General features: G+C 37.8%; 5 protein-coding genes across 7 annotated transcripts in view; 4 read left to right on the forward strand and 1 right to left on the reverse strand.

Annotated features, from left to right (window-relative positions):
* The window catches only part of LOC125245823 (gastrula zinc finger protein XlCGF26.1-like), a 6,251-nt gene extending 1,176 nt beyond the window's left edge, over positions 1 to 5,075 (forward strand). The window contains exons 1-3 of one of the 2 annotated variants that reach the window (XM_048156605.1): positions 1 to 1,033; positions 1,352 to 1,497; positions 3,123 to 5,075. The exon at positions 1 to 1,033 is cut by the window's left edge and continues 1,112 nt beyond it. In XM_048156605.1, coding sequence (XP_048012562.1) covers positions 1,413 to 1,497; positions 3,123 to 4,393 — 1,356 coding nt within the window. In that variant the 5' untranslated portion in view covers positions 1 to 1,033; positions 1,352 to 1,412 and the 3' untranslated portion in view covers positions 4,394 to 5,075. The remainder of the gene's footprint in view (positions 1,034 to 1,351; positions 1,498 to 3,122) is intronic. The other variant, XM_048156604.1, reaches the window with a different exon arrangement.
* Positions 1 to 6,732, reverse strand: part of LOC125245852 (gastrula zinc finger protein XlCGF8.2DB-like) — a 13,854-nt gene extending 7,122 nt beyond the window's left edge. The window contains exon 1 of the mRNA XM_048156651.1: positions 6,538 to 6,732. Coding sequence (XP_048012608.1) covers positions 6,538 to 6,643 — 106 coding nt within the window. The 5' untranslated portion in view covers positions 6,644 to 6,732. The remainder of the gene's footprint in view (positions 1 to 6,537) is intronic.
* Positions 6,733 to 16,754: 10,022 nt separating this feature from the next.
* Positions 16,755 to 51,339, forward strand: LOC125244526 (zinc finger protein 271-like). The gene is made up of 8 exons (XM_048154595.1): positions 16,755 to 16,835; positions 19,890 to 20,058; positions 22,432 to 24,030; positions 42,926 to 43,024; positions 44,524 to 45,543; positions 49,318 to 49,559; positions 49,694 to 49,787; positions 50,013 to 51,339. The coding sequence occupies exons 2-5, from the start codon at positions 19,938 to 19,940 to the stop codon at positions 45,420 to 45,422; spliced, it is 2,718 nt and encodes a 905-aa protein (XP_048010552.1). The 5' UTR covers positions 16,755 to 16,835; positions 19,890 to 19,937; the 3' UTR covers positions 45,423 to 45,543; positions 49,318 to 49,559; positions 49,694 to 49,787; positions 50,013 to 51,339.
* Positions 51,340 to 57,554: 6,215 nt separating this feature from the next.
* LOC125245923 (gastrula zinc finger protein XlCGF49.1-like) lies at positions 57,555 to 58,756 on the forward strand. Its single transcript, XM_048156753.1, has one exon. The coding sequence runs from the start codon at positions 57,683 to 57,685 to the stop codon at positions 58,298 to 58,300; it is 618 nt and encodes a 205-aa protein (XP_048012710.1). The 5' UTR covers positions 57,555 to 57,682; the 3' UTR covers positions 58,301 to 58,756.
* A 2,891-nt stretch (positions 58,757 to 61,647) lies between these two features.
* LOC125245845 (gastrula zinc finger protein XlCGF7.1-like) overlaps positions 61,648 to 72,089 on the forward strand; it is a 10,527-nt gene continuing 85 nt past the window's right edge. The window contains exons 1-3 of one of the 2 annotated variants that reach the window (XM_048156637.1): positions 61,648 to 61,730; positions 62,714 to 62,864; positions 70,777 to 72,089. The exon at positions 70,777 to 72,089 is cut by the window's right edge and continues 85 nt beyond it. In XM_048156637.1, coding sequence (XP_048012594.1) covers positions 62,780 to 62,864; positions 70,777 to 71,750 — 1,059 coding nt within the window. In that variant the 5' untranslated portion in view covers positions 61,648 to 61,730; positions 62,714 to 62,779 and the 3' untranslated portion in view covers positions 71,751 to 72,089. Of the gene's footprint in view, positions 61,731 to 62,713; positions 62,865 to 66,796; positions 66,977 to 70,776 lie in introns of those variants that run through there. The other variant, XM_048156638.1, reaches the window with a different exon arrangement.

Below are 72,089 nucleotides of genomic sequence, written 5' to 3' on the forward strand. Positions count from 1 at the left end.
ACCAATGAAATCTAACAACATCCGGCTCATAAATTTAGTTTCTAAACGCTCGAAACATGACAAAAAAAAAAACAATTTTTCAGGCTGGATCAAGCTAATGCGCATGCGCAGACCTAAAATGTATGTCTCTTTGGATACGTGTGTCTGACTGTTTCTATAGAAACCGGTGATTCTAACGGCCACTGAAGTGACGCGATGACTTTACCAGTTGGCGATTGGCTCTTATTTAGAAGGCGGGACTTATTCCGCCATATTGCGCATTACACTTTCTCCCATTCAAAACAATACGAGTGACACGTCTTGTGTTATTCTATAGTCTTTGACCATATTCAGGACATGTAGGTGTGATTGATGCCAGCAAATGCCCGTCACGTCATTCACTTCAACTTTGAAAAAAAAAAAAAAAAAATCCCATTTACGAGACTACAGCAACAGACATGTTCCCATGGCATTCTAAAAGTGGTAACGCAAGGCAAGCGTACTGCATATATGACCTGTTTTAAGGGTCATTAATTATGAGATCTGATTGTTTGATTCATTGTTTCAAATGGATCATATATACGTACAAGTCTTTAGGGATTTTCTTACTTTAGACTAGTCAATTAGTTACAAAACATCAACGTAAACGACTGTCAAATTAGTCGAAGCGCACATCTCTAATAAAAAGGTAATTTTACAAGAGAAGGCAGAAAAAGGATTTGTCGTGACAAGTAGGACTCATTCACGGCATTAACATAGTATTTTAATATTAATTTTGAGTGATATTGTAGATTGCCTAATAAAGTGTAATATACCAGTGTACCGACACGAAAGCACATTTCACAAACAATGCAGTCCTACTGTATGTTTACTGGTGATACAGCGCCAAATATGGAGCATTTATTCACAAGGCCAACCAACACACTGATACACAAACTGATTTAACGTAAACTGTAATCGACTGTCATAAAACTTTGAACGGCGCGCACTGACGTCACTGCCACATGATTGAAGTGCTTTACGTGATCCTAAAGCTGCTATGCTTTCTCCAATGGTAAGAGAGACAGACCTTCTCATCTCCCCAATAATAAGACAATCTTTGAAGACGTGCTGGTCATTGTAAATGCAACGAGAACACAAACTCGTGTAATTAATTAAAACTTTTACAAACTGACTGCAAAAGTTTCTTAAATTGAATCTATTAAATGTAATATACAAATCATTAAATATGAACTTTAAATTTATAAAATATGAAGAGGATGTATAATTTGCTTTCTTTTGTTAATTTGTACTGCTTGGGGTGGTAATCACTCTGATTGAGATGCAGATTTAGTTTGGTTTTATTTTTCTTTCTGTTAAATATTCTCATCAGAAACATGACACAGAAAAACTCCTGGTGAAGCGATTGAGATCCACGCGACACTATTATAAAGATGGCGTTTATTAAAGAGGAGAATGAAGAAATGAAGATTGAAGAAACATTCACTGTGAAACAAGAAGATATTGAGGACCAAACAGGTTGGTTTCATTCTCAAAGCTGAACTGAGTCATTTGATCCTTATTAAAATGTCCACCTCTACAGAAGTGAATATTTTTGAAGTGTGCTAATTAAAGTGGATTTATTTGACATTGAGTGGTTCGTCTTATGTGGACAGACAAGTTGAGATCACATGACCAGACAAATACTAATGCTGCCTTCAAGCGAAAATGAGAAGATCCCACTTCCACATTGAATGTTTGTATAAACATACAAAAGAAGCATAAACAAAACAAATATTTTGAGTAACATTAAATCCTAAATCAACCAATCATTTACATTAATTAATTATGCAACCGTATCTATCAAAAATCATGTATTTTGCATGAAGAAAATTGATCTGTCAACATAAACAGAAGCACAACCGAACCTGCTTGAAGCACCAGAACAAACCTAGTTATTTTTTGTATAAACTCAAATGTGCTGCAAATGTGCAAATCCGATGGCTCAGTAAGGCCTCTATAGACAGCAATGCCACTGAACTTCTATTCTATTTTTTTTTTTTGGCTTTCTGGATCTTGAAGTTCAGTGGCATTGCTGTCTATAGAGGCCTTACTGAGCCATCGAATTTCATCACAAATAATTTAATTTGTTCTGAAGATGAACAAAGGTCTTACAGGTGTGGAACAACATGAGGGTGAGTAATTAATGACATTATTTTAATTTTAGGGTGCACTAACCCTTTAACATGCTAATTAAGGCCTGAAGAGTCTGAAGTCTGAAGTGTTACTCTTAGGTGTTGCTCTCACGTCTGTCCTTGGGGTGATTTTGCTAGGACGGGCACTAATTATCTGAATATGCTCCTCCCAAACTTTGTGAATAAAACATCATTATGTGAGACACTATTTGTCTGTTTTCTTTGTAAATACTTTTAAATGGTTCTTTTAAATGGTACACTGACAATACCGGACACACAACTAAGGAAACAGAGAGCTTTAATACATGGAGAGGGTAATCAACTGAAACAGGTTTGGGGGACTAAGTAGCCCATGTGACACAACAGAGTGGAGTTGAAGAAGATATCAAGGGGCTGAAGGGAATCAGCAGAGGCGGGCTGACGGACTTGCTCTGGAGACACAAAAGACTTTGAGCTGGGCAGAACCACTGGGGGCACTGGTGACTTTGAGCTGGGTGGAACCAGCAGGGATGGGAGAATCGGGGAAATATCCTCTTCCAAATCTTCATAAATATTTATAGAGGCCAGTTGCAGCTCATTATTAGTGATTGGAGTGTGGACGGGGCTTTCCTCCATGCCCTTGTACCGGGGAGGCACCGGCCAACAATGAAATATGGTTGGCCACCCCATGTGCCCCCCTACCAGATGTCTTGTGATTAGCTTGTTTTTATGCTAGTCAGTTTCTAACCATTTCTGCTGAAATTCTTGATTCAAAGAAGTGGTTCTCAACCTTTTTTAGGGATGTGTCCTAAAGAAAGTTCAGAGTTAACAATACTGAGAAGAGATTCAGGAATTACAGAAAACACCTCTTCCAGCAGCTTAGAGGGTATAGGATCTAGCATATGTTGTTGCTTTAAATGTCTAAATGTTTTGATGTTGCGTTGTGCCATTAAACTGGTGTTAACTTGTTTGTGTATCGGTTCACTTTAGATCTGATAACGCTGAAAGAGGAGAGTCAAGAACTGAATGATGTAAAGGAAGAGAAACATCATGGTTTCATAACTGGAGAAAAATATTTTAGTTGTTCACAGACTGAAAAAACGTCAACACCAAAAAGAGCTCAAAAGACGACAACTCACTCAGAAGAGGATTGTTTATGTGATCATTGTGGAATGAGTTTTCCAGACTCAAAGGACCTTAAAAGACATGTAATAATTCATTCTGGAGAGAAACCTTTCAAATGCCAGCAGTGTGAAAAGAGTTTCCGATTCAATAAATACCTTAAGACTCACATGAATATTCACACTGGAGAGAAGCCTTTCACGTGCCATCAATGTGGAAAGACTTTCTATCATGAAGTAAGTCTCAAGAATCACATGAGAATTCACACCGGAGAGAAGCTATTCACCTGCAAACTGTGTGGGAAGAGCTTCACACAACAAGGAAATCTTAGACATCATATGAGAATTCACACTGGAGAGAAGCCTTTCACATGCTCTCAATGTGAAAAGAGTTTCTGTAATAAATCAAGTCTCAAGACTCACATGAGAGTTCACACTGGAGAGAAGCCTTTCACGTGCTCTCAATGTGGAAAGTGTTTCAATCATAAAGTAAGTCTCAAGAATCACATGAGAATTCACACCGGAGAGAAGCCTTTCATCTGCAAACTGTGTGGGAAGAGCTTTTCAGAACAAGGAAATCTTAGACATCATATGAGAATTCACACTGGAGACAAGCCTTTCACATGCTCTCAATGTGGAAAGAGTTTCAATCATAAAGTAAGTCTCAAGAATCACATTAGAATTCACACCGGAGAGAAACCATTCACCTGCAAACTGTGTGGGAAGAGCTTCTCAGAACAAGGAAATCTTAGACATCATATGAGAATTCACACTGGAGACAAGCCTTTCACATGCTCTCAATGTGGAAAGAGTTTCTGTAATAAACCAAGTCTCAAGACTCACATGAGAATTCACACTGGAGAGAAGCCTTTCACATGCTCTCAGTGTGGAATGAATTTTACATATAAGGAATCTCTTGAAATCCACATGAGAATTCACACTGGAGGGAAGCTGTTCACCTGCAAACTGTGTGGGAAGAGCTTCTCGCGAAAAAGAAATCTTATGACTCATGTGAAACTTCACAATGGAGAGAAGCCTTACAAGTGTCCTCAGTGTGAAGAGAGTTTCACATATCATAGAGACCTGAAACATCACTTGCAAACTCATTCTGGAAAGACATTGCAGTGTTCCTCAGTGTAACGAGATTTAGAAAAATTAGCAATTTCAGAAATCACTTGACCATTTACGCTGATTAAAGGCAATTTAGTTATGATCAGTGTAATTAAAAAATTACATCACGTGTACAAATAACCCTGAAAAGTGCTTATGCGAGACCCTATTCGTTTTTCTGTAAATACATATAAAATGGTTCTGCAATTTTAAACAGCACCAGAAAATCTTTCTCTCTGTAAAATTAAGGCTACACACTATGGCTGAATGTAGACAAAATCTGTTTTTCTGCTCAAATTTATACTATAACTGCCATATGTTTTATTTGCATCTTTTATTTATATTTTAACATTTTCTTTTCTTTTGTGATTTACTAGGCATTCCACAATTCTCAATATAATATTGAAACATACGGTCCAACATCCACAGTTTAATACATTCTTGTGGATTGAGTTTTTTTCGCACTCTCAGAATTGGCTCTGCTTGTATGTAGGGTGGCCAACTTCAGAAAAATTTGAAGAATTTATCTTCCAGAATCTTGCAGTAAGTTTTGGGAGTTTATTTTTAGTCCATCTCCTACCCTGAAGACCGTATGAACTCCCAAAACTTACTGCCAGATTTTCATAAATTCTTCAAACAATGGTGCTGGTCCTTCAAGAGTCACTCTCAATCTGTCTGTCTATAAAGACTATAAAAACAAAACAAAAAAAAAACAGACTTCATGTATTTCACAACACTTCAGCTTGTGATTCTTAGTGGGGGTAATTTTTTAGGATTCTTTACCTAACCTAAGTCTCTGAGATCCTGACACCTTGCACTTCTGGAGACTCCAGGTAGGTTGCAGTTCTGGAAAATGTTGGCACTGGAGACTAAAAGGTTTCACATTTAATTCTTCACCATAATTCTTTTGCAGTTAAGGTCTTTGAACACTAAGTCCAAAATTTGCATCTGAAATTTTCGCACGCTAAAAAATAAATTAGCAAGTTAAAAAATAAATAAGTTGTGTCAATCACGTTTACACACTGCCTCTGAAACTTTCATCCGTCATAAAAAAAATTTTGGACCAGGTTAGATTTTCTGCATTTTTCGCATCCGTGGCACGCATTTTGAGAGACGTTTTGACAATTCAGAGCCACCGTACAAGCAAACAGCAAAATTCCGAATGCTATCTGACAAGTTGATTCACGTCGTCTACAGCACAAAGCAGTTGTACTGTATGACAAACAAAGTGCAGAAAGAGACTATACAGACAGATTGTGCCAGTATCACTAGCAAAGAATCAAACTGAACCACTGACATCCTGAAGTAAACTTTAAAACCCTCAGGATAATCACGCAGTTCCTTAATAAGGTGGAACTCTCCTTTCTCTCTACACAATCTCGGGATTGGATGGACCCAATATTTCCTCTTTCCTTTTCTCTTCTTAAGAAGAGAGAGGACAACTAAATCATCCTCACTGCTTGAAGAACCCATTTTGTATTGTTTTGCAAATATTTTTTTGCAAAAAACCTTAATACGTAATACGAGTTTTTGTCTGACCCTGCTGAACCAATGAGCATTAATTATGCACACCTGAATATAAGGCGTTTTTCATTTCCAGCCTTTATGAACAGTTATATATCACTTATAAATGATTAAATACAAAATTAAAAGTAGTTATTAAGATTAATGTGGTTTGGAATTGGTAAGATGTGCCTGAAAAAAAAAAAAAAGATCATCAGAAAATCAACATGCCTAATAATTCTTTACGCACTGTAAAGTTAGGGGGTGTTTAGCCATTCTTGCAATGCTGGTGTCAGATTTCACACTTTAACAGTTAAAGTCCCTGTAAAGTCATTTTAAAGTATGTGTTCTGAGTTTGTCACACCGCAGAAAAATGTGTTATTAACCACCCAGCCAAATTTAAATGATTAAAAAAATCTGCAAGTAAATGAAATAAGTTATCAAAATCTCGAAAAAATAGGCAGCGCTCTCTGCTCTCAAACGCTGGGGGCGTGTCCGCTGTCGGCGCTGAAACCACACCCACTCGCGAGAGCTGCCGTCTCAACTTACTTGTCTAATGAGTCAAACATACTGATGCATATAAAAAGAATCATTTTTAGAGGGTTGCAAATTTTAGTAGAGTTACTGTGGACTACCTACTAATTATAACATAAGCAAACTCAGCAACTTACACTCATTGGTGGGCACGAACTGCCGACTGTTGTCGAGTCGACAAATGACGGCGCCGCGAGACGGGAGGCTGAAGGCCGGGGCGGGAGAGACTCTGTCCGGCCCCATATATCATCGGTTATCGGTGGGACGGTAGGAAGGCCGAGGCGGGGTCTGTTCAGTCACATTCACCAAAAACAGCGGATTATCTGTGAATCCCAGCTGTCTGATGAAAGTTTGTAAAATTATCCGGTGTAGAACGATCACTTTAGAATCCTTCATATCATCGTTTTAGGAAATTTAAATAAGGAGACCGAGCATATTGTATATTAAAACAACCATGTAATATGCATTTGCGTGACGAAGGCATTACTAGCTAAATGTGCAAAGGGCTGTATAACTGTAATGACACTCGAGATTGAGCGAGTGAACCGCTGTAGAGTTAGAGGAGGTGCCAGGCTCGGTGCGTCATCGACAGTTATATAGTGTTAGGGGAGGGGCTATGCTCGGGGGTCCAAGTGCGTCATCAGACCCCCGTTTTAGCTCCGCCCAAAAAATCCTGAGCAGAGACTTGGTGAAAAACTGTTTAACTCTCTAACTTCACAATTAAGCATTACACAATTCACAGACTTTGTAATGTGTTTCAGCAATACATTTGTAACATTTATAAAGTGTTTAGAAAGAATTCTCACAATTGACTTAACAGGGACTTTAAGTGAGGCTGCAGGACGAGGAAGCACCACTGTCTTTCAAATCTGTGGTGTTGGTAGGGGTGTGCGATTTTACAATTTTTGATCATGGGTGATTATGTGATAACATGATTTTTGCCTTTTTCCAATTCTTATTCAGCCCACATTTGGAGGTGGTTTAAAATGTGATTCCAATCACATTTACACGACACAACAGTAACATCAATACCAGTGATGGAAACACCCCACCCCTTGCCACACAGGGGTGATTTTATTGAGAGAAAGCACAGGTAAACACAAGTTAATCTAGACTTTTAGTCAACTTTTATCATCATGTTTTGCTAAAGTTACATTTAGTTAATAATAAAGTTAAAAATATAATGTAGTTGTATTGTTTTTTTAACGGTATGTTAAAAAAGAGAAGTCTGTTTTTCACCCAAATGCTGTCTTCTTGAATGTTTTGAGGCACTTATTACATCCTACAAAAAAAAACAAAAAAAAAAAACAATGAATGAATCGTATATGTTTTGTGCTTGATATTGCATCACGTTGACATAGTCTCTCAAGCCACGCCCATACCGGATAAAGGTCGTAGGGCACGCTTCCGCCACAGCTCTCATACTCCCGCCAGAACGTTTTGCGACGTCAATCGCCTTCATAAGATCACTTCTTTGACGCTCACGCACCGGCTCACCAATGCGAAGGTAAATATCACCTCCTTTAGTGCAATACTCGTCGTTTTGTTGATCACTTCCTCTGGCCACCTCGAAATGTGCACGTCGTGACAACCAGTTTTTCATTGTGTTCAATCGACGCTTGGTTTTCATGTTGACAAATCCTTGTAGATGAGGCGTCCCGGAGTCACCTACTTCGTTACCGATGACAGCAAAATCCACGGTGTCAGCCGTAGGGTTGTTCAAGGTGAAACACCAGCGTTTTACAGGCTGTTTGGCAAGGGAAGCTTGCTCCCTTGGTGCATCCAGATGTCGCGTCTTAGATTTGGACATAGGCATGACTACGGTACTGTATTATCACTGTTTTTTGACAAAATTCGTGTTGTGTGCTCTGTGCCACACACAACACGAATTGTGTCAAAAAACAGTGATAACACGGAAGCGTGCCCTACGACCTTTATCCGGTATGGGCGTGGCTTGAGAGACTATGTCAACGTGATGCAGTTCCGGTCCCCGCGTGATTTCAAGACAAAAGTCTTGGTTTTCGTCGGAAGACCCGGATGTGGCAAATCTAAAATGGCGGCTGAACTTTGCACCGGAAGTACAACATACTATAAGCCTCGTGGTCCCTGGTGGGACGGATACGACGGCCATGACTGTGTTGTTATCGACGACTTTTATGGATGGCTTCCATGTGATGAACTTTTGCGTGTATGTGATCGTTACCCATGCAAAGTTCCTGTAAAAGGTGCACATGTTGAGTTTGTTGCCAAAAACATCTATGTGACATCTAACCGCCATGTTTGGGAATGGTATCGTTTTGACGGGTTTGACCCGTCCGCCATTTTAAGGCGTGTGAATGTATATTTTGTGTTTGATGAAGGCTTAGGCCGTTTCACTGATTTGTGTGCTCTACCAATGTATGATCCATTGACTATGAGATACAATTATTGATGTGATACAAGAAATACATGATGTTTGCAGTACAAATGGCTCTTTATTTTTGTTTTTAACAGCTTAAAATAATAAAAAGGACAGATCTTTTACATTTTGAATTTTTTTTTTTGTCTTTACAATGCTTGACATACACACATATACACAGGCCCCACTATCGGTTAGGTTTAGGGTTAGGGTGAGGGTAGGGCCATATAACAGTGATTGCATCAGGCCCCACTATCGGTTAGGTTTAGGTATGACAACAGTGATTGCGTCAGGCCCCACTATCGGTTAGGTTTAGGGTGAGGGTAGGGCTATATAACAGTGATTATATACGGTTTCTGAATAACACATAGTACTTGATTATCAGTTTGTATGAGATTGTACCAGAGATGTTAGTAGATGCAGGCAGCCATATTTTCAGACCGTAGTGTGGTACACCTTCATGAATGGTATTGATCCATGCACCAGATGATATGTTAAGGAACCCATAGTTGGTTGCAGATGCAGATTTATAAACTTCTATGCTAGGTCTTGGTGTGAAAATTCTGATATGAGGTCTGTTGCTTATGAACATTTTTCTCTTTGAATGGATCGGTTGTAGATGTAGTAATGGAGGCGTCATCGTAGTCAATGGCGGTGCTTCCGTAGAGGACTTTGTTGTATTCTCTGTTCATTGGTACGTTGTTGAATTCAGGCCATAGTTGAACAACGACTTTTCTGATTTTGTAGTAGTCCCAGTATCCTTTGGGGTATGCAATTTCGCTTAGCACGAATGCTATTCCGGTGGATAAACCGGTTGAAGTGTTCCAGGTCAGGTGATCATGCTTTATTCCTCGGTGTCGCCGGTTTCGCCTCCTTCTGACGTATCGTCGACGCTTCTACCCACGTGACCTCTGACATCGTCTTCGTCGAGCTCTGGCACGCCTTCTGTGGGTGGAGTATCAATTAGTGAGGTGTATAAAATCCAAGCGTGCTGCAGTGACTGCCCTAGATTTATGTGCCTTGGTCCCTGCAGACGTCAGCGACGTAACGGGACTTTCCACATCCGGGGTCACCGACGAGCACCATCACTGACGTTTTAAAGTCACATGGTTTCACGAACTGCATCACGTTGATGTAATCACACAGGCCACGCCCATAGTGTACAAAGGTTAAAGGGCATGCTTCCGCCACAGCCCGCAGACTTCCGGAAGAAGACTTTGCCACGTCAATTGCCTTGGACAGATCGCTCCTTGATCTTTTACGACCAGGTTCTCCGATGCGCAGGTAAATATCACTTTGTTTGCTGCAATATTCATAATTTTGTGGACCACTGCCCTTGTTCGAATCTGTACCATTCCCACACATGCTTGTTGGAGGTGAAAAACACCCATTTACTCACAAATTCAACAAAAGCAACCTTAATAGGGACTTTACACGGGTAACAATCACACACTCGAAGCAGTTCATCATAGGAAATCCATCCATAAAAGTCCTCAATGACCACATTTGGGTGTGAATCATATCCGTCCCATTAGGGACCACGTGGTTTATAATACATGCGATCGTCACGGCATACGTCAGCGACGTAGCGTGACTTGCCACACCCAGGTGGACCGACCAATAGCATCACAGAAGTCTTAAAGTCACGTGGCTTGAGATATTGCATCATGTTGATGTAATCACGTAGTCCCCGCCCATACCTTATAAAGGTCAAAGGGCATGCTTCCGCTACAGCCCTCAGACTTCCGTAAGAAGACCTCGTGACCTCCACAGCCTTTTGAAAATCATTCCTTGCTCTTTCATGTGACGGTTGTCCTATGCGCAGGTAAATATCGCCTCCTTTTGAGCAATATTTGTCGTTTTGCAAGTCACTTCCTCTCGCTTGTTCAAAGTGCGCACATGGTGTCAGCCATTTTTTCATTGTTGACAAATGCCTCTTTGTGTTCATGTTCACGAAGCCTTGAAGATACGGTTTCCCGTTAGCCCCTACTTCACGACCTATCATGCAAAAGGAGATGGATTCCTCCATTATTACTTTCTTAATGTGACGAAGCTCCTCAGCCGTAGGGTTATTTACGGTGAAACACCATCTCTTCAATGGGTATTCAAGTCTGGAAGTCCCCTCAGCTGGACGATTCAGATGGCGCATCTTAGATTTGGCCTTAGGCATCCTTATTACTGTAAATATCACTTTCTTTGACAAAATTTGTGGTGTGCTATGTGCCGCAGTGTTCTCCAGATGTCTCGTCTTAGTGATGGCCTTGGGCATTATTTTTTGCGTAAATATCAATAGAGATTGACAAAATTTTAGATGTGTGCCGTGTGCCGCAGTGGCTGGTAATACTAGTCAAGTTGTCAAATGCGGTTTCTGAAGGTGATGTAGTATTTAAGTACTTATTTGACCTGGGGTGTGCATGTTAGATGGTAACCATAGTTTTAAACCATAGTGGGTTATTCTTCAATAATTATAACACATCAAACATTGGTGATTCATCAAAATTAACAAACTTGTTATCAGCATCATCCCACACATAATAAAGAAACACTCTTCTCAAAATGGCGCCGGGGTCAAGGGTCTCAAAGCGATACCACTCCCACACATGATTGTTAGGATAACGATCGCAGACATGTAGCAGTTCATCATATGAAATCCAGCCATAAAAGTCATCAATAACCACATTAGGATGTGAGTCATATCCGTCCCACCAAGGACCACGTGGTTTATAGTACGTACGATCGTCACGACATACGTCAGCGACGTAACGTGATTTTCCACGTCCAGGCGGGCCAACCAGGACCATCACATCAGGACCATCAGGTTTTGAAGTCATGTGGTGTGACATACTGCATGGCGTTGATGAAGTCACATAAGCCCCACCCATAACGTATAAAGGTCAAAGGGCACGCTTCCACTACAGCTTTCAAACTTCCGGCGGAAGTTTTTGCAACATCGACAGCTTTCTGCAAGTCACTCCGTGACCTTTCACGCAGCGGTTCGCCAATGCGCAGGTAAATAGCTCCTTCTTTTGAACAATATTCATCGTTCTGTAATCCGTACCTTTCGCTGGTTCAAAGTGAGTATGTGGCGTCAGCCATTTTTTTCATCGTCGACAGCGTCAACAGCGTGCTGTGTGCCACAGTGGCTGTCAGTCACTGGCGGCATGCTTGGATTTATATGCATGCGCTATTTTTTGACTCCTCCCACGACAACGTTTTCGTGGATGGATACGCCGGAAGTACATCAGATGCAGACTCTACCGGAACCGGTACTCCTACTTCCGTTTACGATCTATCAAACACGATCATCTAACCTGGAATTCATCGACTGGATTGACCACAGGAATCACTTTTATTTTAAGCGATATCCCCTATCCAAAAGGTTATTGGGACTATTACAAAATATCTAAGGTAGATATTTGATAGTAGAGAGTTGTAGCCCGAATTTAGCAACGTAGCTATGAACACTGACAAAAATATAATTTTATACGGAAGTACCGTCATAGACTACGACAACGCCACCTTAACAACTGCATCCACCGACCCCTTCAAGGACTATAATTCAAGAAAAATGTGGAAAATTATCAAGCCTCACATAAGAGTGTTCACACCCAGACCTAACATTGGAGTTTACAAGTCAGCAACCACCACCAACTACGGGTTTATGAACGTCAACAACGGTCCCTGGCTCAACGTCATTCACTACGCCATCCCACACTACGGTATGAAACTATGGCTACCCTCCAATCAGACAATGACAGATGGTGTGAGTTTCAAAATAATAATCAAGTACTATGTCACCTTCAGAAACCACATTTGAGTTGTAAGAGCTATGGCTGAAAGCAGCCTTCTGTAAGTGAGTTTCATATTTTAAATATAAATAAGTCCATTGCATTCCAAACAACATAAATGATGCCTTCGTAGAGCATTTGTAAACACACACTTACCCATGTTGCTAACAGAATCAATATAGTTTGTTCATGTGCAATAATTGTTGTAACATTTCAAATTTCACAATTATTCGTTGAATTTACTCATTTTTTTTTAAAGGTAAGTGGTTGCAATCCATTTATTGTTGCTACATTTAAATAAACAAATTTAGTTGGCTAACTTTCAACAATTTTTTTTTATTATTTGAATGTAGCTAAAATAGTTTGCAACTACTTACCTTAAAAAATGGAGAATCATTTTTTTCAGTGTTTGATTTAAAAAAAAATAGCATTAATAAATGGAAAAAAGAAGGCATAAAAGCTTAATCAAAAGGGCTGTGTATATTGTCCTTAGAGTATGAATCTTTGTCAGATGTTTCTAAATGTACATCAGGCATGCATGAACACACACACACAATCAAATATAAAGCATGCACTTTGATACCACCAACAAAGAAAATCCCACTAGGTGAAATTATATGGATTGTTTACATGTTTTAACATGCAGGACACAACTGTCAAGGTAATCTCATACCTACATTACGGACTAAAGAAATATACAAGTTAAAAGGAAGTACATTTGCATATCTCCACAAAATTGCATTTCTGTTACTTAACACAAAGAAGTGTTTGCTTGATCACCTGAGTAAACAAGTTACATATAAAAAGCAGGGTTAGTTAGTCTACCTTACCTGGGGTGCGTTTCCAAAAGTGAACTATGGTCGCAAGTTCCATCATTACCAATAGAGTTCAATGGGACTTACGACCATAGTTGGCTAACAATGTTTTTGGGAAATGCACCCCTGGATTGTTGGTCATGTCTTCCGAGGGCAAGCCCTCGGGGAAGCCAACAACCATGCTGTTATCCTCAGAGTTGGCAATAGGACGCTCTCCCATAAATGAATCAATGAAGTCATAAAACGGAAAACTGGACAGGTTGCTACCACTTTTACCATTCTGTGATTTAGCCTTGAAGAACACCGTTTTCAGTAACTTCCATCTGTTTTTGATTTGCTTGATTGTTTCGACTGAAACCTCCTATTTGCATTTCTTCAAACGCCTCAAACAGCTAGTTATTGTGGACCTTTCTTCCATCCAGTCTCTCCACAATTTTTTTCTTTTTTAGTATGTTCAGTAAGTAGTTTGTTTCCTCCGCCAACCAGTTCTTTCCACCCGGTGCCATCTTTACAACTAAAAAAGTGAACTTGTGCACTGCATAATGCGTGTCAACATTGCCCTGCGCATGTGCCCCAGAGACTTCTGAATATGATTGAGAAAGTAGTCAGATTCAAGTGTTTACATGGTCATTTTTTACATGGTTTTCGGATTAAAAAAGGAATAAACCACCTCTTCCAATCTGGTCGAAATTTCATTCAGATCAAGCTCAATCTGATTAAGCCGTCAATCTGATTACAAATGGATTATTTGGGTTCATGTAAATGTAGCCAATGTGGTGGAGTGAACAGTGAGCTAAAGTAGGGAGTGCTGATGAGTGATAACGGGTGAAGGTGATTGAGGATTATGTGCAGGTGTGGAACAGGAGGGATGGTGGGAATTGGAGTGCAGTGCTGACTGTGACAGTGTAGAGCAGGGGTGCCAAACCCTGTTCTTGGAGATCTACCTTCCTGCAGAGTTCAGCTCCAGTCCTGCTCATCACACCTGTCTGTAATTATCAAGTGCTCCTGAAGATCTTTATTATCTGATTCAGGTGTGTTTTATCAAGGTTGGAGCTAAACTTTGCAGGTAGGTAGATCTCTAGGAACAGAGTTGGGTAGCCCTGGTGTAGAGCAACAACAGAGGGTGTAAGGTGAAAGTTGAATATTGTAGAAAAACTCTATTGAATTGAAATCAATAGGAGAATGTTCACACAAGGGTCCTCCATTATGAACGTATATGCAATGCATCATGTGCAACATATTGTGGATAGAAATGACAGGGAAAATTCCCCTGGTTGACTCTGCCCTTGGCAAGGTTCAAGCCTGTAGTCCCTTGTCCTACCAACAACCTGCAACAGCAAAGAGAAACCTTTCCTTCCATGCTGCCCTACCACAATCATCTGTGCCTCTTCAGAATTACTACCTACAGCCATCTAGTTGCATGTTTGTCTGTACTGAACCCAACAGCTACACCTTAGGAGTCTGGAGGTCACCTGGGGCACAAATCTGAATGGTCTACACAGACCAAAGTTAATGTACTGAATGGCATCAGCTAAGGAGGCATAGATGACTGCCTCACATTTCAGGGAGATCTGCCTGGTTTGAGAGAAACCGGATACTACAAGGAACCCATCAGATGGTGGCTATGAAGAGGGGGGTCGAATTAGAGGCAGATGCTATCTGGGATTATTGCCAAATGAAAAGAGTCAACCACTACCCCGTGGAATCACCCTGACGCTCCTTGGCTGTATTATTAGTAGTTTGGTCCATAGACTGACGGAAAATGGTGAACGTTTTCAGTCAGTGTTTCCCAAAGCCAAAGATGATGTCATTTAAATGACTAGTTTTGTCCATAACCCAAAGAGATTCAGTTTACTGTCATAGGAGGGAATAAACCAGAAAACATTCACATTTGAGAAGCTGGAATCAGGCAATTTTTACTTAATTTTCTTGAAAAATGGCTCAAAACAATTAATCAGTTATGGAAATAGTTGCAGATTAATTTAATAGACAGTAACATGCAACTTATCGATCAGTTGACTAATTGTTGCAGCTCTATTCAGGATTGAAATGAAAAACAATTAAAGGGGTGGTTCATTGCGATTTCACTTTTTTTAACTTTAGTTAGTGTGTAATGTTGCTGCTTGAGCATAAACATCATCTGCAAAGTTACAGCACTGAAAGTTCAATTCAAATGGAGATATTGTCTTTTAAATAACTCTCTGTTTAAGGACTACAACAAATGGCTGGTAGGAACTACAACAAGCCTCTTCCTGGGTTGGCGACATCACTTACCCTAAAATTTACATAAACCCTGCCCCCGAGAACTTGCAGCAAAGGGGGTGAGGCATGTGCTGCAGTGTTTAAATGTGACAAAGGAGGAATTGATCATCTTCTAAAGAAGTATGCTGAACCACTGTGCATTCATCCACATCTGGTGAGAGAGGAGATGGATCTTGTTACGGCATCTACCGCTGTAACTCCTTTTCGATTGACACATTTCCTAAATATTGTGAAAAAAATGTGTACAAGCTTCTTCAGCTGGCACTGACCCTTCCAATTAGGTCAGCAACATCAGAGCGAAGTTTTTTGGCAATATGAAGAACTCGTAACTGGCTATGAGTGAACCAAAGGTTTTCTGTTCTTGAAATTCTTCACATTGAAGCAATGTCACATGCCATGACCACATTACTAATGAAACACTAAGGTGACTTTATTTAGTTTCCTTTAATATATTCAAAAAAATCTTTGTTTTATTTTTTTAATTAATCACTCATATAGAGAGAAGAGTCTGTCCATCCTCTCCCTGTTCTCCTCTTTGTCTGTTTCTGAAACTTCATGTCATCTTCTCTGATTAACTCCATCAGTTCTCTCTGTCTCTCTTTCTCTCTGCTGCTCCTCATCCTGGTCATCAATATGACTAATTTACAAAGCCAAGAAAATTAATCAAACATTTAATTTTATACAACTGACCAAACATTTTGCAACATGTTACCTATTTATTATTTCATATTTGTCTGTGGCCCTAAAAAAGGTTTGATTTTATTTAACAAATCTTGTTTATTGTAAAATAATTAGTTATTGCTGTTGCACTTTATAAAAATTCATCCAAACATAAATTTTAAAATGTCTTCTTACTAAATTTTGTTACCAACCCCTGGTATAAATGTACCCAAACATAACTGTTTTGCGTCTTACACAAAATCTCACATATTTTAGAGCATCATTAGAGCAACATTTAAATATGCATTTACCAAGGATTCAAATATGAATACATTATTTTCTTTTTTACTATGTGTGTGTTTTTGCATGTAATTTTCTATGCACTTTGTGATTTTAGACAGCAGCTTGTGAATGGGACTTATATTTTGCTTTCGTCTGATGCTGTGACATCATAAGTCTGCGCCGCGACCTCTCGTCTGTTGTCATTCGGCTTATAGATCGCCTGAAGAAAGGTTAGAGTTTTAAGCATTTAACACGTTCAGTCGATTTATATAATTGTTAGAGTCGATCTAACATGAACAGTAGTATTTTTTAATACTGTATTATCTAACATTAACGAACGTTATTTCTGTGAGTAAAGCGCATCCACACATAAGTAATACAAAAAGTGATTTATTAGTCAATTAGAAGTCAATTTATTATAATCAACACAACTTTAACAGCCAATGACATTTACAGCTAGAGAGACTTGATGATTTTCTACTGTTTAGTATCAATCACCATCTAACTCCACTAGTTATGATAGCCTTAGATGTTATATGAATATAGTCCCTGGAGCACAGGTTTTATCAGCTGGCAAGTTTCAATGCACATTTAATTTGCACATTTTTCTCTAAAAAATGTTTGGATAAAAACACCCCAAGTTGGGTTGAAAATGGACAAACCCAGCAATTGGGTTGTTTTAACCCAACTATTGTGTAAAAAATACATTAAATATTAAATATTAAAGCTGTATTGCTTTAAAATGAACCCAAAATATGTTGGAAATTAAAATTTATTTATATTAAATATAATAATTAAACATTTATTAAATTGTTTATGTTCACCTTTGATTAATATTGTTGCCTCTAGTAATTATGTGTCTGATTTTTAATTTTTTAATTTTTATTTTGGGTTCATTTTAAGCCAGACATATAGTCATTTTTAAACATTAATAAAAATACCCAGCAGGCTGGACAGTTTAACCCAACTGCTGCATTAAAACAACCCAATCGCTGGGTTTGTCCATTTTCAACCCAACTTGGGTTGTTTTTAACCCAGGATTGTTTAGAGTGTAACAATAATGGAAAGATGGAAAGTTTCTGTTTTGCACCATTTCCTGCCATCATAGATATGCTAATTCACTAACTTTCAATTTGCAATTCGATGCAATATTAGTCATTTTGATGTATATCAGGTACAGTACATGGCAAATTTTCTTAAGAAAAAAAAAATCTCTCAACTAATGTCAAATAGGACTATATTACATACATGGCAATCAGTTGGTAGACCTACTACATTAATATTGAAGGTTAAAATAAACTGACTGTACAAACATAAATTACACTTAAGGAAATTTGTATAATTATATAGTTATTAAAATTATTTCTACTCCAATTCGTTTTTTGAAATATAAACATTTAAATTGTGGCTGTCAACTTCACGGATCTATTCAAACATGCATAATATAGGCTATTGAAGAACATTAAAAATTAATTAATAGGTAATATGGTGTATATATTTAGCTAAATGCTCCTCTCAAGAGTTAATTTTTCTAGCTGAGCAAGTTTATGGTCACTGAATGTTTATTCTGAGGTAAATGTGATGTTACGTGACATTGTTTACAAGCTATTAACGTCTTTCCGCGGTTGAAACACTGTTTAAGTGATTATACAAGACATGATATCATACCTTGAGAAGTTTATTCATGTTTATTTCGTGTTGTAACTGGTATTAAAGCGGAGGAGAGGATCAGTTAACGCGCGCGTCAGGCTGCCACTTCTTTTGACCTGAGGCTACAGCGATCTGTCACTACACATTAAAGAGCACCAAAACGGTATTTGTTTTTTTATTCTGATGTAAAATGGGCAAAATATGAAACTTGAGACTTTGTTTCATGTCAAAAGCAACAAACCACAAATCATATTATGATTTATTGGATGGTTATGTATCATCGCGCTTTTTAAAGTGGGTGGAATCCTTGACATTTCCTAGTGGGTATACGGCGTATTATTATAATAACAATAATAATAATAATAAACTTTATTTTCTATAGCGCCTTTAAAAGTAGCATCTCAAACTCAAAGCGCTTCACAGAAGAAAAAAAAGGAAACATACAATTATACAAACAATACTTTAATATAAGTGAGATATATAAAAAAAACACACCAAATAAGAACATACTATCAAAACAAGTAAATTTAAAAATTCAGTTTTAATGAATTGATTGCCCGCCAATCTTCAACTTGTTTTATGCTAAACAATATTTTTGTTGGGAACGATATGTAGGTTTTACTATGATAAATAAGTAGGGACTAAGGCCTTTGCACACTTGAGTCCGAAATTTTTGTATGCGTTTTTTCGTATTTGTGATCCTAAAAATCGCGTCATGCGTAACCATAACTCCGAGACTACAGCAACAGACATGTTTCCATGGCTTCCAAAAAGTAGTAACGCAAGGCAAGCGTACTGCATGAGATTGAGATTTGACTGTTTGATTCATTGTTTCAAATGGATCATATATACGTACAAGTCTTTAGGGATTTTCTTACTTTAGACTAATCGATTAGTCAGTTACAAAACTTCAGTTTAAACAACTGTCAAATTAGTCGAAGCGCACATCCCTAATAAAAAGGTTATTTTACAAGAGAAGGCAGAAAAAGGATATGTTGTGACAAGCAGGACTCATTTATGACATTAGTATTTTAATATTCATTTTGAGTGATATTGTATAAATAAAGTAAAATATACTGATGTACCGATACGAAAGCACATTTCACAAACAATGCAGTCCTACTGTATGTTTACTGGTGATACAACACCAAATATAGAGCATTTATTCACAAGGCCAACACACTGATACACAAAAAACTGATTTAACGTAAACTGTAATCGACTGTCATAAAACTGACGCCACTGCCACATGATTAAAGTGCTTTACGTGATCCTAAAGCTGCTATGCTTTCTCCAATGGTAAGAGAGACAGACCCTCTCATCTCCCCAATAATAAGACAATCTTTGGAGATGTGCTGGTCAAAACAGTGTAAATGCAACGAGAACACAAACACGTGTAATTAATTAAAACATTTACAAACTGACTGCAAAAGTTTCTTAAATTGAATCTATAAATATAATATACAAATCATTAAATACCAACTTTAAACTCATAAAATAAGAAGAATATGTATAATTTGTGCTCTTCTGTTAATTTGTACTGCTGAGGGTGGTAATCACTCTGATTGAGACGCAGATTTAATTTGGTTTTATTTTTTTGTCTGTTAATTATTCTCATTTGAAATATGGCACAGAAAAACTCCTGGTGAAGCGACTGAGTTCCACGTGACACTATTATAAAGATGGAGTTTATTAAAGAGGAGAGTGAAGACATAAAGGTGGTGATTATTAAAGAGGAGAGTGAAGACATGAAGATTGAAGAAACATTCAGTGTGAAACAAGAAGATACTGAGACACAAACAGGTTAGTTTCATTCTCAAAACTGATCATTTGATCATTATTAAAAATGTCCATCTTTACAGAACTGAATATTTTTGAAAAATGTCGCTTGAGTGTCCTAATTAAAATGGTTTTATTTGACATGGAGCGGGTCGCCTCATGACAGACATGAACAAACCTCGTTGTTTTTTGCATAAACTCAAATGTGCTGCGTAACACACGAGGATGAACCCTCTTTGTTTCTCACCCCCATGCCATCCAAGATGTTCATGTCTTTCTTTAGTCGAAAAGAAATTAAGGTTCCATTTTTTTTTTTCCCGTAAGCTGAATAGGGAAGGCGTAGGAAATACAGCTTTTTGAATAATACGAAAGTGTGGTTTTGGAGGAAGCACTTGGAAGGCGATTTGTTTATATAAAGCATATACATTAACATTTTGTATTGTTGTATGGTGTATAGCGATTAGACCCAGCATACAAATACTATCAAAACACTCCAACGCCCACTTAGTTCTTTGCGAAAGATGAATAAAAAGATGCACAGGAAACAAAAACCTTAAAAAATGTATATACGACCCGCCAAATCACAGAGATGGCGATTCGCACAGGACTAATATCACATATTAACACCTAGGTCCCCTGCGAAATATGGTAGGTCATTTGCGCGGGAATTTTTACTTTACAAATTACAGACATGACTGAGTAATATCACAGACAACCTCCACAATTATTACAAATGACTACAGGTCCCCAGATAATACTAATCCCGTTCGAATAGTGCTATATTCGTGTGTTTATTTGTTATGTTTAATCAATAAAAGCCTTTCAATCTTCTGTTTATTAAGCTACAGTGATTTTCTGCAACAACGTGAGTTATCTTTCGTCTGTGGGTCATATTTGGAGTTTCTGCGCAAGAGCGCCATCTGGCTTTCACATGGAGCAGCATTTAGCTGTGACAAGCTGCGCGCACACACACACACAAAAATGCAGCCAATTGTTAAATCGTGTGCAGTTTAATTTTGATTAATCGTGCATAGGATAACACAGTGATACAAATAACGATGCAGTGGGTGTAGGATCTAGCATTTATGTTGTTTGTTGCTTTAAATATCTTAAGGCCACATTTACACTGCATGGCTCAAGCGACCCAATTCTGATATTTTCCTCCCATGTAGCACAGTTCTGATATAATCCATGAATGTCTAAGCAGGAAAAAAGCACATGGATTTTCGGTTTTGGGCCTCAATCATGTGTGGAAATATTTTCAAATATGCCTTCTGTGTAAGTGGACAGATGGGATATTCCATTTAATGTGAGTTAAATGTAATGTTTTTGAAACATCTCTTGATACAGATATATCTATTACAAATGAAACATCTGTAGTTGACTAGCTGAGTATTAATTAAATAAAGGCAGGAACACACCAAGACGAGGGTTGGCTGTCGGGCAGTTTTTGTTCATCGGCTGACTAAGTGCGTTCCATCAGCTGAAGTTGGTCCTCGTCGGCTTTTTTTGGCCTATTTGACATGTTGAATCGGCGTTGGAGCTCATCGGGCCATCTGATCATTCTGATTGGCTGTTCAGCTACTGCCACCTGCTGGTATGGAAAGGTATCTCATCTTATGCAGGTGCAGAACGGATGTGCTACTTGGCCTTCGGCTGGCGAGCGTTGATTTGGTGTGTCAGGCGAACTATGTCTTTGGACACAGACACTGCCGACGTGAGCCAGCCCCAGTCTGCTTTCATCGCCACTAGTTTGTTGACATAGGTTTGGTGTATCGTCTTAAGAGGCACTGAAATTTGTTGCTTTGGAAATCATGCCGAGAGCTCCTTGCCACTGTTATCAGTGACGGCGGCTCATGCAAAGACAAGCGTTTCAATCTTTTGCTAACTGTTGTTGAGACTCTATTTATTTCAGTGAATTCACAAAATAAACTGCACACTAACATGTCTCTGCTCTTGATACACAATCACGGATGAACACATTTGGTTTTAATGAGGAAAAAAATATACATGAGCAGATTAGAAACCAGAACCTCTGACATGCTTGGCAAAAGTTTTACCACCAGACCTTTAGAAAACACATTTACCACGAATCTGTGGTGAAGAGTCAGTGCAAATGAATGATTCTGATGTCAGGATGAAACTGAGTTCTGTCAATAAATTTAAATTATTGCGTTCTTATTCTGGACTGCAGCTTTTCTATACATAGTATGCTTTATTAATGAATTTTGTGCAGAGTTTGGTCTTTTAATATCACTTTCTTGCATTAAGCAACGTTAAGCCTGTGTAGTGTAAATGTAGATATCAGATATGGGTCACTTAAGAGGGTTGTCAGTTTTTTAATTGCTTTGTTCCATAAAACTGATGTTAACTTGTATTTGTCTTTGTTCACCTTAGACCTGATGCTGCTGAAAGAAGAGAGTCAAGATCTGAATGAAATGGAAGAGGAAAATCACAATATCACAACTGGAGAAAAATCTTTTAGTTGTTTATGGACTAAAAACACTTCCACTCAAACAGGAACTAGAAAACCTAAATTACACAGGAGAAATAACAAAGGAGAAAAGAGTTTCATGTGTTCTCACTGTAGTGAGAGTTTCAGTACTAAAGTATGCCTCAAGACTCACATGAGAATTCATACCGGAGACAAGCCTTACACCTGCAATGTATGTGGGAAGAGCTTCACACGAAAAGCAACTGTTAATGTTCACATGAGAGTTCACACTGGAGAGAAGCTGTTAGCCTGTCCTCACTGTGCAAAGAGTTTCACACATAATGGAAGCCTTGAGGTTCACATGAGAGTTCACACTGGAGAGAAGCCTTTTACGTGCACTCAGTGTGGAAAGAGTTTCACAACAAAAGGAAACCTTGTGGTTCACATGAAAATTCACACTGGAGAGAAGCCTTTCTCCTGCCAACTATGTGGGAAGAGCTTCTCAGAACAAGGAAATCTTACACGACATATGAGAATTCACACCGGAGAGAAGCCTTACACCTGCACCCAGTGCGGAATGAGTTTTACACATAAGGTGTCCCTTGATATCCACTTGATAAGTCATACTGGAGAGAAACCTTACTCCTGCAAACTGTGTGGTAAGAGCTGCTCACTAAAAAGTAGTCTTAAGATTCACATGAGAACTCACACAGGAGAGAAGCCTTTCGCCTGCAAACTGTGTGGGAAGTGCTTCTCAGAACAAACAAATCTTACACATCATATGAGAGTTCACAGTGGAGAGAAGGGTTTCATGTGCTCTCAGTGTAGTAAGAGATTCAGTACTAAAGTGTGCCTCAAGACTCACATGAGAATTCACACTGGAGAGAAGCCTTATTCCTGCACCCAGTGCGGAATGAGTTTTATGTATAAGGTGTCCCTTGATGGCCACTTGAGAAGTCACACTGGAGAAAACCCTTACACCTGCAAAGTGTGTGGAAAGAGCTTCACACAAAAAGCAAATCTTAAGACTCACATGAGACTTCACGCTGGAGAGAAGCCGTTCACCTGTCCTCACTGTGGAAAGAGTTTCACATTTAAAGGAACCCTTGAGGTTCACATGAGATTTCACACTGGAGAAAGGCCTTTCACGTGTACTCAGTGTGAAAAGAGTTTCACAAATAAAGGAAGCCTTCAGACTCACCTGAGAGTTCACACTGGAGAGAAGCCTTTCACATGCTTTCACTGTGGAAAGAGTTTTGGGCAGAAAGGAGCCCTTGAGGTTCACCAGAGACTTCACACTGGAGAAAAGCCTTTTACTTGCTCTCACTGTGGAAAGGGTTTCAGGCAGAAAGGAGCCCTTGAGGTTCACCAGAGACTTCACACTGGAGAAAAGCCTTTTACTTGCTCTCATTGTGGAAAGAGTTTCAGTCAGAAAATAACCCTTGAGGTTCATATGAGACTTCACACTGGAGAGAGGCCTTTCACTTGTCTTCAGTGTGAAGAGAGTTTCACATATCACGCAGACCTGAAACAACATTTGCAAACTCATTCTGGAATGACATAGGTTGTTTGCACATGATGCCATTATTGTGGTGCGAAATGCAGCTAGATGGCAGGAAGTGATTTTTTTTTTTATATGAAGGATTCCTTTCACAAAGTCAAAATTTCTATGTTTTGCGTTGTTTGTGGTCAAAATCTATTTTTTTCTGCTTAAATATAATGCAAGTTCTGGTAGGCAAGTAGATCCACAATGTGGACTTCACGTTCCAGCCAAGAAACAAACTTCTGCTTCCTGGTTTAGGTTTCAGGCCACACTACTCCTTATAAAACTTTTCAGAACAGAAGACAAACAATAACAAACAGTGAACAAAGCTTCATGGGTATTTACATGGAAGTTCTTTCAAAATGTATTTTTTTTAAAAATGTTTCCTTAATCAATTAGTACAAAGATCATTGAGTAAAAAAAAAAAAGGTCAACAGGTTATCATGTAGACTTTTATTTATATATGTGCTTATAGACAAACATACCTAGACATTCATACACACTCAAATACCTCATGTCCATAGCCATACTTTCAAGCAGCTTGATTATTCTCTTATGGTGGTTACATGTATGCATATAAGTATTCCTATTACACATTTATCTCACTTCTCTCTGTTTTGATATATGTGTAGTGCATTTTCCCCAGTGTTTTTCTAAAGTCTCTTGTAATCTCAATTTAAATGTCAGTCTTTCCATTTTATACATTTTTGTGAAAATTTGTTCCCACTGAGTTCTCGTTGGGGGAAGATGTTGGAGCCATAAACGAGTAATCGCTTTTTTTGCTGGTGCTACTAGTATCCTCGGTAAATATTTATTCCTATTATTACCTGAATTTGGTATATTACCAAGAAATTGAGGAAAACAGGTTGTAGTCTATCTCTAAGATTTCCTCTATACTTGAGTGTATTTCTGACCAACACGGTTTCAAAACTGGGCAATCCCAGAAAATATGTACATGATCAGCCACTTGTGTACCACACTGCCTCCAGCAGGAGCCTAGATTTGCTTCTCCTTTTTGTTTGGCTTTTACTTTGGGCTTGATAAAGAAATGTATAGTGTTTTTCCAACAAAATTCTCTTAAAGCCCTGGAAAGTTACACACTCTGAATGCCTAAAATTTAGCCATTCTTCTTCTGGGATAGAAGTCTGCAATTCCTTTCCCCACTTTTCTTTAATATAATTAGTTGAGTAACCTTTAATAACTTGGATACAAGTATATATACCAGATATTAATAGTTTTTTACTGTCATTTGTATTATTAGCGTTAATAATATATTTATCAAAGGGGAGCAATCATTTATTGCTCTTCTAATTGTTGCATCGTAATAGTGTCTAACTTGTAAAAATCTGAAAAAGTCCTTTTTCTCCAGACTGAATCTGGTCATTAAATTTTGAAAATCTTGAATTTCCCCCTTTGATATAATAGATCAGTATGCAGTTATTCCCTTGTGAGCCCAGCTTTGAAACCTTTTATCTACTCGAGTAGGAAAGAATTGGGAATCATAACCAATCCAACTCAATATTCTCGTTGGTTTTCTAGTTTAGTTTAAACCACATTTTGTCCACAGAGTTATATTTCCACATATCTCTTTAAATTTTTTATCTCATAGAAGTGATTGATTGGGTATTGGAGTTTGCAAGATATCCAATTGTTTCGATTTAGCAGTATAGCTCGTATCACACCAACAAAATACTTTTCTTAATTGGGCAGCAATATAGTAATCTTGCAGGCATGGTAGGGACTTTCCCCCTTTTTACTTTTGCTAATTGTAAAGTTTTAAATTTAATACGTGTTTTTTTATTATTCCAGATAAATCTAGAAATTACTCTGTCCCAGTCATTGAATCATTTCTAGGGGATTTCAACCGGTAAAGTTAAAGCTAACGTTAAAATGAGACACATTAACCACAGCCTCATGAGTTGGCATGAGCTTTCTAAAATAGAAAGTAACATTATGTTAATGTCTTGACTTACCTCAATTTCATTATGGAATGCCTTGAGATGTCTCTTAAGGTTTGTGGTGTTTTTTCCTGTGATTTTGTGGCCGCATTTCTACCTATCTTTTTTCACAACACATTCCGTTTTCTTTTCCACTTAATGAAAGTAATTAAAGTTTTTCCAAATGTTGTTTCTTCTTTTTCTACCAAAGATGAACTATATGAACCACATTCTTTTCCTTGTTTATGTATCACAGATATAATAGCCTCTCTCCATTATTAAAAGATCTAAGAAGGGGGTTAATTGAGTGCGGAAAATTTTATACCATTCAGATGGGAATCCGTCTGTTCCAGGAGATTTGTTTGTCTTTAACCTATTTATTACCTTGTCTAATTCTTCTGGTGTTATTTCAGCCATTAATATTTTGTTTTGTTCTGTGCCAATTGATGTCTAGTGAATTTAGAAAATGCGAAATTGATTGTGTGTTTATTTGAGGTGGTTGAGAATAAAGGGTTCTGTAAAAATGTTCAAAGGAATTTTGGATATCTTTTATATAATTACTTATTTTTCCTGCAATTGGATGTTTTATATTTTTCACTATATTTTTTGTTTTTTGTTTGCAAAGGCGCCAAGCTAAAACTTTCATGGCTCTGGGACCAGTTTCATAGAATCTCTGTTTAGTGAATTTGACCTGTTTTTCTACATCGTCTTCATATATTTTGTTGATTTCTTCTCTCACTGTGTTTATTTGGCTCAACATATGCGAGTTACCTTCCTGTCTTTGCTGTTCTTCTAAGTCTTTAATTGTTTCTTGTAATTCCCGCAACTTCTTCTGTTTCTCTTTTTTCCGCAAGGAAATCAGGAGAATAAGTTTCCACCATATAACAGCCTTAAAGGCATTCCATAACACATGAGGTGAAACCTCTCCATTTTGCTCAGCTGAATCGAGTGCAATTCCTTCTTTTCTCAGGTCTCTGGACACCTCTGTCGCGCTGTTATAGACTTTGGTTCTGCTGTCTAGGAATACCTTTAGCTTCGCCAGGTATGGTGTCTGGAATCGTATTTGCTTGTTCTTGAGGGCTCTCTTTATTTTTGTGTATTCCTTTCTGCGCTGGAGAATTTCAGTCACATGGTCATGTTGAGTGGCTCTTAAAAGAGCATTTTTTGATGCAATTGGTGGTGGCACTTATGTTACTGATGGCAGTAGCCCTGATGGTGGTGGGAGTCATTATAAGGCATTAGGCGACAGAATTCTGTCATGCAACTTCACCTGCTGGAGAGGAGAAGTAGGTGGTGTACCTTTGCCTAATTTCCAGTGCTTCTCTAGAGGCATTGTTGCTGCCTAATCGCTGGATAAGCTGCATGTCATACTGTGGCACCAATGGCAGGGGGCACACTTCCTTCTTCTACATCAGCATTTGCAAAGCATATGAAATTGTGAAGAATGTAAGTGGCCTTCACCCCTGCAACTGCCACTTTTGATGAGACACCAAGTACTCTGTGGTAGAGTTTCCATTGGGAAGCAAGGATTCCAAATGTGCACTCCACCATCCTCCATGTAAGGGAAAGACAGTAATTGAACACACACTTCTGTCTGTTGAGGTGTTTTCCTGGGTAGAGTCAGAGAAGGTGCCTCTTTAGAAGAAAAGCCTTGTCACCCACAAGCACATGTGGCACAGGCTGGAGGTCTTCTGCTCCTGGTAAAGGTGCATCATCTGGCAGGTCAAGGCTCCCCTGGTGGTCAGAGAGTCAGACACAGATGTTCTATCAGTACTGCTTTTTCTATATTTCCACCATCAGGAAAAGGTATCGGTATCAACTACAGCTAGGAGTATGATGGAAAAACCCCCTTTGTAATTAAAATACATAGACCCTGTTGATAATGGGGCCTCTTTTGCAACATGCTTACCAACGATTGCTCCCAGGCAGTAGGGGAAGTTCCATAGCCTATGTAAGTCTTCAGTGATCCTCTTCCAGTGGTGTTGTTCAGGGAAGGGCATATATGACAGACTATATTGCCGCACACACTTCTTTCACCACCCTTGCCACTGTGCAGTAACCCATCCTGTAGCTAAAAGCTATTGATCTAAATGAGTGTCCTGTATAGATGTGAGTGTCCTGAGATAGAGTATCCTGTATAGATACCTGAAATAAATACTGAAAAAAAGTTGCAAAGGGCCAGTAGTTATAAATTCTATAAAACGGCAATGTTGTACCACATATGCAGTGATGACTGTAACCAAGTGCATGTACTAGAGTACAATTTTGAGGCACTTGTACTTCATTTGAGTTTTTTTTTTTTTTTTTTCTGCTACTTTACCTTTACTTCATTATATCCAAGAGACAAATAATGCATTTTTTTTTAACTTCACTGCATTACAAAAGTCTTTGCATATTTAGATTAATACAATATATCACTGTAAGCACAAGTTCTGAATACTTCTTCCACCTATACACATAGGTTACCTCAGACAAATGCAGAGACGTTCTTTTGGAGCTGATGGCCTCCCAGTAGTTTGTCTCTCTCCTTGTAGTAGTAGGTCCAATTTTCCAGGACAACACTTCAAACTGTGTCCTGCTCACCCGATAGTACTCCTTGAACCGACTACTGTTCTTGGACCAAAAGATGGTACTCGCCAAGATTTTTTCTCACCCCCAAAATCTCATGAACCCACATAGACTGGCGTCTATCCTCTCTATCTACGCAACAAAGCGTCTAATGCTGCGCTGCCAAAGCCCTCTCACTGATGGGAGTTTTACTTACTCAAAATTGTTCTAAGGGCAGATAGGAAAATGATCTGTTTACAGATTCAACCAATGAAATTGAAGCAGATGTGGGGTCAAGACATTTGAAAATTTGAAGGGAACCTACAGACAGATACGTTGTCGACAGTTTGTGGGAGATTGCATGTATTGTAAGCAGAGGTGTAAAAAGTACTCAAAAATGTTACTCAAGTGAAAGTACAAGTACTGAGTGAAAATTTTACTCAATTAAAAGTAAAAGTATCTGTCCAGAATCATACTCGAGTAAAAGTAAAAAAGTACTACATTAAAATTGTACTTGAGTATTAAAAAAGTAAAAGTAACAGCAAGAATGAAAACTAGAGATTCTTGTTTAAGCTTTTAATCTCTAAAAACATGAAGTGAATGAACCACATACAAAGTTTTATCCTCCTTTAGAACTGTTTGTGTTTAATTGTATTTAATTATCAAACTATAAGACTACTACCCAATGCCAGTATGCAACATGCTACTCAAAGTTGCAAAACCTCGGATTTAACTTAAGCAGAAGTTGATTTTCAAAATTGTGAGTGTCAGGCCTAGCTCTTTTGGGGCTAAAAATCAATCCTGCAGTGCCTGAAACACTGGTGTCTGAAACACAGGCCAGATATCCATCCAACTCTTTGCTGGCTTCATGTGTTGTCTGTTTCAAAGAAGCGAAAAAATCTTCATCATCAGATGAACTGTTGGCCATGGGTGCTCTTGATTCTGTGGCTGATTTTTGACTTCCTCCATTTTCTTCCACTGACTGTTATACAGTGGGTACGGAAAGTATTCAGACCCCCTTAAATTTTTCACTCTTTGTTATATTGCAGCCATTTGCTAAAATCATTTAAGTTCATTTTTTTCCTCATTAATGTACACACAGCACCCCATTTTGACAGAAAAACACAGAATTGTTTACATTTTTGCAGATTTATTAAAAAAGAAAAACTGAAATATCACATGGTCCTAAGTATCCAGGCCGTTTGCTCAGTATTTCGTAGAAGCACCCTTTTGATCTAATACAGCCATGAGTCGTTCTGGGAAAGATGCAACAAGTTTTTCACACCTGGATTTGGGGATCCTCTGCCATTCCTTCTTTCAGATCCTCTCCAGTTCTGTCAGGTTGGATGGTAAACGTTGGTGGACAGCCATTTTTAGGTCTCTCCAGAGATGCTCAATTGGGTTTAAGTCAGGGCTCTGGCTGGGCCATTCAAGAACAGTCACAGAGTTGTTGTGAAGCCACTCCTTCATTATTTTAGCTGTGTGCTTAGGGTCATTGTCTTGTTGGAAGGTAAACCTTCGGCCCAGTCTGAGGTCCTGAGCACTCTGGAGAAGGTTTTCATCCAGGATATCCCTGTACTTGGCCGCATTCATCTTTCCCTCGATTGCAACCAGTCGTCCTGTCCCTGCAGCTGAAAAACACCCCCACAGCATGATGCTGCCACCACCATGCTTCATTGTTGGGACTGTATTGGACAGGTGATGAGCAGTGCCTGGTTTTCTCCACACATACCGCTTAGAATTAAGGCCAAAAAGTTCTATCTTGGTCTCATCAGACCAGAGAATCTTATTTCTCACCATCTTGGCAAACTCTATGCAGGCTTTCATGTGTCTTGCACTGAGGAGAGGCTTTCGTCAGGCCACTCTGCCATAAAGCCCCGACTGGTGGAGGGCTGCAGTGATGGTTGACTTTCTACAACTTTCTCCCGACTGCATCTCTGGAGCTCAGCCACAGTGATCTTTGGGTTCTTCTTTACCTCTCTCACCAAGGCTCTTCTCCCCCAATAGTTCAGTTTGGCCGGACGGCCAGCTCTAGGAAGGGTTCTGGTCGTCCCAAACGTCTTCCATTTAAGGATTATGGAGGCCACTGTGCTCTTAGGAACCTTAAGTGCAGCAGAAATTTTTTTGTAACCTTGGCCAGAAGCCTTGCCACAATTCTGTCTCTGAGCTCTTCAGGCAGTTCCTTTGACCTCATGATTCTCATTTGCTCTGACATGCACTGTGAGCTGTAAGGTCTTATATAGACAGGTGTGTGGCTTTCCTAATCAAGTCCAATCAGTATAATCAAACACAGCTGGACTCAAATGAAGGTGTAGAACCATCTCAAGGATGATCAGAAGAAATGGACAGCACCTGAGTTAAATATATGAGTGTCACAGCAAAGGGTCTGAATACTTAGGACCATGTGATATTTCAGTTTTTCTTTTTTAATAAATCTGCAAAAATGTCAACAATTCTGTGTTTTTCTGTCAATATGGGGTGCTGTGTGTACATTAATGAGGAAAAAAATGAACTTAAATGATTTTAGCAAATGGCTGCAATATAACAAAGAGTGAAACATTTAAGGGGGTCTGAATACTTTCCGTACCCACTGTAATTTCCAGGTCAACAAAGAGCTTAGAACCCAAGAGGCGACACTCTGATACTTTTTAGGCAACAGTCACTAGATGGCGCTCCGGTAGCGCGGCCACCATTATGGGGTGAAAATACTAACTGGACCATTGAATCCTTCACATCTTATGCACCCCAAATCGGTGAATTTCACTGCCAAATCAGAAGCGCAATAGAACAGTTTTTTAAATTAAAGGGTTACTTCAGGATTTAGCATTAAGCTTTGTATTAGTAGAATACCACTAGTATTTTCGAATTACCGTGCTTTCCCCCTTCATATCAGCCCGAGATGAGAGATTTATGCATTTCTATTCTGTAAAAAAGCCTCCGATGACGCAAAAATCGTCATTTTGCGTCATCGGAGGCTTTTTTGGCCAGAGGCATAAAACTACAGCCAGTAATAGCAGGTAGTTCCGCATTTTTTCACCACGCCCATACATATGCGCGTTTGAGGTTACTCACGGACATAGATCAAAGATTTTATCAAAAGTGGGTCTCAATTATATTTTTAAGCTTAACATATTTTGTTATAGTCTGCACTACATTAGTGGTTCATCTCGCAAATTTATCGGTCTCTGCAGTCATCTCAACCAATACAGCAACAGGCTTGTGGTAACGTTAGCATAAATAGATAAATAGACTAACTGAGTTTTACAGAACAGTGGCTTTACTTTGATAACAGTCAACTTATATGCAACTTATATGTAATTGTCTATCTAACGTTACTTTGCTAAGTTTGCAGTTTTACTGCTACCTATGTGCTACCTACAACACTACATATAGGCTAACGTTACTGTGTTATCAGTCTAGTATCAGCGAGTCTTACCTCTAGGCGAATACGCTTAGTACCAGATGCCCAGGCTGTTCGTCCTCTGGGAAAGTGAATATCGATCGCGGTGTCCTTCAGAATGGTTCTCTTCATTGCAAGGATATTTGGTTCGTAGTCCTCGTGCTTGAAATGGAGACTACATATTCTGCGTTTTTTTAGGTTTTATATAACGGTGTCATCTCCAAACTTCGGGTGTTTGATGGCCCGCAGTCACTGTTTACATCGCTCCAAATCTTTAACTTAATCGGAAAATGATGGAAACTTACTTGTCCTTTCCTGGTTTTGGGTGTACATCCACGTACAAAGCAATTTAGCACCATTTCGCTGTAAATGTATGAACTAACTCACGATTTATAGAATTAATATGTAACAAAGCAAGCCTAGTTGTTTGAATTTTCCTGGTAATTCCGCCTGTAACCGATAGGCGTGGTTTGGGCGTGGCCTCGCAGGGGCAGCAAAACAAGTGCATTCTGGGAGTTGTTGTCTTTCATCCACATTAGTCAAAAATACATTTTCTGCCTTTTCTCAGTCTAGAAAGCTCCAAATTCAAAAATAATTTCACATTTCTACTACATAAATGACCAATTTTAAATACACATTCATCTTTCCAGGGGTGAAGTACCCCTTAAATTAAGTCACCAGTAAATTGTATGGCTCCTACAGTAAATGTTGTATTGTCTTATATACGTTTTATTTTACCAGTTGTGGAATCCAACCATTCATCCATCTGAGGTAACGTAGTTAGCCTACTTTATTGAGCATTTTCATTTTATGAAACTTTACACATTTATTAATAGTAAATTAGTAATTAATTAATTTAAGATCATCATGTTTGCAGCGAACAATATATTTCAGACCTAGTGGAGTAATAATAATAATATCTAGATCTGAACTGAAATAAGCTATATTGTACGTTTTAATGGATCACGCTACAAACATGATCTTATGATCTGCTGTGTCCATTATCGCATAATTCCCACTTTTGGACACTTTTGCTTCAATGGACATTAGACAACACTGCAAAATCAAGCTGTTATTTTCATATATTTATTGTCCAACATTCCCAATTTTTCTGATGCATATCATAATTTCAATTTCATATGTCGGTATTAATTCAGTGTTTATAAGTCTAATACTAATACTAGATCTTTTAAAGAGTTTTAACCCAAACTGACTGAGAGCAAAACGTTTTTGTGAAAAAGTTTTTTTTGTTTTTTTTAACAAAGCAGCTGATTTTGCCATAGAAACTAGTGGACTGCCAAGTCGCCTTCACCCCAAAATGGCGGAAATACAAGGCCGCTGCTGGCGCAGGTGTTGCAATGGAACATTCTGTTGAGTGTTGCTTCTTGTTAGTGTATATTCTTTGAGGTCAAGGTGCTGTGCATTGTGGTAATTGATGCAACATGACGTCACTTCCAAAGGACCAATGAACATGTCTGACCAATTTCATGGAATGTGAAAATGAATCTCATTGAATAAATAACCATTAAATTAAACTGGTCATCAGCGCAATTCAATTGGTTTGGTAATAGCAAAAGAAAATAGAATGAAGTGATCTCCAAAAAATAAGTACTTTTTGACTGTAAATAAAATTGTAAGGAGTAAAAAGTACTCTTTTTTCTCAAAAAATGTAATCAAGTAAAAGTAAAAGTACTGATTTTTAAATGTACTCAAGTAAAGTAAAAATCCCCAAAAATAATACTTAAGTACAGTAATCAAGTAAAATTACTCAAGTACTTTACACCTCTGATTGTAAGGTAAATGAATTTGCGATATATTTTGTTAAAATTCACAGATAAACAGCCTCTAAAGATTACTAAGATAATTGAGAACATTGAAAATGCACAGAACTAATATTTATTGTCTATATATCCGATCGTATGTATTTTGACTGCTAGCTTCAGTCCACTGCACCAAAGCTGCTAATTTTTAATATTTTTAATATTTTTTTAAATAATTATATATGACTTAAATTATATATAAACATATTCATGATACTAATTCTTAAATATTTATGTATGTGTTTATAAATACAAAATAAATATGCATAGTACACCCACATATATTATGTAAACACAAACTGTTGTTTTGGATGGGATTAATCGTGATTAATCATTAAACAGCCCTGCTTCTGTAGTGATAAACCTATTTGTTTAGCATATAGTACACCAAAAATACTTGGTGTACTGGACTTGGTGACTGTGAAATGAAGCCTAAGCTACTCCCACTGGTCCAAATTGCGCGAAACCACGGGTTCAATGGAGACCCAACATGTGGCATACACCTTGGTTATCTGTAAAGGTTTCTCCCCACAGTTATAGGCCTTCCTGCACTTTGGAGACACTGAAAACCAGTTGCAAGTCTCTCGTACTCCCACATCTGCGACCAACTTTTTCAGAAAGTATGTTGCTAGATCACCATTAATTATTTCTGTGTATTTTGAAGTGGATGGCAGCAGTGGAGTCTGAGGAAGCAGCTCTACATGCTTCTCCAATGTGATCATATGCCAGCATGGAACAGTGTTCAGCGATAGCTAATGCCATGGTGGCCTCAGCCTTTTTTGCAGTCAATTTTTAACCATAAATGGCAGGCTGTTTTGGTTGGAACTGTTATAAGGCTTTGCCTTTTGAGTATGTTTTTGAGTTGTCATGTGGTGTTTTTTACATAACTAAGTTTGGTGTAGAAATCAGCCTTACAATACCGGCACTATGCCTGTGTATCATCTCCAATAAACGGCTTCAACCAGCCTTTGAATATTTCTCAATGAAAGCAAAGGTAAACATTCAAGGTAAATGGTGCATTTGGGGTCTGTCACACAGATGTATTGCAAAATTATCATAAAGAAATGTATTTCACATGACACCCCTGGACTATGTTTAATAAGAGATGTTCTTTACTGTAATAAGCACTTGGTAATTGCAGTATTTTTTCATGAAAATTTTAATTACAATTTAAATTGATCAAATTAAGTTTTTAATACGTAACTATATACAAAAGTATAAAGCTGTTTCAAGTCTATCTTTCTTTTTCAGAGAGGCAATTTGTGTTTGCATCGGAGGATGAACTGTCTCAGTGAGGACACTGACTGTCCTTACTGCAGGACTGCGGTCACAATGACTCAGACACATCTGTCAAAGCAGCATTTGAGATTTGCATTAATTTGCAGAGAAGCAAACACTGATAATTTACTCAAATAACTGATCAGTGGATCACAGTTCACAGTTACCAATGTCATATTTCTGTTCTGCCGGGGACAGTTTCCATGAGAAGAAGAAAGTGCATTTCCTTCTCAAAAGTCATATTCAAGACAATCTCTCAAAGCACTGGATACCAGTGAATCAATATAGTGTGGGGAATTACAATATTTAGCGTAAGCCGTTACTACACTAACTAACGTAAAGTAGTAATAACATTTGTAACTCGCTAATACGAATCTAACCGTAGCTTATTAACGTTATGACAAGGAACGTTTGCATTGCACAGCAAAATCCCCCGAGTTAAATCAACTCTGCTCAGAGAACATATGGTCCCTCTCTAATAGAGTTAAAATAACACTGAAGCAAAGTTAAAGTTAATGAGATAATATGCTTTTTGTGGAGTTGTTTAATCAGATCTTGAGAGAATTAATGTCTTTTATGTTCAGTTGATTTCATCTAAGGCTGTGGCTGGAAGTCCTTTGTAGTTATTGTGTTTCTCTTCAGTGACTATTCACTGTTAATCACTAATGCTCAATCATAACTTAATCATAACTTAATCACTTAATTATCTCATTAACTTCAACTCTGCTTCAGTGTTACTTTAACACTATATAGAGAGGGACCATATGTAATCTGAGCAGAGTTGATTTGACACTGGGGATTTTGCTGTGATGAGTTTAATCAGCGATCTGTGTGGGTTAAGGAAGGCACCAAGTATAAAGGCTCTATGTACAACTTACAACTTTGTCATTATTGCATGTTATTGTAGCATTGCAGCATCCTATGATTTGTAAGAGTTGGGCCCCGTTCATGTGGACTCCAACTCAGAATCATTCGGGGAATCAGTGGGGTTCTCTGTATAGAAGTGTTTCATCAGTATATGATGAGATAAGATGTTTCTTTATTAATCCCCCGTAGATATATAGAACATTCATGTACAGGCACAACAGCTTAGAGGAATGTTAAACGAAGAAGAACAGACCACAATAAAAGAATCACTTAACATTGTACATGGATTATATGTAGATGTATAAATATATACAGTACACACTATACAGACACTATATACAATAAAATTAACATACAATAACGACAACAACAACTATGTACAATATATATACTTAGGCCCCGTTTATGCAGGCTCCAAGTTAATGTTCAAGTCAAACTGATTTGTCAGCAAGTTAAATCTGACATTGAAGTTAATTTGAGACAAACATGTACGTACTTCCTTTACAGCTGACATTGAAAGTTACTCAGGCCCCAAGTAACATTTACAATGTGGTTCAAAGAGAGTTAGGCTCAGTACAATTTTCCATGTTCAACGTCTGCTAACTACAGAAAGTTTTAATTGTCCACATTCTGACAAACACATAGAAAAACATGCTGTACACACCAACCACACACACAGAAATGACCAACCACCTGTCCCTTAATCTCCATAAAAATGGATTCATTTTGTAAGTTTTTTTGCAGACGACCTTACCTTTAATTTTATCAGTCACCCGCCTTGCTATATGAATTAATCTTACTTTGCAGTACCACGCAGAAGCCATCTTCAACAGAACATGGACATGGTTAGCTTCTACACACGTCAAACGTGATTGTGCAGCTGTGGGAAGAGATTCTTCTCAGTAACTTTCTCTTTTTCACAATGAAGCCTGTGATATAAGAGATTGCTGCTTCCTTGTACTCAGACAGATTGTCAATATCTGGAAGGTCAGAGAGGGAGTCATTCCCAGCCACAAGCACTTCCACAGGCTCCACATCCACCCGACGAGTGATGTTCACAGTCGCAGTTGTTGAGTCAAGGATGGTTGTGTTGTCACGAAGGAGACAGTTGCCTGTGCCCCTTTTCACCTGGTGCCTTACAAGGAGGCGCTTGTATGCCCCTCGGAAATGCCTTACATTGGGGTTGTTGTTGTAACCTCCACGTGCTCTGACTGCAGAGAAGAACAACTCCAAGTGGTCCTGACTGAGTTTGTAAGTCAAAAGGTATCAGCATGGGGCAGCAGGCTGCTCTACCAGGTCTTCATAGATGCCCATCACACTTCTGCCACAAGCAATGAAACCATAGATGGGAGTCTTTTTCTGTGTGCAATGCACATGTACAAGTGTGTTGTCTCTTCCTTTCATTTTGAGCCCACGGAGAAGTGACTCTGTTTCGTGTAAAATACCCATAGCACGGTGTTTAGTAGTTGGCTTGATGGGTGCTTTATGTCCTTTGCCAAGTGGGTTGCGGCTGTTTAGGACATCAAAGGCTGGGTATACTTCAGCTCCTGCTCACAATACTCAAGGGCATCAGCCACACTGCTGCTGAAGAGCTGGGCTGCAAGATTGACTTTCATTTTCTGATTTTGCCACTGAATGTGCGCCATTTTTAGTTTGTTACCAAGACGCAAGCCTTCCTTCTCCTGAAGCTTGTGGAGCTCCTCGGTGTACCGCCACCTTCCCTTACCACAACCTCAACTGTTGAGAACACATTCCGAAGAAGCTTGAGCATGTGACATGGATCCAAGAGCACATGGACTTTTTGTGTGTGATCCTCAGGATGGAGAAAGTAAGGTCTCATGTCCATGATGCCCAAGTTAGCACCAAGCTCCCTGATCTTTGCTGTTTTGGGAGGGTCCATCACACGTCAAGGAGACAACCCTAACTCCGATTGCATGAAGCCTAACGAGGCTCTCTCGGATAATGTTTGCTCTCCGGTCCTGTCATGCTGTTGATAAGAAAGTAAGCAATGGGAATCTTCCATGACTCATTGATTGCAACAACCATAAGGACCAGTGCTTGTGTTGCCACAACATTTTCAATCTCACCACCATCGATGTCAACATAGCCATGAATTTGGTCCCCGCCAATCTCAGTTTGCTTATGAATGTATATTTCATCCATTCTCAATGAGCAAACTGTGTCTTGTCCAACTTTCTTCTGCTCAGCAACACAACTTTTTAAAGCTGTGAATGAAGCAACAATAAATCCAGGATCTGCAGAGATGCTACTGTACCGTTTTCATATGGTCTGAGGATGAGGCAAAGCGGAGAGAAACTTCTCTCTCACATAGTCATAGGCCTTTGGAGAGTAGAAGTGCAGCGTAGTTGCGGATTGCTTTAAGTTTTTGCAAAACACTGACTTTTCTTCTTTTGGATTCTCCGAAAGATCTCCGGGGAACATCATCCAGACTTTCAAGAAGAGAGGCACATTCAGTTGAAATTATAAGTTTCTTCTAAAGCACTCTGATTATACCCTTTGAGGAAGAATCTCTTGCCTTGAACACTGCTACCCAAACCAACATCCTTACACACAATCGCTGTCAGAGCAATGTCATCATGCACAACATCTTGAACATTACTATTTACAGCAGGAATAGGGATGCCGCTTACCACCTCATTAAAACTTACCAAGCGTCTTCTTTTTGGCTGTTGTTCTTCGCCCTTGGAGAAAGAAAAAACATTAGGCACAGCGGTGTCCTTCAGGCATGTCCTTCCCTAATAAAAATGACAAGAAACATAAAAAAATATGACAGAGTAAATGGCTGTTGTTCATAACAGAAATGTATGTGTTTATGTTTCATTATTATTCATTATATTCTGTGAAATTGAGCTCAGGGAAAAGAGACCTACGGTGGTGAATGGAGGGATTTTCAGTATCAGTAACCATGGTAGTATTTTCATACAACAGCATCTCTGCAACAGATTACAATATAATAATTGAGTGAATGAAGATTAATACCTATTAGAAACTATGACCACGTGAATAGGGTTGAATTTATTACGTATCTTGTTCTATTAGAGGACTTTCTGTGTGTTGTGCATGTTGCACACAAGGCCCTTTAGTCTACCAGTTGTACTCTTGCTGATGCAACCACGGTTACGAGCAACCTCAGGGAGCATGTGATATCTCGAAGAGAAGAAGATGCATGGAAGCATGTGTGGCACACAGTGAAAAATTCTGCCAAACAAGCAATGTGTTCAGCATCCAGTATTGTTAAAACATTTGGTAACATAATCAGAGATTGTGAGTGATTATGACAGTAAAGGTGGCAAGTTTCAAATTTAGCTAATTAATAAAACAACTATAATTTGTGTGTTGACATACAAATGAACCACATATAAAACATATATTCATTATATTAGAAGCTCTAGGTGTACCCTGAAACTCAGCTCGCTGGTTTTGCAGAATCAGCAGTGGCTTGGCGCAGATGAAACGAAAAAGAAATGAAAAAAAAAGTATGAAAACATATTATTTTTTTTCTAACAATCATAAGTTATGTTTTTATTTAAGCTAATATGGAAAAAGGTGTAGCGCCAGATCACAGTCCAAACAAAGATTTATACATACAGTTTCTAATGGTGCATAGATCCAAAGATAACTCCAAAAGCCAAAATAATGAAAGATCCGCACACAAGAATGAAGTCAAAAAAACTTCAACAAATGTATTGTCCAGAACCCACAAAAAGTGCAAGTGCAGAGTGCAAAACTTTTTCGGGATCAACCCTTCATCAGTGCCATCACATTTATTTAAGCTAATGAAATGTGTTTAATTAGTTTCAGTTTTCATTAAAACCATATCAAATAACAACACACATACATATTCAATCGTGCCTCTTGCCATTTATTTGTGACATTTGGAGACATTTATGTATTCCCACATTAACTTTATATAGAAAGAATGGAAGAATGGTCATTAATTTTCCACTGGCGAGTCTGTGCATATATATATATATATATATATATATATATATATATATATATATATACTACCGCTCAAAAGTTTGGGATCGGTAAGATTTTTAATGTTTTTAAAAGAAGTTTCGTCTGCTCACCAAGGGTGCATTTACTTAATTAAAAATACAGTAAAAACAGTAATATTGTGAAATATTATTACAATTTAAAATGACTGTTTTCTAATAAATATTTTAAAATGTAATTTACTCTTGTGTTGGCAAAGCTGAATTTTCAGCATCATTACTCCAGTCTTCAGTGTCACAATATCCTTCAGAAATCATTCTAATATGTCAATTTGCTGCTCAAGAACCATTTGTTTACAATTGTACAAAATATTTATGTACAATATTTTTTTTCAGGATTATTTGATGAATAGAAAGTTCAAAAGAACAGTGTTTATCTGAAATCTAATCTTTTGTAACATTATAAATGTCTTTACTGTCACTTATGATTGATTTAATGCATCCTTGCTGAATAAAAGTATTCATTTCTTTAATTTCTAAAAATAAAAATTCTTACTGACCCCAAACTTTTGAACGGTAGTGTAAAATGTTACAAAAGCTTTGTATTTCAGATAAATGCTGTTCTTTTTAACTTTCTATTCATCAAGGAAACCTGAAAAAAAAGTACACAACTGTTTTCAACATTGATAATAATAACAAATATTTCTTGAGGAAATAATCATCATATTAGAATGATTTCTGAAGGATCATGTGACACTGAAGACTGGAGTAAAGATGCTGAAAATTCAACTTTTTCCAACACGAGAATAAATTACTTTGTAAAATATATTCAAATAGAAAGCAGTTATTTTAAATTGTAATCATTTTTCACAATAATACTGTTTTTACTGTATTTTTAATTAAATAAATTAAGCCTTGGTGAGCAGACAAAACTTCTTTTAAAAACATTAAAAATCTTACTGATCCCAAACTTTTGAGTGGTAGTGTGTGTGTATATATATATATATATATATATATATATATATATATATATATATATATATATATATATATATATATATAGAAACACACACACAGAAATTAATTTTGTTCAATTAATAAAAACGCAACATTACCAACTGATTTGTTGCATATTTGATTTTGAATAATATGCTTGGTTTAATTTTATTGACAAACCTTGTTTATTGTGTAGCCCAGTAGTGATTTTTTCCTGGACATTATTAGGTTCAAATGCATCCAAATAAAATGGAACATCTCCCAAATATATATATGATTTTTATGTATAATATTTATTTTGTGTGTGTGTGTGTGTGTGTGTTTTATGTACAGTACAGTCCAAAAGTTTGGAACCACTAAGATTTTTAATGTTTTTAAAAGAAGTTTCGTCTGCTCAACAAGGCTACATTTATTTAATTAAAAATACAGTAAAAAACAGTAATATTGTGAAATATTATTACAATTTAAAATAACTGTTTTCTATCTGAATATATTTCACAAAGTAATTTATTCCTGTGATGGCAAAGCTGAATTTTCAGCATCATTACTCCAGTCTTCAGTGTCACATGATCCTTCAGAAATCATTCTAATATGCTGATCTGCTGCTCAAGAAACATTTAATGTGTACAATTGTACAAAATATTTGTGTATGAAAGGAAAATATTTGTTTTTTTCAGGATTATTTGATGAATAGAAAGTTCAAAAGAACAGTGTTTATCTGAAATCTAATCTTTTGTAACATTATAAATGTCTTTACTGCCACTTTTGATTGATTTAATGCATCCTTGCTGAATAAAAGTATTCATTTCTTTAATTTCTTTTCAAAAAAATAAAAATAAAAATTCTTACTGACCCCAAACCTTTGAACGGTAGTGTATAATGCTACAGAAGCTTTGTATTTCAGATAAATGCTGTTCTTTTGAACTTTCTATTCATCAAGGAATCCTGAAAAAAAAAAAGTACACAACTGTTTTCAACATTGAAAATAATCATAAATGTTTATTGAGCAGCAAATCAGCATATTAGAATGATTTCTGAAGGATCATGTGACACTGAAGACTGGAGTAACGATGCTGAAAATTCAGCTTTGCATCACAGGAATAAATGACTTTGTCAAATATATTTAAATAGTACACAGTTATTTTAAATTGTAATAATATTTCACAATATTACTGTTTTTTTACTGTATTTTTAATTAAATAAATGTAGCCTTGGTGAGCAGACGAAACTTCTTTTAAAAACATTAAAAATCTTAGTGGTTCCAAACTTTTGGACTGTACTGTAAATGTCTATACACTTGAGGGTTTTGCGTGTGAACAGGGCTTTTATTTTGGTGTGGCGATGTGACGTCATAAGGCTGGGCCGCTTTACTGCGCCTGTGATTCGGCTGAAGAAAGGTTTGTTTTTGTTTTTAACAAATGTTTGCTTTTAAATTGATATAAAAACTATAAAATATACTAGACGGTTTTCAAAGAGACGTAAAATGAATGACTTATTATTGAATGTAACATTGTAAGGCTCTATCGTCCCTTTATTTAACATTAATGAACGATATTTTTATGGATAAAACGCGTCTAACATGTGTAACAGAAAACGTGCCTCTCGTTTCACTTTGTATTACGAATCAGTTTATCTTAAACACGAGTTCAGTCACTGACAAGTAATAATGGAACAAACTGAGCTTTTAAACAGATGAGTCGCTTAATTATTCACTGTTTCTAAACGCTTGAAGTCGCCTCACGCTGACGACACCTGCTGGTCAAAACACTGACAGGAAAAAAAACACAACAGCTTTTACAAACAATTTTAATAGTTTTCAAAAAAGCACGGCAGTGATAGGTGTAAAAAAAAAAAAAAAAAAAAAAAAAAAAAAAAAATTATTTATAGGGTGGCATGAGGACTGTGTGGGGTTTTACACTGGTTGTGCTGTGTTTTTGACTTGCCAAGGAACAGTTCATGTGAAGAGTGCACTGACTAATGAGCTGATTGAGACGCACCCAAAGAATAAGTTTGGATGTTTTTTTGTTTTGTTTTTTTCTTTAATTCTACACATCTCTCCTTAGACACACACACAAAAAACTCCTGGTGAAGCAGCTGAGATCCACATGACATTCAGTTATCAAGATGGCGTTTATTAAAGAGGAGAGTGAAGACATGAAGATTGAAGAAGAATTCAAAGTCAAACAAGAAGATACTGAAGAACAAACAGGTTGGTTTCATTCTCAATGCTAAACTCAGTCATTTGTTCCTTATTGAAATGTTCAGCTCTACAGAAATGAATGATATAATGAAGAATGTGTTATGAGTGTCATAATTAAAGTGGTTTTATTTGACATGGCAATAATAATCCTATTTCATATCAGATCAGTCGTGTAGACAGAATTTTATTTTTGGCCGGGCCTGGGCAAAAGAGATTGGCACTTTCACGTAGGGTCCTATAGCCACATTCTTCACACTTCTTATAGCCAGAAGCAAAATAACGGACTCAATATTAAGATTAGACAACTACAGTCTTTTTTTCCCCTTATTTTTTATTTTTATTTTTTTTTAAGCACAGTAGAACACACGTACAGTACAACAAAAACTTACCATGTATTCATCACAAACGTTTTTATTAAGTAATTAATATTAGACTTTTTAAATAATTTGAACAATTTTACCTAAACAACTTAATTAAAATTTTAGGGAAAATAAAAATAGCACAATTTAATCAATTAGTTAATTCATTTAATGTTTAACAATTTAAATCGCACATAAGGCAGCAAGTTTTCAATAGAATTATGTTCGGGGAAAAAAAGAAAATTGCGCTTATTTAATCAGTTAACTAGTTTATCAAATTTATTTAATCAACACTCAACTAATTAATTAGATTCAAAAGCAACATAAGTTAGACTTACAAACATATCATAAACAAAAAAACAAACAAACAAAAAAAATTAATTCAAAAGATTTAGTCAGTGACATCCATGCTTGTTTCTTAGTGTGTGGCATAACTTGTGTTTGTAGTACTGTGGGATGCAGACAGTCTCCTCAAGAAATCACTCTATTACTGTTGATAAAATTAAAGTCAAAAATACTCCTCTAAAAATGTTTACTGTCATGTGGCATGTCATCATAACTACAATTGTATTTCTGATACTTCGAATTTTCTCAGTGAAAAAAAAAAATTCAAGTCGTTACTACTAAACTGAATTGGAATATTAAGTTCAGGTGACGTCTGATTATTTGTTAATCTAGCCACTGTACTAAATAACCTTGGATTGTTGTGGTTATTTTCTTAGTTTGCAGAGATCCTCGGCCTTGGCTGCTTTTAGAGCTTTTTATAGCGGGACATACTGTCTTTCCACACAGTTTTAAAAGTCATGTAAATGAGTTTGTTTCCATTTGCGCTCTAGGTTACAATTTTTTTTCTCTTGAGAGCGTGGGTAATACTGTTGTGCTATGGTGCAATACTTTTCTCTCTAACCTTTATTAATCTGGTGGATGCAACCGTTTCTAATGTACTAGAGAAAATAGTGCCCATATTTCTTCATGTTCATTTGTGTGTTTGGGTACAATAAATTGAAGAGTTGATCATATGAGAATAAGTTCTGAGTTTACAGCAGAGTGGGTGGTATAAGTGGTATACAGCAAAATAGGATCTACATTTTTTTTTTTTTTTTTTTTTTTTTTTTTGATGGTTTACTTATTTTTGTCTCTCCACTTTAGGCCTGATTGCATTGAAAGAGGAGAGTCAAGAACTGAATGAAAAGGAAGAGAACGATCAGTATGAGAAACATCATGATTTCATAACAAAAGTTTATATTTGCTCACCGACTGAAATGACTTCCTCACAAAAAAAATCTAAAAAGCCAGGAACTAGAAGTAATTTCACATGCTCTCAGTGTGGAAAGAGTTTCAGACAACATGGAAAGCTTAAAGTCCACATGAGAATTCACAATGAAGAGAGTTCTTTCACCTGCCAACACTGTGGAAAATGTTTCAACAGAAAAGAAAACCTCAATTACCACATGAGCATTCACACTGGAGAGAAGCCTTTTACCTGCAATTATTGTGGAAGAGGTTTCAACAGAAAAGGAAGCCTTAAAAGCCACATGAGAATACATACAGGAGTGAAGCCTTACACATGTCCTCATTGTGGAAGGAGTTTTACACATAGACCAACTCTTAATGCCCACATAAGAATTCACACTGGAGAAAAGCCTTTCACATGCCCTCAATGTGGAAAGAGTTTTGATCAGCATGGGAACCTTAATGCTCACATTAGAATTCACACCGGAGAGAACCCTTTCTCCTGCCAACAGTGTGGAAAAAGTTTCAGTCGAAAAGGAAACCTTAAAGTTCACATGAGAATTCACACTGGAGAGAGCCCTTTCACCTGCCAACAGTGTGGAATAAGTTTCACTCAAAAAGGAAACCTTAACATTCACATGAGACTTCACACTGGAGAGAAACCTTTCACTTGTCTTCAGTGTGAAAAGAGTTTCACATATCAAAGAGACCTGAAAAGGCATTTGCAAACTCATTCTGGAAATAATTTGCAAGGTTCTTCAGTGTGGCAAGAGGTTTGCAAAATAGAACAATTTCAAAAATCACTTGCGCATTGACTGTGGAGAAAGAATTTAATTTTGCTCAGTGTAATGAACATTTCTTTTCCCCTCATACTTACAGATACATCCTGAAAAGATGTAGATTTGAGACCCTCTTTGTGTGGAATGATTTTCAAAGGTATCTGCAATTTAAAATGGCACCAGAATTATCTATTTGAATGAATTTTGATTGCATAGAGGTGTAACTCATAAATTTGATTCAGTTTAAAAGGGTAGTGACATGGATTTTTTTACTTTAAAGGGTTAGTTCACCCAAAAATGTAAATTCTGTCATTAATTACTCACCCTCATGTCGTTCCACACCCGTAAGCTTTTTGTTCATCTTCAGAACACAATTTAAGATATTTTTGATAAAATCCAATAGCTCAAATCCGATGGCTCAGTGAGGCCTGCATTGCCAGCAAGATAATTAACACTGTCAGATACCCAGAATGCTACTAAAGACAGTATTTAAAACAGTTCATGTGACTACAGTGGTTCAACCTCAATGTTATGAAGTGAAGAGAATACTTTTTGTGCGCAAAAAAAACAAAACAAAATAATGACTTTATTCAACAATATCTAGTGATGGGTGGTTTCAAAACACTGGTGGTTCGGAGCTTGAGTCAAACTGCCAGTCATTGATTTCAGTAAACAAGACTTTGTTACGTCTTAAGTGTTTTGAAATTTCAATGGTTCATCACTGAGGGCCGTGACTTTGGCAGTTTGATACATGCTCCAAACCACTGATTCGAAACAAAAGATTTGTAATGCTTCAAAGCTCCATGAAGCAGTGTTTTGAAGTCTTTAGTAGATTTCTAGGCATCTGAAAGTGTTCAGTATCTTGCTGGCAATGGAGCACTCACTGAGCCATCAGATTTTATCACAAATATCTTAAGCCCTATTCGGACGGGACTAGTTTTCCAAACGACGTTTGAGTAACAATTCTTATCAACCTACGTCTGTGATTTTATGTACGGATTCGGACGGGACTAACATCTCCGTGTTTATTACCGAGGTAGGAGTGTCTGTGTTTTACATGTGGGCATTTCAGAAGATCACGTGTTCAGAATGCATGGATTGCGTATGGTCATATGAACTAAACATAGGCTACATTTATCATCATGATTTAATAGAACTGGGTTCTTATAATAAACCCACTGGAATAAAAAGTTTTAACTTATATAATTTACACGTTATGTAATTAAGTGCAGAAATGAAAGTACTCTTACCTGAAACTGATATTACAGCCAGTCTTAACAGTTTACGTGATTTGGCTCTTCTTGTTGATTTTTTTTTTTTTTTTTTTTTTTTTTTTTCCCGCAGTGTACCAAACACATCTACATCATTATCGGTGCGCAAAAAGCAGAAACTTGAATACCGGCGCGATAGCGAGAGATTGTACGGTAGTTCACGTTGACCAAAACACACAAGAAAAAGCGTTTTGGAAAAAACATTTTCGGAAATCACAGACATTCGCATTCGGACGGGATTAGATTTCTCTGAGGACCGCCGAGTTTGACGAAAAACAGTAGGTAATTTGCTCTGGAATTTTTACAGAGGTCGTGTGAGAAAAAGACAGACATGGCAGATTCGGACGGGATTAAAATCTCAAAGTACGTCTGTGAAACAGAAATTTCTCTAACGTCCCCCTGTGAAACTAGTCCCGTCCGAATAGGGCTTTAAATTGTCTTCTGAAGATGAACTCAGGTCCAATGGGACCTACGTGAACTTGTATTCTTTGCATTAGAATACAACATCTTTTTTGTTATTTTGACCAGTTATTATTTTCTTAAAATAAATTATCTAAATGACAATGTTTTTACTCAAAATTTGGCAGAAATGTCACTAGTTTCTTGAATAAAACAAGAATGTACATTTTACCCAAACGCATAAATATAAATAGCATATCCAGAGTGTTAATTTTGCAGTGGTCTCTTAATTGTATTTCTAGAGCCGTATTTTGGTCACACGTGTGAGAACCCCGTCATAACCGGTGCCTCGTGATGATAAGTTAAAACTGCTACAAAACTGAACTTCATTTAATATGAGGTCCTCAAAATGTCTTGATCATCTCTTAACCAGTTTGATTTCACCATGCTTAAGCTTAGTTTTGAATAGTTTCAATAATTTACAGTTCAGTTACATCTATATTACATGTCTCTCCCTCTTTTTTTACAATTTCATTCCCTTTACAGCTAACGACACAAAAAATAATACAGACCTTTAGACAGTTTTTACATAAAGGTGAAAAAGGCATTAATTTAATCCAACATTAAAATTGGTTAATGTAAAATCCTTTAACTCAAACACAAGCACTTTCAGAAAATGCTATTGGCCTAGGGGTATGATTCTCGCTTCGGGTAAATCCCGGACGAGCCCCCATTTTATTACGTCCTCTAGTCTAGGGTTAAGATGTAATAAATAAAAGAAAAGAACGAAAGGCTCCCAGCAGACTGTCAGACCAAAAATAATCAAAGAAGACACATTAAATTATAAGGTAAATTTATTGTAAATCGCAAAAAGCTAACCATAAATTAATAAAATACGTTAAGGGACCCACAGTCCAGACAAAGTACCAATAAAGCAATATAATTCATCTGAGAAAAAAAAAAAAAAATAATAAAGTGGTATTTTTTTGTCAGAGACACAAGGCCCAAAATAATAATAATGGTAAACTTTATTTTATATAGCGCCTTAAAGGTAACATCTCAAAGTGTTTAACAGACATAGAGATAAAGATCATATACATATATGTATGTACATGTATATATATGTATATTTATGTATGTGTGTGTGTGTGTATATATATATATATATATATATATATATATATATATATATATATATATATATATATATATATATATATATATATATATATATATATACACACATATACCCACATACACCTAAAACAATTAAATCACATAAATGCTATCCTAAAAAAGTGGGTTTTAAGAACAGACTTAAAAACACTAAAAGATTTGACCTGTCTAATCTCAATGGGGAGAGAATTCCAAAGTTTACGTGCACAGACGGAAAAAGCCCGGTCACTCATAGAGTGTAAACGAGTAGTACAATCGGAGGAACGGATGTCACGTCTCAGAGTGTAGATAGTTAAAAGTTGTGAAAAATAATGCGGAGCCATACCACGTAAGGCCTTGTAGGTCAGCATAAGAATTTTAAAATCAATCCGGAACCTGACAGGGAGCCAGTATAGAGACTCTAAAACTGGAGAGATATGGTCCCTGGTCCTTGTCAGGATCCTAGCGGCCGAATTTTGAACAGATTGCAATTTATTTAAGGTACATTTCAGGACCCCAGCAAGAAGAGCGTCACAGTAATCGATGCGTGAAAAAACAAAAGTGTTGATCGGTTTCTCAGCAACAGAAAAGGATAACATACAAAATCACTCCAATAAAATAAACACTGAACGCGCTTGGGGCGTCTGATTTACATGTTAAGTCAATGTAACCGCGCGTGTAGACGTCCTGCGGCGCGAATCTAGCGTGGCGCGAATCGGCCGTTCAGATGCCCTAGATGCCCGAGTTGAAAAATCTTAACTTTGGTTAACGCACCGCGAATATTTGCCAATCAGGGACTCTGCCTTGGTAGTCACGTGTTTATGATGTGATCAGCGGTGGAGACCAGAACAAAGATAATAGTCGCTGTGTATGGCCACCCTGAGCTCTATGATGTGTCATCATATTTTTATCGAGACAGGAATAAAAAGGACCTTGCCTGAAAGAGGATAAGTGAGGAAATAGGACAATCTGGTAAATTGTAAAACGCTTTGCATGATTTTAGCTGTTGATACTAGCCCGCCTGCTAGCTAGCAAAAGCTGGCCGGCATAACCAAGCTAAATTGCCACTACTAGTTTCCAACTGACAAGATGATGTGTTTATTCAGAGGATCTGTGCAGAAAGAGATGGAAGAGTCTGAAGGACACATATTTGAAAGAGGAGAAAGGAGACTGAGAAAAGAAGTGGGTCAGCAGCAGAGTCAGCCAAAGGTTGGAAGTACTCTGCGGTCCTGTCCTTCCTCGACCCCTTCGAGCGGGAATATGGAGAGTAGGGACGGGGATGAGCAGACCGCTGGGTATGACTGCTCAGATCAGGCAGTAGCAGCAGCAGGGCTATCGGAGACAGGAGGTGTGTTGACAAGTGTAGCCACACACAGAAAAACTATTGTGTATTATTATATTTTAGGTGAACAATGAAAGGATCTCTCTAACCAGTGCAATATGCAAATGTGTTGTATTAAATATGTATTATTGTCATGGCAGAGCCAGCTGATTTTTTTGGAAGGCAGTGATCCTGGGTCCCCTCCACCAGAGCCCGAGTCCCCTCTGCCACAGCCTGCAGCTGCTGTACCCACAGGTGTGTACAGACATTTATTCATTTGCCGACATGCTTCCAATAAACAGTATTCATTTCTGCTCAATAGAGTTTAGAGTTATTGCTCATTTGCACTGCCAGTCTTATTTGAGATTTTTAATACAAAAAATGTTATAATTTTGTTTTGTTTTCAGTTAATCTTTTCTGTGAACATCTTAAAATCAGGTTTCAGCTTTAAACCTTTTCATTGCACCATTTTCTTTACAGTACCACCAACGAGGAGGAGGAGAAGGCCCCGGGAGGAGCCCATTAATTGAGAAGGAGCTGTTGGCAGCACTGAAATCCAGGCCTCAACCTCCTCCCTGCTCCGAGGACGAGCATTTTCTTTTGAGTCTGCTTCCGTCCCTGCAGAAGTTGCAACCTCAGACGAAGGAATTTGTCAAATCTCAAATTCATAAATTAATTTATGAAAGCAGCACTGTTCTGCTTAATTTGAAGACATTGGAGCCTACAGAGTAGTTTTTTTTTTAATTAAATGAGGCAGCAATCTCTGCAGGGATTGAAACAGACTTTGTCTCCTTTCTCCTCTTTCATTTGTGTCCCTCACTATTCCATCATCCCTCTTCCAATGCATGGTCCTTTTTTATTCCTGTCTCACATGTAAGTAGTTCAAATGTTATTTTTATATTATTAAAGTTATTATTAATGTTAATTTGTCATTTTTATGTTTTTATTAATTCTATATTTGTAGTGACCAAAGGTTTGGTGTGGTAAACAACAGAGTAAACCATTATATTTCTCACAGGAAACATTATTTCCATATTCCAGTCTGATTTAAAAAAAGTAATTTTATTTATTCAGTAAGATTAGATTACTTATGGCAAACATTTGTTTATTTGTACTATGTCATATTGCAAAAACACAGTATAGCAAGACAACAAATAATTGTTTCTTTTTTAAACAGACCTGTGCAAAAAATTATTTAAAGTTGTACTATTTATCATATTTTAATCACTTCACCTTATCAACTGTTGTGGACAACCTGCCACTCAGCAAAAGTTAGTGTTATGTGACAGTTCTGACTCAGGAAATAAATAAATGTGCATGTTGTGATGGAGCTGACGAGGCCTGGAACCAAGGCAACAGCAGAGTCACTTTGGAACCTCCTGATAAGTGCAAGTGAGTTGAGGTGCAGCCATTACCTGCAAACAGGGAAAACACAGGAGAACAACACTTTACAATCCAAGGTATGTTTATAAAAGAGATAAGTTAAGATCTTTGTGGTTTTGTGGGTGGCTCTTAAAAGAGCCGTTGTGGGTCAGTCCTTGGGAGGACATGATAGAAAAAATTATTCAGTGGGCTGCCATGAGACTGCTCCCTCCGCAGAAAAGTGGGCCATAAAGGTGTCTCTCACCTGGAGTGCCTCTCTGGAGGAGTTATTGGCTGCAACCCGTCCCAGACCTGGCAGTGGCTCCTCTCCGGTGGCCACAACCTCCCTCACTGCAGGCGCCTGTCTCGCTGCTGAGGACCTTATAAAATTGTGGAGAACACGTCGCTGTAACACAGTTCGTAAACGGGAAGAAGGAGGTGGGAACCGGCGAACATTCAACAAAACTTTAATTCAAAATAAACAAAGAACAAAACGAAAGTAATGCCGGCAGACCCTCGCGGACGTCTGCCGGCCACACAAACATAATAAAACGTAAAATAAAGTCCAGGCCTGGTCCTCTCTCGTCCTTCACGGTCGTCGCTCCTCCTTTTATGCCTCCGGAGCTCCTCCGTGAGAGACTCGAGGCGCGCCTCGCAGGTAATGCTCATTATCACTCGCGCCAACGGCCTCGCGCCGTTCCCTCACGGCTCTCGCCCGCCCTGCTCGTCACAGTCGCCTTCACACATTTCTTCGCAACTTCAGGGTGGACCTCAATCAGGAGGCGGTACAGCCTCCACTGCGCAGACAGCATCCCAAAAGCATCCTCCACCACCAGCCAGGCTCGGGAGAGGCGGTAGTTGAAGATGTGCTTCTCTCTGGGAAGGACACGCCCAGGGAATGGACGCATCAGGTTTCTTCACACCGGGAAGGCCTCATCTGCAACAAAGACATTGGGCTGGGGTCCTCTGTGGTCCACTCCGGGTATTGGATGGTCAGGTGGCAGATGGAGTGTGCCACTACGAAGCTCCTGACCAAAGGCGGAGTTGGCCAGTATCCCACCATCACTCGTCCTGCCGTATCCCCCAACATCAATCACCCGGAAGCGACAGTGTGCATCCACAACTGCAAGGAGAACTATAGAAAAAGTTCCCTTGTAGTTGTGGAACTGGGATCCTGAGTTGGGGGGTGCCTTTAGAATGACGTGTTTGCCGTCCAGTGCTCCACAGCAGAGCGGGAAGTCCTCCACAATGGACCTCCAGTCATCTGTGGAGGGCACAGCCATAAACTTCCCCACCAGGCAGGCCCAGATGGCTTTGACCACTTTGGGGATGATGCTGCAGACTGTGGAGACACCAACCCTGAAGCTGCTGGCAATGGTCCTGAATGAGTCCCCAGTGAATCCCCATGTTATGCTTAAAATAGGTTCGGATCACCTCATGTTGTAGACAAATGTTAATTAATTCAACCAGAACAGAATATATTAGTATTTACCGACCGAAGACAGATGGACAGGCGCTCTGCAGCTGGAATTGAGCGCCTGTAGTTGGTGTCCTGGTACGAAATCCGCGCACCAATGCAGGCCAACAGGTCAAACTGGGACCGAGACAGACAGAAGTACAGCTGAAAGCAGCCGTCATCCAGACGCAGCTCCTGGAGTAAATGGTGAAACTCACCAAACTGGGAGCGTCTCTGGATAATCTCGTGAACCCAGACACGACGAGCCCGCCGACGCTGCTGATGGGCTTTCTGGAGTAAATAAAGCCAACCCACCCTCTCAGCAACATCCATATCTGCCATTATCTAGCAAGAAGGCCGGCAAAGGTAGCACGCCAGGCAGAAGCCCCTCCCTTGACGCGAATTTGCGTCTGACTTCAATGTTCAAGCGTCCAACTAGACGCGTCTGATGTGAATTTGACACGCGATTCACGTTCGCTGTGAACGCAGCATTAGTATTATTAGTAAATAACCTGTAACAAAGAAAAGAAAAATAAATACAATCAACCTAACCTAACTACTCCTAACAAAAACATAATATAAATGAGATTTAAACAAAAGGGCAGGTCTCCCCTACATTCCTACCACATTCTAAGAAAACAAATGATCAGAAGAAACTCAAAAACTCTGAGAAGACATTTTGGTCTGGTGGCTGGCAGGAAGTTTGAATTAGTGTGACCGGCCCAAAGGCGCACATCTCACTTCTGATGAGCGGAAGAGGCATTTTAAAAGAACCCCCCCGCTGATCAACCAATTACCGCAGGTAAGTGACAACTGACAACTCTCTTTTCAGGAGTGACAACTGCATTTAAATGTGGGAGTGAATTCCCTAAATTATTGGTCCATGTGTACGGAACTCGACTCCCTCTCGAAACTGCAATGATTGACACCGTAGTAACCATAGCAAAGTTCTGGCGTCTTGCCTGTTCTGTACCCGCTATTCTGACCGAAGAAATATTATAGTGACAAAAGACTCATTATGTTCAGCAATTTTAACAAGCACAGTCGACGGAATCATCATATTTTGATTATGCTTGGAAAGGCTGCTTCACAGAGTGCACTCTTGCATTGTTGCCATGTCCACCAATTTTAGATGTGGTTTAGGGCTTATTTAAGTGCTTAATCATGGTTTGGATTTATTTCAGTTTATTGTGGGTTCAATCTTGTTCGCTGTTTTTCTAGCAAGATCTGGCAACACAAATGAGTCAAGGCTCATACCACTTTGCCTGTGATTTATTGCAATGCACTGTCTGCACAAAAGAAAGAGAGAAATATTTCTAATGCATGTTAAAACACATCAATAACAATTAGTTGGTCAGTTCAGTTCCATAAACACTACTTAGAATTTTTGTAAATGTGGTTGAGTTAATTCAGTTGTAGAATGCGGTTGTCACCAGGCCTCCGAATTCATTCAAGTAACGAAAACAAAAAAATGAAAATGAATGAAATCCATTTCAAATGAAACTCTCATTTGAAATGGCCATTAACCAGTTAATAGAGTTATTTTATAGTTCAGTTTTAGAAGTCAGCTTATCTTATATATATATATATATATATATATATATATATATATATATATATATATATATATATATATATGTGTGTGTGTGATTTTTATGTATAACATTTTGTGTGTGTGTGTGTGTGTGTGTGTGTATTTTATGTAAATGTCTTTACACTTGACATTTTGGCGTGTGAACAGGACTTTTATTTTGGTGTGTCGATGTGACGTCATAAGGCTGCGCCGCGTTCCTGCGCCTGTGATTTGGCTGAAGAAAGGTTTTTTTTTTTTAAATAATTGTTTGCTTTTAAATACACTGAAAAACGTTCAGTACATTTTATAGTTATTTTCAAGAGATGTAAATGAATTAATTACTACTATTGAATAACATTGTAAGGCTCTTTAGTCTCTTTATTTAACTTTAGGGAACGATATTTTATATGGATAAAACGCATCCAACACAAACGTGCGTCTCGTTTCGCTCTCTGTATTATGAATCAGTGTATCTTAAACACGAGTTCAGTCACTGACAAGTAATAATGTAACAAACTGAGCTTTTAAACAGATAATGATTCACTGTTTCTAAACGCTTGTAATCGACTCACGTTGACGACACCTGCTGGTCAAAACACTGAGAGGGAAAAACACAACAGCTTTTACAAACAATTTTGTAAAAAATGTAAAACTCCACAATGTCAAGACATTGCATCTTAAACATTATAGATTACTATAGATAGACTATTAAACTTTATAGATTGTTTTATTAATAATATGTAGGCTTTTTAAAATCACAATATTTAGTACAAGGTTAAGAACAACAATTATAGAATTTATATTTTGGCATTTCTTTCTAATGTTAGCAAAGCAAAGAGACTGGATCAGTTTTGCAAATAATGTTTGAGTTTCTGCTATTAACTGGTGTTCAATATCTCTGTAGATGTAGCAACCACCCAGAATCCCTAAGAAAATAATGTCATTTATTACTCACTCAGTGAGGAGTCTATTGCCAGCAATGTCACTGTCACCTCTCAAGATCCAGAAAGGTACTAAAAACATATTTAAAACATTTCATGTGACTACAGTGGTTCTACCTTAATATTATTAAGTGATGAGAATACTTTTTGTGTGCCAAAAAAACAAAATAACGACTTTCTTCAACAATATAGTGATGGGCGATTTCAAAACATTGAAGCTTTACAAATCTTGTTTTGAATCCTGAGGAAATATAGTCCATTTGTTTGTGAATTGGGCTACACTGGTTGTGCTGTGTTTTTGACTCGCCAAGGAACAGTTCATAAAGAGTGCACTGACTAATGAGCTGATTGAGATGCACCCAGTTTGGATGTGTGTTTTTTTTTTTTTTTTTTTTCTCTCTCTCTCTCTCTCTCTCTCTGTAATTCTCCACATCTCTTCTTAGACACACACACAAAAAAAACTCCTGGTGAAGCAACTGAGATCGATGTGATGCACTATTATAAAGATGGTGTTTATTAAAGAGGAGAGTGAAGAACTGAAGATTGAAGAAACATTCAGTGTGAAACAAGAAGATACTGAGGAACAAACAGGTTGGTTTCATTCTCAAAGCTGAACTGTCATTTGATCCTTATTTAAATGTCCAGCTCTACAGAAATGAATGATATTTTTGAAGATTGTAATGTGAGTGTTATAGTAGGTACTATATAGTTTAGTCTATTGTTCTCTCACTTCACCAGTCACTTACTTTCATGTGTTACTGGAGAATTTTAATTTACATGATGTAACTCTGCAGGTTTCTACATTACAGTTTGGAGCAATCTGTTATCAGAAGTGACTGTGTCCAAGTAATGTCCATATTTCAGAAATGTACAGTTCTAAGATAATACAAATCATGTAGTTCGCTAACAAAATGTATTCATTTAGGCAGAAACTACGATCTCATTACAATATAAAGAACATTTAGCGTAGCATTGGTGCATGTTGATTCAGAGTTTGCATCATCTGAAGTCCTCGCAGGAGTTGGCGCAGTCTCTTCACATTAGTTGAGACATCTGAAGTGATCACAAGAGGCTGGATCCAAACTAGAGCTGGCGTAATCTCTAGTTAGAGCTATAGGTGGACATCTCGAGGTAGAAACAGAAAAGCAAATGGATGATTAGTGTAGCTGCTGTTCATAACATTTCAAATAATACGTAATCATGCACATTTGATCTGATATAACTAGAGCACAAGGTTATGAGATGCATAATGTGAATGCTTGGCAAAAGAAATGTGTCCCCGAACATTATCAGGAAGACTATTCCAGAATTTAGGAGCCAAATGCAAAAATGCTCTCCCTTCTTTAGTGGACTTAGGTATCCTAGGTACTACTAAAAATTTCAGTTTTGTGATCTTAAATTAGGTTTGATGATGACACATGCTGGACACCATCTGAGCCAAACAAGTTTATATTGGTCTCATCAGACCACAGGAGATGGTTCCAGTAATTCATGCTCTTGGACAGGATGTCTTCAGCAAACTGCTTGCGGGCTTTCTTGTGAGCCAGCTTCAGAAGAGGCCTCCTTCTGGGATGACAGACATGCAAACCGACTTGTTGCAGTGTGTGGCGTATGGTCTGAGCCCTGACAAGCTGACCTTCCCCTTCTGCAACCTCTAAAGCAATGCTGGCACTCATGAATCTTTTTTTGAAGCCAGCTTCTGCACCTGACACACAGCACAAGGTCTTAACTTCTTTGATTTAACTTCTTTGACCTGTTCCAAGTAGAACCTGTCTTGGAAAACCTCTCTATGACCCTGGTCACTGTGTTGTAACTCAGTTTTATGGTGTTACCAATCTTCTTATAGCCTAGGCCATCTAGGCTATAAGAGCAACAATTCTAATTCTCAAATCCTCAGAGAGTTCTTTGCCATGAGGTGCCATGTTGAACATCCAGTGATCAGTATGAGAGAATTGTACTCAAAGCACCAAATTTTATCTGCTTTAATACAAGATCCACACATTTGTATAGTCCTATCAAGCAGACAAAAACATGAACATGATGAATAGGACATTTGACTTGGCATGGTTAAACGACATACAACTGTTATCACTTAGGGCGTACTCACTTTTGTTGCCAGCTATTTAGACAATAATGGCTGTATGTTAAGTTATTTTCAGAGGACAGTAAATCTATACTGCTATACAAGCAGCACACTGACTACTCTAAAATATATCCAAGTTTCATTTCTATAGTATTGTCCCTGGAGAAGATATACTAAAATGGTTGCTGAAAAGAAAAGAACCGGTTCATACGAGTCGCATCAGATAATGAAGTTAAAGATGTGTTTTCTTGCCATTTTTTCGAGGGACAGTTTTTTTTTGTCATCACATCAAAGCACACCTGCTAAAATGTTATTATATACTATAGTTAACAACTCTTTCAATATTTGGTGTGATTATATTCAGACTTCAGACTATCATCACACCTGGGGGCATTCCCATAGCATCAGCTACACACAAATATAGCATCCTGTTACATACATATTCAAGATGTTTTTGGTATGTGTGCTGAAAATAAACTGAAGAGGTGACTGTGAATAATTGAAGAGTACACAGCAGTGTGGGTGGTATAGGTGGTATACAGCATAGTAGGATGTACATGGTTTGTTTTGTTTTTGTTTTTGTTTTATGGTTAACTTTTATTTGTCTGTTTTCACTTCATAGGCCTGATTGCATTAAAAGAGGAGAGTCAAGAACTAAATGAAAAGGAAGAGAATGATGAGTATGAGAAACATCATGATTTCATAACAAAAGCTTATAGTTGCTCACCGACTGAAATGACTTCCGCACAAAAAAGTGCTAAAAAGCCAGGAACTAGAAGTAATTTCACATGCTCTCAGTGTGGAAAGAGTTTCAGACAACATGGAAAGCTTAAAGTCCACATGAGAATTCACAATGAAGAGAGTTCTTTCACCTGCCAACAGTGTGGAAAATGTTTCAACAGAAAAGAAAACCTCAATTACCACATGAGCATTCACACTGGAGAGAAGACTTTTACCTGCAGTTATTGTGGAAGACGTTTCAACAGAAAAGGAAACCTTACAAGCCACATGAGAATACATTCTGGGGTGAAGGCTTACAAATGTCCTCATTGTGGAAGGAGTTTTACACATAGACCAACTCTTAATGCCCACATGAGAATTCACACTGGAGAAAAGCCTTTCACATGCCCTCAATGTGGAAAGAGTTTCACTCAAAAAGGAAACCTTAACATTCACATGAGAATTCACACTAGAGAGAAACCTTTCACTTGTCTTCAGTGTGAAGAGAGTTTCACGTATCAAAGAGACCTGAAAAGGCATTTGCAAACTCATTCTGGAAATAATTTGCAAGGTTCCTCAGTGTGGCAAGAGGTTTGCAAAATAGAACAATTTCAAAAATCACTTGTGCATTGACTCTGGGAGAAGAATTTAATTTTGCTCAGTGCAATAAACATTTTTTTCCCCATCACACTTACAGAGACATCCTGAAAAGATGTAGATTTGAGACCCTCTTTGTCTGGAATGAGTTTCAAAGAGATCTGCAATTTAAAATGGCACTAGGAATTATCTGCTTGAATTAATTCTTTGAATAATTTTGATTGCATAGAGGTGTAACTCAAATTTGATTCAGCTTAACTCATAAATTTGATTCAGCTAAAAAAAAAAAAAATCAACCAAAAAAATGAATATTAACTTGTTTTCTTTGCATTATTTGTAACATCATTTTTTTTTCTGCAAATAAATTATCTAAATGTTTTTACTCAAATGTACATTTTACTCAAACACATAAATATAGATATATCCAGAGAAACTGCTAATTTTGCAGTGGTCTAGAGCTGTATTTTGGTCACTCATGTGAGAACCCAGACAAAACCAGTGCCTCATGAAGTTACATTAAACTGCTACGAATCTGAACTTCATTTAAAAGAACACTCCACTTTTTTTGAAAATATACTCATTTTCCAACTCCCCTAGAGTTAAACAGTTGAGTTTTACCATTTTCGAATCCATTCAGCTGATCTCCGGGTCTGGCGGTACTACTTTTTGCATAGCTTAGCATAGTTCATTGAATCTGATGAGACCAATAGTATCTCACTCAAAAAAAAATGACCAATGATATTGCGTAGTGCCTCTCACAAATGTCTCCATGGTTGCAAGGCACGCTCCCTGTGCAAACAGTGGGTCACAGCCGCTGCGTAATATCATTGAGCCTGCTGCACCCATGGTACAGCAGCAAAGTTCCTTGATTATTACGCCAGAATGAGAGTATAGTTCCTAGCCATATCAGCCTAGAAAATCACAACTTTTCATTTTCTGTCGGTCTTAGTACACGATGTAACACCAGAAGAGTCGAGTTTTAAATAGGAAAAATATCGAAACTCTTTGGTCATTTTTGAGCAAGATGCTAACGGTCTAATCAGATTCAATGAACTATGCTAAGCTATGCTAAAAGTGGTACCGCCAGACCCGAAGATCGGCTGAATGGATTCGAAAATGGTAAAACTCAACTGTTTAACTCTAGGAGAGTTGGAAAATGAGCGTATTTTCAAAAAAAGTGGAGTGTTCTTTTAAATGAAGTTCAGATTCGTACCAGTTTAATGTAACTTCATGAGGCACTGGTTTTGTCGGGGTTCTCACATGAGTGACCAAAATACAGCTCTAGAAAAAATTATGAGACCAAATCCGATTGGAATCTGATCTAAAATTATTGACGTCCACATTGTGTATCACAACTTTTCAAATGCAAAATGTGTGTCCCATGCAGTTCTTTTGTTTTCCAGAACATCTGCATTGGTTTCTATGACAATGACATTGCGTTGATAGGCATATGCCAAAAACAATAACCACAACATGGAGGGGTTTTCGAAACTCTGTTCTCATTTTCTGCTCGTCTAGCACTTTGCAACAACACAACCTTGTTTCTGCAGTGACTTTCAGCATGCTTCGTATAACAATGTCTGATGTTTACATTTTACAAGGCGTGAGGAAGTCACATGAACCACACGATAATAGCTAAAGCAGATTTCCAGAAATGTGATTTGAATAAGATTTCAAACCACATATGAACGTCCAGATTTGGACTGATAGTCTGAACATAGCCTAGAAGGTGAACTGACAACTGAATTTAAGTTAAGTTGAACTGACAACTGCAGTGTGTACATGGCCATAATGAACAGGATCTGTTGAATCGAAACCTTCAGGCTCATTCCCTCCACTGTCACAGTCTACAAGGATCTTCATGATATCCTCAGCATACTCATCTGTCAGGTTTTCTGGAAGGAGGGACCCAAAGGCAGACAGATGCTCAATTTCTCTATATAAACTATAAAAAACATAACTGGTCGAGCTACCTGGCTTCCGAACAACTTAAAGAGGGTCAGATCCAAAGAATGGTCAGACAGAGGTCAATCCAGAAAATCAGTCCATACAGCAACCAAATCCAGGCAGCAAGTGAGACAGAAATGCCGGTCATTACTAGAGATGGACAAAATTAACAGTGCTGATCAGGACCAAGGTCAGAATCAAGCTGTGATCAGACATGGGTAGGCAGTCCAGTACACTGACCAGTGACCAATGACAGCGGACAGTCCACTAACTAGAACCAGAGAAAGGAAGTTACCTTACGTTATAGTACGTATACAGACGTCTGACTTGGAAACTAACTTCAGCTTTTTATTTAGTTTGTGTAGCCTAGAATTCGTTTGTTGGCAATACCATTGGTGACTTCAATTTCAAGTTGGCTGTCAGGGCAGAAGTCCCTGTTCAGCACACCATCTCTGCACATTTCTCTCTGAAAAACCCTGTGTTGTGCCAAACTGGGTACATAATGCAGCAGCAGCAATATTACCACAAGTCAGTCCAGTTTTTCTTTTTCTGTAATACAAACTGCATAATCGTGCAAAGACATGTTCCATAGACATGAACAGAACGGTTAATCGAAGTCATACTACTCGATAGCTTCCGGGTTACTACAAATATTCTAATTTTCTGAGATACTGAATTTGGGATTTTCCTTAGTTGTCAGTTATAATCATCAAAATTAAAAGAAATAAACATTTGAAATATATCAGTCTGTATGTAATAAATGAATATAATATAAAAGTTTCACTTTTTGAATGGAATTAGTGAAATAAATCAACTTTTTGATGATATTCTAATTATATGACCAGGACCTGTACACGGACCCCACTTACAGAGTTTTTGAAGCATTTTAAATTGTCCCACTGTTTTTATAGTGACTGAAATACTGTGGCAAGTGCTGTGTATGAATTACAAGTGCCCAATTTTGTTTTTCTTCTAAAAGTTTGAAACAAATGGAAAACTGGCAGGTCTGTACTGCAATTCTATGAATGTTTTGCCCTCGAGGTCTTCATGCCTGTCAAAAGAAAAGAGTATTTCATAGCTTTTTAATGAAATCAATTCATATTTTTATTTGTTTAATTAATCTTAGCTTTTTTTAATCAATACTATATTACATTATTAAATTAATTACATTTTTATTGAAATGCTTAAATATTGACATATATATTATCTCCGTTTTATATGAACTCTTATGTTAGTATTAAAATGCAAATAGAGACAAATATGATTTACAATTTAAGATGTGATATTTGGTAAATGGTTTCTGCATTACCGTTTTGCCTCTTAGACTCTGTTTTATTATTGAGTCTTACACTGTTTCAATAGTGGTTCTTAATATTTTCTTTTAATATTAAATATTTTTGTATGTCATTTCCTATGCACTTGAGATTTAGACTGTAGCGCGTGATTGAGACTTTTATTTTGGTATTGTGATTTGACGTCATAAGGATGCTCCGCGCTGTTGTGATTCGGCTGAAGAAAGGTTGGTGTTTAAAAGCAGTTTATGTGTAAAAAATAAAATCAAGCTGTTCAGTCCATTTTTATATTTTTTCACAAGCTCTGTAAAAAAAGAATTACTTGTTGTTGAACATTGTAATGCTTTATTTAACGTTAATGAAGGCTATTTTGTGAGTAAAGCGCATCCACACAAATAACGTAAAAGGTGCGTCTCATTTTGCTCCCTATATCGTGAATCAGTTCGTTGTAAACACGAATTCGGTCACTGGCAAGCAGTAATTGGAGAAACGGAGCTTTTCTATACTCAGACTTAATTGAACAATTGATTCGCAAAATGATTCACTGATTCGAATCACCGCGCGCTGACGAGACCTGCTGGTCAAAACAATGTAAATGCAACGAGAACACGATAATGACAATTTTACACTTTAATGAAAACATTTGCGATTAGTTTGTTTGTCATATTAAAAACTATTACTAATCAATAAATACAAAGTCATAACTAAATATGAGGAGTATAATAACAAAAAATAACCATTGTAAAACCATGTTTTTTGGCGTATTGATTACCTTTTGTATAACCACACAAATACCATATTTAAACTATGGTTTTTAAATCAAAACCATGATTATTTTGTGATTTCCATGGAAAAACGACAATAACCCCTTTTTTAAACTACGAATAAAACAAACAAACAAAAAAAAACAGGGTTGCTGTTATTCCATTCCATGTATTTGGCTAATCAGGGGTGCGTTTCCCGAAAGCATCGTTGGTGAACTATGGTCGCAAGTCCCATTGAACTCTATTGGTAACGACAGAACTTACGACCATAGTTCGCTTTGGGAAACGCACCCCAGGCCATTTAAGGCCAATAACGCTCATTCTGACTGACTCTTGACTTACCAGTGCACTGACTACTGAACTAGGGAGATGACTGAGATGCACTCAGAGATTTAGTTTGGATTTATTTTTATTTCTGTTAATCATTCTCATCTTAAACCTGACAGATTGTCCAAACACACAGAAAACTCCTGGTGAAGCAACTGAAATCCACGTGGCGCACTATTATAAAGATGGCGTTTATTAAAGAGGAGAGTGAAGACATTAAGATTGAAGAAACATTCAGAGTGAAACAAGAAGATACTGATGAACAAACAGGTTGGTTTCATTCTCAAAGCTGAACTCAGTCATTTGATCCGTATAAAGATGTCTTCAGAACCTCAAAACCTCTACAGAAATTAATGATATTTTTGAAGAATATCATATAAGTGTCATATTTTAAGTGGTTTTATTTGACATGAATGGGTCCCTCATGTGGATAGACATGTTGAGATCACATGTCCAGACAAATACTAATACTGCCTTCAAAAGCACTTGAGAAAACCCTAATTCCACATTGGACATTCGTTATTATGACATGTCACACATTAAATAGCCTAAAAAAACAAATTATTTTGTGTAACATTAAACCCAAAATAAAAATAAAACTGTTATATATCTTAAAGCTGCAGTCTGTAACTTTTTGGTTAAAAATTATCCAAAATCAATTTTTGAGCAAGTACATAACCAGCCAGTGTTCAAAACTATCTCATTATCTTAGCTCGATTCACAACGGTAAGCTTGTAATAATGTTTTATAATAAGAGCGACATGGTGGATTTCCGTGGGAAATTTGAGCATGCAGCAGTTCGTCTGTGCGTCATTACGTCACGTCCGTAAACAGAAAGGAAGGAGTCCCGTCCAGGCTAGTCGGTTTTATCACGTGAGGATGCTGCCGGTAGCGGATCATTTATAGCCTTTTCTCACAGCAGCTGAAATAATTAAACTTATCATTTTGGTGGCGGATTGTAATCCAGAAAGGTCCAAATGACAATCATCGAGATTCACCCATAGTCAAAAGCAAAAGACTTTGGACTGTTGAATGGCTACAGAAATTTAAATCTACAGGTAATATACACTAAATATACACTAAATAAACAGTCATGCAATGCTGATGTTGTTAACAATAACAATTTGAGAACAATATAACAGTAATAATAATTTGCACGGTTTGGTGTGATCCAAGCTAAGCGATCGTTAGATTTAATCATCATTGGCAGCCCGATTTATTGTAGGCCTAATGCTTTTTTCCTCAGTTGGTCAGAACAAAAGTGGCTGAAATGTTACTTACTTGTTCAGATGATATTTTTCAGTGAAAATTCTTATATTGGTCATACTTTCAAGACGTTGAATCTGTGATTCCGAAGTGAGTTGTGCTGAGGCACAACGCACGTACAGATAACTGTTCCACATATGACTGCAATTGCAGGTTTCAAACAAGAGATGGCGACAAAGAGGAAAAATCACGGACTGCAGCTTTAATTATGCAACAGTATCTTACAAAAAGCAAACTGTGAAATGTGAGTGGTCAACTTTACATTTGATAAACTGCTGAACCGCTGGCTGATTTTGAAAAATATTTTTTATTTAGGTGAAGTTCTAACATATGAGCAATGTATTATAGGTAGGGATATACAACTAATTTAATCATACAATTAATATTGTTTTGCATTAATAAGAGCAGTTACTAATAATACTATATGTTTATTTCTTGGAAATGCATATTTGACAGTATAGCAATGAGCTTGAGTTGAGATGCAGATAAAATTAAGTTACAGTAACATGCAAAAACCAAAAAAAAGTTTTATAGGGAAAAAATATATGTATTCTACTCTTATTAAATGTACAATTGTTCTTCTATGTCATACTGATGCTGTCAGTCAGTTCAATGATTATAAAAGGCATTCTTTACTTGCTTTCTGTGTAATCCACTCAAAATTTGAAGAAAATGTTTTGTTTTTCATGAGACTCCAACTGTTCATACTTCATACTTCAGTACAAAAAAAGTGCCAGACTTTAACAAAAAAAATATTTCTTGATGATCTGAAATTTTATAATAGTGATTTCAAAATGTCTAAACATAAATTCAAAAGCGAAATGTGAGAAAAAAATATTAGGAAGTGGATAACAAAGCCAATAAGTACTCCTCTGCCGCCATCTACTGGTTGTAGTGGTAATTTCACGTCTTTTTTATTTTTAAATAAAAAGTGTTGGTTTGCAACTGTTTTTCTGCATCTTGAAAAGTTAAATTTTTTACAAATGGTTCCCCATCTTTGAAGGATGAACAATGTTTTTGATCATCACAATAAAAATAACATTTAAATTAGATCACATTTAGAGCATTGAAGTTCTGAAAAAAGTGTGAAGCACTTGAAAGTCCCTGCAAAAAAATGCTTGAATGTTGTATGAACCCTGAAATGAATAATAGGATTACTACATTTAATCCATGGTGAATGTTGGTGATTTGGAACTGAAAAGCTTTTAATAACTTGTTTGTTCATGGTTTCTCCTGGTTTCCACATCATTACTGTTTGATCTGATCTCTACTATAACAAAGAAATCTGTGCCAACAAATGTTTCTTACAATATATTACAGCAATTACTCTCTATCTCCCAGCGCTTTATAATAATAACACATGATCTCCACCCTTTGATTTAAAAGTTCACAACCTTTGCAAAAGCAATTCAAAATCACAGTTTAGATATATTGTCATATATAATATTTTGTTCAGAATCCCCAGATCAGTAACCATCTCAATCAGTCACTAGTAAATACTATTGACATTGTGTAAAATGGAGGGAATTTAGCAAGGGAAGTGCGTAAAAAATTTAGGGGAACATGGCCAGAGTCCTGCATGTGGGAGAGTGAACCCCCTATTTAAAGAAAAGGGTGGAAAATATTTACCTTGTCATTTGCAGTAACGGGTGCAGGCTGGGAATCTATAGGCATGGGCGGATTGTAGATAATAAATGAATATCTTTTTGATGACAGGATGCTTTCAGATTTCTTTGCACTGACTGCCTTTGTACCACTTCATAAAGAGATCCGAAAACTAATCCATATGAATCAAGCGGTTTAGTCCAAATTTTCTGAAGAGAAACAATCGTTAATATGATAAACGGATTGAATTTAGGCTTTACTTGCATGTAAACATTAATCAGCGAACATAAGAAGAAGCTAAGACGAAGAACCAAACCTGCTACACGTGCGAGAGCAAACCTCTTCCGGAAGCTCAAATGTGCTGTGTAACATGAGAATGAACCTCATTGGTTATGCAGCACGTTTGAGCTTCCGTAAGAGGTTTGTTCTCACGCGTATAGCTGGTTTGGTTGAGCTTCTGCTTATGTTTGCTCTGATCAGTGTTTCTAAATGATGTTTAATTTAAAGAGTCAATTTTAAAATGATCTCTTGTAAACTCAAAGATGTGTATTTGGGCGGCAATTAAATGACCACACGACTTTGTTGTCAAAAAACTAGGTAATTCGGCTGGGGATTTTTATGCAGGTGATGAGAGAAAAACACTGACTTTCTGGATTCAAACGACAATAAAAACACAGGCTAGCCTCTGTAAATGTTGTAAATACCTTATGACTCTATGACAAACAATTACCATCTGAATAGGGCTTAACTCATTATAAGAATAATAACTTACTGCAGCTGCTAACTCATCTTCTTCAACGTGTACAGCATGCAGTTATTATTAACTTATTTTATACGCAAATCAACCACCTATGACTTGTCAATCTCATTTCTTACAGCCAATCATGGGCCCCCTCTTCCCGTGGTAAATCAACCACCTATGACTTGTCAATCTCATTTCATCCAGCCAGTCACGGGCCCCATATTCCCATGGGCCCAGGTCTAAATGACCTTAAGAGGTCCTCAAGACTTTGTTACTTCTGCTTGAGGCAGAGCCGCTAGATGACCGGCAAATAGCACGACAAAGGAGATATACTCAAATAGTCTTTATTCTGAATACACAGAACACAGGAATACTCAGGAAACTTGATACTAACATGAACAAGAACAAAAATCTAGAACTGAAATATAGGAACTTAAATACAAGGGTTAAACAGATGAAGAATACAGAAGATATTTGTCACATGTAAGAAGCAACTAGTAGTTGACAAAAAGAGCTTCAACTCTTTTTAATGTTGCTGTAGGCCTCTTGACAGCCTCCCTCACCAATTTTCTGTCTTCCTTTCAATCAGTTTTCTTTGACTTCAATTTTGAGGGAATACCCCGTTCCCTTTCGTAGTGGAACTCAACACTGCATCTGGATTGACCCAATAGATGGAACGCCATCAGTGTGACCGTTTTCTGAAGCATGTGTATACATACAACAGTTTCATTGGCTAAGGACAGTCCATGATGTCACTACCGGAGCGCCCGTGAGTATAAGAGGGTGCCTGCAATAGATGTCATCAACTCTTTTTGTCTTCAGAAGATGATTGTTTGTATGCATGTGTAAAATAACGAGAGCGTTCAACTCTTTGAGGAAGGTGGATGTGCTCACTATGATGCATTCGCAAGACTGACTGAAAGAGTTTTAAGAAGCTTTGTTCTTTGATTCTCACCTGAGGAATAGTAGTCAGCATTTGCATGAGCATGTTCGGTTTTCAAGGGAGTTAAAGACACTCATAGCAATGCATTCGTGGTAGCAGACTCTGTTCAGATAAAGAATCTGGCTTTGAACAGAGCGTTTTCAGCTCTCTTGAGAGTTGAATTCATGCTTTGTGATGCAGTCATGGTAAAAAACTCCACTTATGCTTGACTCTCTCGAGGAATGTGAGTTAAGCGTCTACACTACGTTTTTTGGGTGCTGCAGTGGGATCGATTGCTGGGATTGCACCGCACAATGGATTTGGACCTCCGGGCTAATAAACTGCCGCTACCGTTTGGTTTTTCAATGGCTGTGGTGGTGGCCATGGAGAGGCATCTGTAGTTGGTAGACATCAAGGCCAATTAGAAAAACATTCTCCTTGATGCGTCAGTCTCGCTCTCCTAACCTTTTGACACATCAATAGATATGGTAGTCGAAAGATTTAGAGAGGCGAGGGCATGGTCGGCATCTGTCAGGGGATACATCCTGTGCTGGTCTAAGTTTTCGTCTAATACCTCTGGGGGACCTGGTCTGTCACAGTTTTAGGACTGGGGGCAGTACCTAAGTCTAAGCATGGCCATTCGTGCTCCTCCGGCGAGGAGTAGAGTGCAGAGGAGGCGGGATGCTATAATGTTATTGAAGGAATGCGATTTGGTAAACAAGACCAATTTGCAGAGAAGTAACATCCCTCCTCCTTCCAAATACAAAACGCGGGCAGTAGAATAGGGAAAAAATGCAACGTCTCGAGACAAGTGATTTGACTTGAGCGGCACGTTTTTAGAATGTGTGTCAAGCGTGAGATACTGAAAAAAACACAAGTGCAACGGTCATATACATGTCTGTCTAGCTTGTATTTACATAGAAAAACAATAGAAAAGTAGCGCACTGGAATAGAAAAACGCATTCTGTACGAACGCCCCCTTATTTTTCATTAAAGTCGACTAGCCGATGATGACGTCATTAATCGACTTTAATCACCAACTTTGAAAAAATCTGAAGTCGTTCAACCTCTAATTGAGGGTTGTAGCTAACACTTTTGTTATCAGGCTTGTAAGGTGCTGGGAGTTATGGGGACCTGGGTAGGGTTGCACCAGCCATTCGTAAGTTCTTTCTTAAGTTGGAACATAAAGTCCACACTAGCGGCTTAGTAACTACTAGCTAGTTTGTAACTAACTCTGTACTTTATTCAGTTGCACCATTTTTTCTAAAGGCAGAACGTAGCTAGTAGCTCGTAAGTTCACCGTAAAGCAATGCGTAGTCGCATAATATGACGTTTACCCCCAGTGATCCTTCAAATACGTGAGAAGTTGTTGCAATGAATTTTAGTTTATCCTTCATTCTGACTGATTTTGCCTCACGTAGCTTACAGTAAAAATAAGTTTCCGTTAAAAACAATAGCCTACTTACTCATGAATATGTTTTTATAAGAAGGCTAAATAAATAACATTCGGAAACTGTATTTGAAACTAAATTAATAAGGATTAATAAATAAATACTGATACAAAAAAAACATAAGACGAGACATTTATTGATTATGACTGATTTTATTTGACCTGCACAACACGGAGTGATAGGACCGATGCACACAGTGGCGCATTGTTTAACGGGTTTGTGTTGAAGAGTGGAGTAATCTTTCACATAATGTTCTCTATTTAAAATGTAAGCGAGTGTAAAATATGTCAGCAGCATCATATATGTGTAAAAAATTAAGTCTGTCAGGTAAAACAAGTTTATTGATGCAGTTCAGTCAGTCTGCTATTTTATTCAAACCGTTACTCCTGATAGGAAGCTTCCGTAAATATTTAGTGTATACGTAGAGTTACGCATCAACTAAGTTTAATGATGCAACACAAAAATATTTAGTAGTGCGTAAGTTGTAACTTAGTGCCCATTTACGTCAAAACTAGTCTACGTTGTAACTTACGCGCAGCTGGTGCAACCGGCCCCTGGACCCCGATCGTTCTGGGTTAGTAGATTTGTATCTCCCCTGTGGCTTCCTAGAGGTTGGAGTTCTTTGTATCGAGGAGGGTGAATGGCTATTTTAAATAAAAATACCAGTGTTTGCTCCTTCTAGTGGTAGTGGTAGGCCAGTATTCCTGAATAGCTGTGTCAAGTTAAAGAAGCTGACATAGCTAAACCTTACAGCATTGGTCTCAAACTCAATTCCTGGAGGGCCACAGCACTACACAGTTTTGCTCCAACCCTAATTAAACACACCTGATCCAGCTAATCAAGGTCTTCAGTTTATTACTAGAAACTTCCAATCATGTGTGACTCTGCAGGGCTGTGGCCCTCCAGGAATTGAGGAATGGAATTTGAGACCACTGCCTTAGAGCTCTGTTCCTGGGCCATTGGTGGCTAAGGCTGGGCCCACAAGTTAGGGAAGAAAGGACTTTCCTTGTCTCAGGGCATATGAGCTTGGCACTCCGGTAGTGACATCATGGACTGTTGTCTGCCAATGAAATTGAATTTAATACACACTGATGGTGATCTCCATATCATCAATCCAGATGCAGTGTCTCATTCCCCTTCTCAGGGAACTATGATTACAGTTATAACTGGAGACATTTTTGTTAATGTCACCATTGTGCCATACTTTTTCCACTTGTTGATGATTGTCTCTACTGTCTTCCATGATATATCTAAGTAGGATTTTTTTTGTAGTCCTTACCTGAGCTATACCTTTCAACAATGAGATCCTGTTGAGACTTCTGGTTGGCATGTATAGGAAATAGCCATACTTCACCTGTTTTCCGACAAATCTTGTTTTATAGTTTCCTCAATGACTTAATAATATCCTAGTTTATTGATCAGTTTACTACTCTGAAAGTCAGTCATCGGCCAAATGAAGTTGATCCTCGAAATGAAATTGAAACCAGTCACATTCTTCCTCCTGAGGTAAATCTTTTTAGAAGTATTCCTCATGGCATCTCAAAACAATGAAACACACATGATTCTGATTAAACTGCATTTTTTCGAGTTGATGTGGGCATTGTTGACTGTTTGTATGGATAGCCTCAGAATTTGCATTTGAAAAGTGCATGCTCGTTGTGGGCATGGCCGCGTTACTGGATAATGAGGTGATTTGCGATCGACTGACATCTCTCTTTTCACACAGATTACAGAATATTTGTTTTTAAGTAGACTTATATTATTTAAAACCTAATATTTTCTTTATTTTGAAAAAAGCACAACAATTGGTTTTTACTGTGAGTATACACAAATAAAAGAAGGCATTTCAAAGATTTGAATGATGTATAACTCTTATTTGTATATCCAAAATAATGGCGTATTTTGAGTCTCTTTTGCACTAGTAAGAAAAAAAAAAACGAGGCGGTATCACCGCAGCGACCACCGACCCCTGAGTGTTAACTGCCAGGTTGAACGTTTTTTGGAATGTGTCCTAAAGAATGTTTAGAGTTAGCAATATTGAGAAGAGGTTCTCAGGTTACATGTAGTACTTCTTTCAGTAGCTCAGTGGGTATAGAATCTAGTTGTTGGTTTTGATGCTTTATATGTCTAAATATTTTGATGTCTGTTGCTATGTGCCATTAAACTGGGATTAACTTTCATGTTTTTTCACCTTAGACCTGAGGATGCTGAAAGAGGAGAGTGAAGTACTGAATGAAATGGAGGAGAAAGATTATTATAATTACATAACTGAAGAAAAATCTTTCAGTTACTCACAGATTCACAATGAAGATAAGCCTGTTACATACCCTCAGTGTGGAAAGACTTTTGATCAAGATGAAAACATGAGAATTCACACTGTAGAGAGTCCTTTCATCTGCCATCAGTGTGGAAAAAGTTTCACTCAAAAAGGAAGCCTTAACAGGCACATGAGAATTCACAATGGAGAGAAGCCTTACATGTGCCCTCTGTGTGGAAAGAGTTTTAATCAACATGGAAACCTTGAAGTCCACATAAGACTTCACACCGGAGACAGGCTTTTTACCTGCCAACATTGTGGAAAAAGTTTCAACCGAAAGGGAAACCTTAATTACCACATGAGAGTTCACACTGGAGAGAGCCCTTTCACCTGCCAACAGTGTGGAACAAATTTCACTGTAAAGGGAAGCCTTGTTAGGCACATGAGAATTCACACCAGAGAGAAGCCCTACACATGCCCTCAGTGTGGAGAGAGCTTTGAGCAACATGGAAGCCTTAAAGTCCACATGAGAATTCACACTGGAGAGAAGCCTTACACATGCCCTCAGTGTGGAAAGAGCTTTGATCAACATGGAAACCTTAAAGTCCACATGAGAGTTCACACTGGAGAAAAGCCTTATACATGCCCTCAGTGTGGAAAGAGTTTTGATCAACATGGGAACCTTAAAGTCCACATGAGAGTTCACACTGGAGAAAAGCCTTACACATGCTCTCAGTGTGGAAAGAGTTTCACTCAAAAAGGACACCTTGAAGTCCACATGAGAATTCACACTGGAGAGAAGCCTTTTGCCTGCCAAAACTGTGAAAAAAGTTTCAAACGAAAAGGAATCCTTAACAGGCACATGAGAATTCACACTGGAGAGAACAAGTTTCAGTCAGCATGGAAACCTTAAAGTCCACATGAGAATTCACAGTGGAGAGAAGTCTTTTATATGTGGTCAGTGTGGAAAGAGTTTCAGATGTAACGTAACCCTAAGTACCACATGAGGATTCACTTTAGAGAGAATTGTTTTATTTGTCATCAGTGTGGTATAAGTTCCAGACAGGAAACACCTTAGGAATCATGTAAAAGAGAAGCTATAAGCCGTCATTAAGGAAAGACTCATTCTAGGATAAAATTGCAGTGTTCCTCAGTGTGGCAAGAATTTTACAAAATAGAGTAATTTTAAAAAAATTGTGCATTCTGGTGGAAGACAATTACATTTTTCTGAATGTATTCCATTTTACAGATC

The sequence above is a fragment of the Megalobrama amblycephala genome, linkage group LG14 (genome assembly GCF_018812025.1).
Source record: "Megalobrama amblycephala isolate DHTTF-2021 linkage group LG14, ASM1881202v1, whole genome shotgun sequence".
NCBI classification, from domain to species: Eukaryota; Metazoa; Chordata; class Actinopteri; order Cypriniformes; family Xenocyprididae; genus Megalobrama; species Megalobrama amblycephala.

Coding starts and splice junctions, on each gene's coding strand:
- LOC125244526 (XM_048154595.1), top strand. CDS start 19,938: ATGGAGTTTATTAAAGAGGAGAGTGAAGACATAAAGGTGGTGATTATT. Junction 20,059..22,431: donor AGATACTGAGACACAAACAG/GTTAGTTTCATT, acceptor TGTTCACCTTAG/ACCTGATGCTGCTGAAAGAA. Junction 43,025..44,523: donor AGATACTGAAGAACAAACAG/GTTGGTTTCATT, acceptor TCTCCACTTTAG/GCCTGATTGCATTGAAAGAG.
- LOC125245923 (XM_048156753.1), top strand. CDS start 57,683: ATGACTTCCGCACAAAAAAGTGCTAAAAAGCCAGGAACTAGAAGTAAT.